General features: G+C 43.3%; 1 protein-coding gene across 4 annotated transcripts; it reads left to right on the forward strand.

Moving 5' to 3' along the window:
- The first annotated feature begins 509 nt into the window (after positions 1–509).
- On the forward strand, positions 510–51,920 carry BLVRA (biliverdin reductase A). Of its 4 annotated transcripts, none has more exons than XM_031454621.2 (8): positions 510–659; positions 11,809–11,841; positions 29,330–29,451; positions 31,779–31,898; positions 33,631–33,728; positions 46,584–46,691; positions 48,411–48,582; positions 51,556–51,920. In XM_031454621.2, exons 2-8 carry the CDS (start codon positions 11,830–11,832, stop codon positions 51,812–51,814), a joined length of 891 nt encoding a protein of 296 aa, XP_031310481.2. In that variant the 5' UTR covers positions 510–659; positions 11,809–11,829; the 3' UTR covers positions 51,815–51,920. The 4 variants fall into 4 exon arrangements, with proteins under 4 accessions (XP_031310481.2, XP_064343799.1, XP_031310476.2 ...); XM_064487729.1 differs by lacking the exon at positions 510–659 and adding an exon at positions 2,744–2,800; XM_031454616.2 differs by lacking the exon at positions 510–659 and adding an exon at positions 3,231–3,349.
- The last annotated feature ends 8,439 nt before the right edge of the window (positions 51,921–60,359 follow it).

Consider the following 60,359-nt stretch of genomic DNA (forward strand, 5'->3'; position numbering starts at 1 on the left):
GCAGGGGCTGGGGGCAGGAGATAATGAGGAGATGTTATTGTTTAACGGGTATAGAGCTTCAGTTTCACAAGATGGAAACAGTTACGGGGATGCACAGTGGTGATTTTTGCACAACTGGGAATGTATTTGATACCACATGCCTGTGCACTTAAAAATGGTTAAGATGGAAATTTTATGTTATGTGTATTTTAACACAGAGATAGAGAAAGCTTGTCGGCCTGTTCCACCAGGGCTACTTTGGGGGCTACTAACCCCAAAAGGACCTAGCGGGTTGCACGTGGCGGGAGAGGGGCGGAGGAGGGGGCCGCGATGCGCACCACTCGCGGGCAGAGCACAGCGGCCACGGCCCCAGACAGCCCTGCAGGCCCCGGAGCAGCGCAGGGCGACAGGGCGGCAGACGCGGGCCTGCACTTGTTCCCAGACCGTCCTGCGGGCGCCCTCACGGTGCAGAGCGCCGGGGCCGCGCCCTCCCTGGAGGGGGCGTGAGGCGGGACCCCTCGCATCACCGGCGCCAGCTTCTCCTCCTCCCCGCCCTCCCGCCCGAGCCCTCCAGCCGGTTGGCCAATCCCAGCCGGGCTCCCGCTCCCGGATCTCCCGGCTGCTGGTGGCGCGGGGCCCCGAGACTGCGCGGAGAGCTCGAGCTTTGTGCCCGGCCGCAGGTAAGGCGCGCGCCGGCGATCGGGGGTCGCGCGGGGCTTTTTTAAGACCCTCAGGCGGGAGCCTGCAAGCCGATGCCCGCGGGGAGACCGGGTACCCGCCCCGCGGCCGGAGCCCTCGGCGCCCCCAGCCCGGGCCGGCGCGGAGCGGGGTGGTCCGGAGGCTCTGCTGGCTGGGGATCGCGACGTGCTCTCCGCGCAGGGCCTTTCTTAAATAAACAAAGACGGATTATTGAAAACATTAAATCCATAGGTCACTTGCAAAATGCTTATGGTTTCGGGTTTTATGCGGACACCGTCGGCTGGGGCCGGCGCGCTGTGCGGCGTAGTCCGGGTGCGGCGGCCGGGAATCGCGCGGGCCGGGCCGGGCTGGGGTTCTGCTCCTCGGGGCGAACCCCGCGCGGGTCACTTAACCTCTCCTGGCCGCGCTCTGCTCCTTGGAAACTGGAAAACCTTATCATAGACGCTGTTGTGAGGGTTACATGAATTAAGTGCAGTCTAAAAACACAGCCTGAGCTCCCAGCAACCACAGGGTTCTCTGCGACGGACATTTCCAAGTGCTGATACCTTGAATTGTGCTGCAAAGGACTTAAGGTAGTTTGCAATCGCATAGAATAGTAACGAATCAACATAAAATAAATAGAACCAGATGTGGGGAGCAGACAGTGTAAGACAGGAAGTCTGAGGGCAGAAAAATAAAGTGCGAATCTTCTGTGAAAATGAAAATGTTCTGTATTTAAGGAACTTACATTTAAATAGCCACGTGTGTCTAGTGGCTGCCTTATAGGACAGGGCAGATCTGGTACTATTTTTGTAGTTAAGTCTCAGATTTGTCTCTAGGAAAGTAAATTGATCAGTTGCATAGTTCTCGTTATTTGAAAGTAAAGCATACTTCGTTCATTCATTCATCTTCAAATATTAATAGCCTTGGAAGACGTGGAACCATTCCTTATAATTAACTGTAAAGACGATATTCTGTGTTTCATTATTAGAGCACCCTGATATACTGCCATATGAAAGTACTCAGTTGAGGAACTGGGGCTGGGAAGGATAGAGTCAGTGAACATGGCATAATTTATAACTTCTAAAAGAGTTTTGAGTAATTATACAAATGTTAACTAACCTTTATAGCAAAAATTAAAATACAGAGATAAGCAAAAAGAAATGAAATCACTAAAAATTACACCAGAGACATAATTACAGTTAATATTTTGATGTATTTATATATTTACAGATTTTTGCCCCATGTAGCCACTTTATTTTCCTTGGCAGGCCCTAAAGAATCCAGCTCTCTTCAAGGGTGAGGGTAGCCTTCACCTTAACCCTGGGACTTCCCAGGCCAGCACCTGGCCCGATCTGAGGTTACCATCTCCCTAATCCTTCTGCCTGTACTTCTGCCAGTGGCCTGGCTTGGGGGCAATGGTTTCAGGCAGCTAAGAGAGCTTTTCAGAGAGGAGGAATGTCACAGCTGTGGTTCGTTCTGCATGAGGAGTAATCCAGAGTTCCTCATCCTTGGCACTGTTGATATTTGGGGCTGAATAACTCTTTTGTTGTTGTTGTTGTTGGGGTGGGGAGGGTGTCTTGTGCATGAAAGGATGTTTGGCAGCATTCCTTGGGTACTCCCCCTTCTCATCATTACAGTTGACAGTCAGAAATGTTGGTTGAAACCACTTGGGTTAACAGAAATTGCTAAATGATTGGTCACATGCTCTGAAGAGGTTCATATTCCAATTGCGTGTGAGAGAAAGACTGAGGTGGCAACGGAGGCGTAAGTTAAGCCAAGGCATAACTTAAGTCCTGGCTGTATTATTCCTTTGTGGTGAGATTTTGGTGGGCAAGTAAGTACATCAGTGAGGATGGAAATAGAAAAATGCACAAAAGTGAAATAAATTTTTGAGGGGACTCTAAAAAAGAGGGGGTAGAATTCAAGAAACCAACAAGCGACAGTGAGGCACCCAGGAAAGGGGTTTGGCGGGGTGCCATCTCCACCCTGGTCTGAAGGGGCGGGGAAGGGACTGTGGTACCAGCTCAGAGGTGGGGTGGGGGTGGGTTGGACTACCGGAGGAGGAGCTGCCCTTTGGGGCTTTTGTGGCCTTGGCAGAATGCAGCCACGGCCAGAGCAGCAGCCCAGCGGGACAGGCCAGGTGGGAGATAAGTTCACCAGCCTCTCCCTTTGTTATGAGTCCAAGCTTATGGTGTTCAGCCATGGGACAGGCCAATAAATCGAGAGACGAGGTATCGGGCGAGGAATAGCAACTTTTTTCCAAGGCCAGCAGACTGAGAAGATAGTAGACTAGTGTCCTTAAAGAACCATCTTACCCAAGTTATAATTCAGACTTCAAGAGGGAGGTGGTGTGGCTAGTTGTTGCAAGCTTTTTTTGGTGGGGGGCCAGACCCTGAGGGGTTGTGGTAATCCTTTGTTCCTGCAGTTGTCCATGTAGGTCGGCTCACAATGTTCCTGTAAACCGCCAAGATGACAAATGTTACTCTCTGTTCTGCAACTTTTTATCTCTATATGAATGAAAAGCAAAGGTCAAGCCTGGGAGGCACAGAGCCTGGCGAATGGGCTAGCATGTATATTTCAGGCTATTGGCGAAGTTCTTTTACAAAGATACGGAGCCAGCAGTGACTCACCACAGGCAACCGTGCACAAAGTTGTGAGAGAGCAAGGAATAGAGCCAATGTGGAGTCAGGTTTGTTCTTCTCTGTTACACCTCTCCCCTCCTCTGCCCACTGATCTCCTCTGGCCAAACTCAAGTGGAAGCTGAAGGGTGGGGAGCCCAGGTGATGCAGCCTGGGGAGGTCAGCTGGCTCCTGAGGGGGCAGGAGGGGGCAGACAGAGAACCACCATCAGCAAGTGATCTAAGGTCTTCCTGCCTCTGAAGAATGAAAGTTGGGGGGCCCTACTTCTTAAGGGTTACCGTGGGAGTAAAAGGAGATAGACAAAACATGTTTTTGAAAAAGAAAAAAAAAAAAAAAAGCACATACACACGTAGGTCACTGCTGCTTTTGACCTCTGGCTCTGTTCCATGCAGTAATGTCGTAATGCTGTTTTAGCCACTACAGGATTTTTTTTTTTCCAGCTTTATTGGGGTGTAATTAACAAAAAAATTCTTAGATATTTTAAGTAGACAATGTGATGATTTGATACACAGAAGAATTATGAAAGTATTCTCTCCATCCGAGTAAATTAACACACATATTTACTGTTTTTGTTTTTGATGAGAAGGTTTAAGTTCTACTCCCAGCAAATTTCAGTTATGCAAGACAGTGTTATCAACTATAGTTACCATTTTATATATTTTTAGATCCTCAGACCTTATTGATTTTATAACTGAAAATGTGTACCCTTTTACCAACCTCTTCCTATTTCCCCCATACCCCAGGCCCTGGGAACCCCTTTTCTACTCTTTCCATGAGTTTGATTCTTTCGTTCTTTTAGATTCCACATTTAAGTAATAATACCATGCAGTATTTCTCTTGCCCTGTCTGGCTTATTTCACTTGGCTTAACACCATCCGGGTTCACCTATGTTGTCAAAAATGAAAAGATTTCCTTCTTTTTTAAGGCTGAATAATATTCCTCGGTACCTGCAGGGGATTGGTTCCAGGATCCCCTCTGGATACCAGAATCCTTGGCTGCATAAGTCTGTGATATAAAATGGTATAGTACAGTGAATATGGATTACACATCCTCAGATATGGAGGGCTGACTGTATACAGATCATACCTTTATCTTTGCATCCATCGATCGACACTTAGGTTGTTTCCATGTCTTGGCTATTATAAATAATGCTGCAAAGAACATGGGAGTACATGTATATCTCTACAAGATAATTATTTTGTTTCCTTTGGATATATACTCAGAATTGGGATTGCTGGATCATCCAGTAGTTACATTTTTAATTTCTTGAGGAATCTCTGCATTGTTTCCCATAGTGGCTGTACCAGTTTGCATTCCCATCAAGAATGCACGAGGATTCCCTTTTCTCTATATCCTCACCAGCATTTGTTATCTTTCTTCTTTTTGATAATTGCTATCCTAGCGTGTGAGATGATTTCTCTTCATGGTTTTGATTTCAGTTTCCCTGATGATTAATGATGCTGAAGGCTGAAATCTTTTCATATACCTGTTGGCCTTCTATATATCTTCTTTGGAAGAATGCCTATTAAGTCTCTCTGCCCATTTTAAAATTGGATCATGTGTGTTTTTTAACTATTGAGTTGTATGATTTCCTCATATATTTTGGATATTAACCCCTTATGAAATATGTGTGGTTTGCAAATATTTTCTCCCATTCCATGGCTTCCTTTGCTGTGCAGAAGCTTTTTGGTTTCATGTAGTCCTGCTTGTTTATTTTGGTTTTTGTTACCTTTGCTTTAGGTGGCTAATAAAAAAATCATTGCCAAGACCAATGTCAAGGAGCTTACCCCTCATGTATTCTTCTAGATTTACAGTTCCAGATCTTATGTGGCTCCATACAAATTTTAGGGTTGCTTTTTCTATTTTTGTGAAGAATGTCATTGGAATTTATAGAGATTGCACTGAATCTATAGATTGCTTTGGGTAGTATGGACATGTTAATAATATTAATTCTCCCAGTCTATCAGCACAGAATATCTTTTTATTTCTTGTATCTTTCAGTTTCTTTCATCAGTGTCTTAAGAGTTTTCATTGTACAGATCTTCACCTCCTTGGTTAAATTTATTCCTGAGTATTTGTTTTGGATGCTGTGGTAAATGAGCTTGTTTTCTTAACTTCTCTTTCTGATATTTTGTTGTTCGTGTATAGAAATGCAACTGATTTTTGTGTACTAATTTTGTGTCCTGCAACTTTACTGAATTCATTTATTAGTTCTTACAGTTTCGGGGTAGAGTCTTTCGATTTCCTTCACGAAGTATTACATAATGGCTTAAAGTCTGTTTTGTCTGATGCAAGTGTAACTCTTCCTGCTTTCTTCTGGAAATATCTTTTTCCACCTCTTCACTTAGTCGTATGTGTGTTCTTTAAAGTGAAGTAAACATAGCTGAGTCTTGTAGCTTTTTGTTTTCAATGTCTTCAGCCACTCTCTGTGTTTTGATTATATGTAGTCCATTTACATTTAAAGTAATCATTGCCAGGTATTAACGTCCTATTGCCATTACATTGTTCTCTGTTTGTTTTATAATTTCTTTGTTTCTTTCTTCCTCTCTTGCCATCTTCCTTTGTGATTAGATGATTTCTTGTAGTGCTCTGCTTTGATTCCTTTTCTTTTCTCCTTTGTGTGTCTACTATAGGCTTTTGCTTTGTGATCACCATGAGGCATACATAAAATATATTTATAATAGTCTATTTCAAGCTGATTGCAACTTAACTTCAAATACATCCTAAAGCTCTACTTTCATACATTCCCTCCTCCACATTTTATGTTTTGGTGTCACAATGTACATCCTTTTTAAGTTGTTTATATTTACAAGTAATTATAGTTATTTTTAATTCTTTCGTTACCGAGTCCAAACTCGTTGCATGACAGGCCAATAAATTGGGAGAAGAGATGTTGGGGCAAGGAACAGCAACTTTACTCGGAAAGCCGGCAGGCCGAGAGGATGGCAGACTATAATGTCTTGGAGAACCATCCTGCTCCAGTCAGAATACAGGCTCCTTTTATGCAAAAAAGGGGAGAGGGTGTGGTTGATTGTTGCAGACTTCTTGGTGCAGGAATTCTTTGCTCTTGCTGCAGTCCACGTAGGCCAGCTCATGGTGCTCCTGCAAAACCTCCAGCAAAACCTCCAGCAAAACAAATGTTATTCTCTATTCTGCAATTTGTTATCTGTACGTGAGTGCAAAGCTAACAAGACTAAGCCTAGGAAACAGGGCACAGGGTTAAAGCCAAAGGAATAGAGCTAACACGGAGTCAGATTTGTTCTTTATTACACTTTTGCCGGCGTTATAAGTGATTTACCCACAACCATGATCATATTAGAGGATTCTGACTTGAACTGTATACTTTCCTTTATCAGTGAGTTTTTCGTATGTTTTCCTCTTACGAATTAGCATCCTTTCATTTCGGCTTGAAGATCTCCCTTTAACATTTCTTCTAAGCCCGGAATAATGGTGATGAATTCCTTTAGTTTTTTGTTTGTTTTTTATATTTTTAATTGTTTGGGGGGGGGATGTAATTAGGTTTTTATTTATTTACTTATTTATTTTCATGGAGGTACTGGGCAGGACACATTCTGAACACTCTACCACTGAGCCACCCCTCCACCCCCCAATTTAGCTATTGTTTGTTTGGAAAATGTTTAAATCTTTCCTTCAATCCTGAAGGGCAACTTTGCCAGGTAGAGTAGCCTTGCTTGGCTTTTTTTTTTTTTTTTTTCCCTTCCGTTTACATTCCATTCCATTCTGGCCTGCGAAGTTTCTGCTGAGAAAGATGATGATAATCTTATGGGCGTTCCCTTGTATAGAACATGCTGATTTTAGCTTAGTGCTTTTAAGAATCTCTTCTTATCTTCAGCTTTTGACAGTGTAATTATGCTGTGTCTTGGTATGGATCTCTTTGGATTTATCTTCTTTAGTCTTTGGGGGGCCTCATGGATCTGGACGTCTGCTGCTTTCCCCAAGTTAAGGAAATTTCCAGCAATTAATTCTTTGAATAAACTTTCTGCCCATTTCTTCCTCTCTTTTCTCCTTCTGAGACCCTTATAATGCATATCTTCGACCACTTGTTCTTGTCCCATAAATCCCTTCAGCTATCTTTACTTTAAAAATTTTTTTTTCTTTTCGCTGCTCTGACTTTAATAATAGTGCTCTTGTCTTCCGAGTTCACTGATCTTTCTTCCATTGATCTAGCTCATCTGCCCTCCCCCACCTCCTTTTTACAGAAGCAGGAACCAAAGCGCCCAGAGACCATGTGCCCCTGCCTGGGTCACACAGCTACTGGGCACCCAGGCCAGTTCTAGAACTGTGGTCTCTTGAGTCACAGGCAGGCTTTTTATTTCCCAGAGATCGTCTGCATGCTCGGACTCCGAAGCGGTTTAGTAAACCTGCTGCCTTAGTTCTGGGGGAAGGAGAAACCTACTTGAAAATGCTTCTGGCAGGTTATTTATGCCAAAGGGTTAACTTTTTCTCCTTTAACTTTCTAGTTGGACCACTACAGCCAGAGCTGACCTTTGTAATTACACAGCAATTCAGGAACTAACTCAAGATTCTTCTTCCGTTTTTTGTTGTTGTTGTTGGGTTTTTTGGTTTGTTTTTTGGAGGCATACCGTATATTTCTGGGTGAGAAAGCTGAATGATTAACGCTAATTTAATTTATAAACTTGACGCAATCCTATGCAGAGTCACAGTGGAATTTTTTTTAACTTGACAGAGTTGATTAATCTAGGAGTCTGAGCAAGCAAGAGTACAGAAGAATACTGAACAAGTTAATACGAGAACTTACCAAACGACCAGATATCACGACATATTGTAAAGCCACAGAAATGTAAATAATGTACTTACTATAGGCATGGGGACTGAGGTCAGTGGTACAGCAGAGAAAGTAAAAAAAAAAAAAAAAAAAAGGAATAACCATATTCACAAGAATTTAAGTATAAGTCATTGGGGGAAAGGATAAAATATTCATATGATATGGGAACAACTCAACTGTTTGGGAGAATTACATTAGCTCATGCCACATACCAAAATACAGTTGAGACTGATTAAAATGAATACGTAATAGAGGGAAAAAAGTTAACAACCTAAAAAGAAAGTAAAAATGTGTCTATTGGTCTTCCCAAACATAATGCTAAAAGTCCAAAACTTAAAGCCTTTTTTGTGTTTGACCATTAAAATATTAAACCCTTGAAATAAAAAGACAAAATGAAATCTTGTTAGAGGGTTAGGTCTTAGATCTTTTAGAACATATTAAAATGTAGAATAAAGTTCTCTCTGAGTTCGGTTCACACTTTAACCGGTTTTGGCCGGTCAGTGGAGAGGAAGGGAAAGATGTGTGTGGGCAGGGAGGGTGTTGAGAGATGGGGTTTGCTGCCTCTCCCAACAGTGCTGTCTTATTATGATGGGAGTTAAAAGCTGGAGACGGAGGAATGTGGAGAGGATCTGGCCAGGATACCCCTGCTGAATGTGCTTTGTAAGTGATAATCAATTCATCCTCAGTAATAGACTGCCGATGCCCACGGTGGTAGGATTTCTAGGTGAAGTCCTTTCTCATCATGCATGCACATCTCTGCAGATTGCTTTTGTTTTGTTTTGCTTTCCCCAGATTCTGTGGGAAAGCAGTAAAGTTCCTAAGTGATGTTATATAGACGGTTTTTATAGGAAAGCATTTTTGGAAGTCCTCATTAGACAGGGAAGCTGTAGTAATACTTCTGCGAGGACAGAGGATTCAGGGCAACTTAATGATTTCTCCTGAACGAGGTCTGGGGACTGGAAACATAGATGGGAAACAGCTGGATCACTAGGTCAGAGGTTGCTGGGCGGTTTGGAGTTTTACTAGACGTTGCTAGACTGCCTTCTGTAGAGATGGTGCCTGCCTATGGTTAGTTCCTCAATAAGGTCAGAGAGTATTTTCCTCCACACTTCGACCATCACACTGTGGCAAACATTTTGATCTCTGCCAACTTGATAGAGCCTCTTGATGAGGTAATTTCATGACTGAGGTTGAGCACTGTTTTAAGAGTCACCAGATTTTCCTTTTCTGGGAGTCAGACAGCATTTTAGAGCCAGAACGGACCTTTGAGATGAAGTCCAACCCTTCAGCCTACAGATTGGGAACCTGTTTGGCCATGGTCACTTGGCTAGTCCATTCCTGAAGCCAGACCAAACCCCAGATCTCCTATTTCTCATAAAAGCTCTCTGGGTGAGTGTCAGACGGTGCTGTAAAGGTCTCTGTGGCAGTCTGAGCTTGACTCTAGAACCAGAAAGCTGGAAATTACAGGGCAAGGCCACAACACCGTGACTGTGAGGCCCAGGGCTGGAACCCACCCTGAACTCCAGGTACCTGATCTGCAAAATGGAATTAATATTAGCCTTTTTGCCAAGGCTGCAAGGAGGAGGGTTGGTGCAGATAAAGTAGCTGACACAAGCAGGCTCTCACAACTGTCATCCTCTTCCTCCTGTTTTGTTATCTGACTTCTCCACTCACATGGAAGCTCCAACAGAGACGAACTAACATTCTTCAGATTATAAGTAAAGCTCAATGGTGTTGGGGCGGGCATCACTGCGGGGAGGGCAGCAGGGCAGGCTCTCCTGGGAGCCCCTGCGGTCCAGACTTGGTCCTTGACTTAGCCGTGGCCTTTTCTGGCTTTCCTGTCAGTGTCTTGGTCAGCCTTCATTCTCGAGAAGACATCACGCCTGTGCTGACTCCCGGGGATCTGAGAAGAACGCTCCCCCTCTTTGTCACTCCCTCTCTGCTTTTGAGGGTTTGTCTTCCAGAAAGTTCCCGCTTTCAGATTTCCCAGGAAAGAGGAAAGGGCTCCAAATGGCAAAAGGAAAGGCAGCACGTGGCCAGGTTGGGTCACGAGACCCACTGTCAAAGGAGGAAGGAGGAACGGGCAAGAGAGGAGGGAGGGAGTTACTGAAAATGAGTTATTTTCAACACAAGCCCCCACGATCATCCCAGGCGTTCTTCGGATGGCCAAGGTTTTTAAAAACGGGTGTTATTATTTCACAGTTGCTCTTCCCAGTGGCCTAACCCTTCTTATATTTTGAGAGAGAATAAGATCAAATGCAGGGCTGGGTCCAAGGACAGAGGCTGCCTCAGCCCTCCGTTCCCGGAGGTCCTGGAGGGCCCCGCTTCCCTGCTCAGCAACTCAGGAGCATCCTTTGCATTGGCTTCCGGGACCCTTCCTCTCCTCCCCTCCCACAACCAGGTGGAAGGGCTGGAAAGGCCTCCTTAGTCCTTTGCCGTCGCCTCTGTCGTCCACTCACCATCCTAGTTTAATAAAGAGGCAGTTGTAATGGTTTTGAAAAATGAGAAATTTAATTTTTGGGACCCCTTTGTTTTACCATCAATCCTGGTGATTCTCTGTGATTGGCTCTTTGACCATCTGAGTGCCATCTTCCTGGATGCCTGTTGAAAATGCAGATTCTTTTTTTTTTTTTTTTTGTACTGAAGTATATAGTCAGTTACAATATGTCAATTTCTGGTGTGCAGCACAGTGTCCCGGTCGTGATATATATACATATATTCATTTTCCTATTCTTTTTCATTAAAGGGTATTACAAGATATTGAATATAGTTCCCTGTGCCATACGGATGAAATTTGTTTATCTGTTTTTATACATAGTGGTTAACCTTTGCAAATCTCAAACTTTCAGATTTTTCCCTTCCCACCCTCTTGCCCCCAGTAACCATATGATTGTTTACTATGTTTGTGAGTCTGTTTCTGTTTTGTAGATGAGTTCATAGTGTCTTTTTTTTAATTTTATTTTTATTTTTAGATTGTTAACCTCCCTTCCTACAGGGTAGGAACTCTGGGGGTGGAACTCAGAGATGCGCATCTTCAACAGGCAGTCCTGGGAGGTGGTGAAAATTTGGAACTGCTGTTACTCTGCACTGGTTCCTTATTTATTTCTGTTCCTTCTCTCTCCTGTTTCCTCTCATGTCCCCTTTTTCTTTCCTCATTCCTGTGATTCATGCCTGTTTGCTCCCTCCTTCCTCCTCCTCAGTGCTCAGGGTTCAGAGTAGCCTGTTGAACTGTTTTTTTAACATAATATGTTTAAGTCCTTTGGAAACTCAGCTAGGAGGGAAAAAAAAGAAGTACGTGTTTCCTACTGCCTTGATTGTCCCCATAAAACAAGGGCAGATACAAAGCTATCCTCTCCGCGCACCAATTTTAGACAGTGCATCGTTTTTTCAAGTACACAGAAGCATCACGTTTACAGCTACTCTTTGATACAGGAGGTGGACCTTGGGGATTCACAGTGGCCTTTGAGAGAAGCATGACTGGCGAGACATCCCAGGGGAGCCAGCTGCCGCCTGGCTCAGATGAGACACCAGCCTGGGTACCCTCCCAGGAGGGCACAAGGTGGTGAAGGCATTTGGGGTGGATGGGGCCCATGGGACAGGAAGTGGGGTGACAGAAAGGGTGGGATGGCAAAGGGGACGTGTCTGCATGGAATTTGGGATGGATGCCACCCATGTTCTGAACCTCTGCTTTTGTCTTCACAGCTTCTGCACAAAGAGACCAAGATGAATGCAGAGGTGAGTTCTTTCAAAGGACCCAGTGGAAGGAATGCTTTTCTTGTAGTGCCCTTCCTTCCTCCTTCACCAAGCATCTTCCTTCCCTCCAGAGCTTTCAGAAGCAACAGCACAACCTTGGAAACTTGTCCCCACCGTCCTGATGACACGCGTATGGCCCCGGGTGATAGGGAAAGCATTAGGCCCCTCTGAGTTCGTATCTGTGTCTGTCCAGCTTCAGTCCGATTAGAATCTATCTACTTCAGTTCATCCTGAAACAACACTCGTGGGCTCAGGGTGGAACGGGCTGCAGGGCATCAGGGTGCTGGCCCAGAGCGCGGCCTTGTGTTCTGGGGACGCTTGCCTCCCCTTCCTAGGACCTTCCTCTGCGGCATCTCCTTGGTGGTCTCACCTCCACTGTGCCTGTTCTTCGATCCAGTGAGATGTCTAGTCTTTTTGTCCCTTTGCTTTTTTTCCTGATGGATCAGCCCTTTTGCTTTTACTCCCTTCCAAGTCCAACCTAGACCCGGGGGTCCATCTCTCCAACTGCCTTGGTGCCCATGCCCCCAACTCCTTTTCCTCTTGTCTTCTCCGTCCCCCCATGGGGTGGTCTTGGGTGAGTGGCCCAGCTCCATGCTGTCTGTGGCTGATGGACACAAAACCCCTCATCCGGTGCTCAGCGTGCCCACCAGGCCCCCTGTGTGGCCCCAGGCAGCTCTCTTGCCCTTTGCCCAGAACAGCCGGGTCTGGTCTTCATCGCTCCTCCCCGCTGCCTCCTCCCTCTTAGCATCTGGGTCACTTTTTACTTTACGGAGAAAGATTGGAAGCATGAGACATCATCTTTCTCAACTGCTGCCTCTCCAGTCGTCTTGTTTCCCTTTTCATAGTGGGAGGGATGTTTATCCGTGAGAGAGCTCCAGGCTGTGAGTACAGGAGAACCCAATTTAATGTGGTGGTGTTTTTCCTCTTTTTTTAATAGTGGAAAAAAAAATTCTAATAGCAGTACTGGGAATTGAACCCAGGACCCCATGTATGCTAGAAACACACTCTACCACTGAGCTATGCCCACCTCCACCTCAATTTAATGTTGTTTTTATCCTGAAAGTCCAAATGGAGGAGTCCAGTGGCTCAGCGATCTCATTAAGGATCCAGGATTTTTTGTCTCTCTTGCTCGCATCCAAGCGTTGGCTTCCTCCTCAAGGCAGTGTCCCTTATGTGGACAAGCTGCCAGCAGCTGTTGGGGCTACATGCCTCCTCACTCACTCTGAGCAGGAGAGAGAGATGGCTTCCCGCAGCTCCCTCAGAAGAATGGGAACCTCTTTGTCTGAAGCCCCACCTAATGCCTCCTTAGATCTTATCAGCCAGAACCTGGCCACATGCTCATTCCTCGACCACTTACTTTGTGTCCAAGGAGTCAGGATTTTTGCCACCTGGAATGAGGCCCACCTGGAGCATCTTCCTGGGGGCTGGATATAGGAAGAAGGAAGGGGAGTGCCCATTGGGAAAGGACGCATTGCATCCGGTCCCAGACATTTCTGGTGAAAGTGTGCTGACTGAAAAAAAGAAAAATGCACAACCTAAAAGTTGAGAATCGTGTTTTATTTGGCAGACTTCCTGAAGACTTAAGCCTGAGTTAAGCCTCTTGGATCATTCTGAGGGATTGTTCCCAAGAGGTAAGGGAGGAGCCAGGATATATAAGAATTTTTGCAAAACAAAACAACGAAACAGGTAGTTGGAACATCAAAAGATGACTGACTGCTAATTAAAACTGAACATCTCAAGTTAATGAATTTAATGCTTTTCTATGTATGGGAAGGTGCAAAAGAGTCTGGGCTCACTGAAATTACTCCTTTGTTACGCACCTGAGCTGTCTGGGGCCAGTATCCTGTTTTTCTCCATCCTGAATCCCCTCGGGGTGCACCGTTGGGGAAGCTACAGTGGCTGATGGCTTGGGGGCCTCAAGGCCCTTTGTTTCCTGAAATGGCAGGTGACATTGTGTGTCCACGCTCTTCGTTGCAGACTCTGCTGCCTGTTCAGACCTCGCACTGCCTCCCTCATTATCTCCTTTTCCAGCTGCACTGTCCACCTCATTTCTGCCGGCTCTTTCCCTAAACATTCCCAGATGCTTGAGTTTTTAGTTTCTTCGAAACAAAAACACAGGAGGTCTTGTCAAGCTACTGTAATCCTATTTTTTTCATCCCCTTCAGAGATCTCTGCGGTAAATTCTCCATCGTCTTCTCTCTCCGAGTCCTTCTGTTGCCTGTGGATGCAGCCGGTGCTCCAGGTTCTTGTCCCGTCCCAGGAAGAATTCAGAGACAAGACGTAGTGGTTAAAAAAAGTAAAGTGAGGTTTTATTAAGGGATGGATAGGACACTCAAGGGGAGAGCGGGCAGGCTCAGGTGAGCGGCTGCCCTGAGTTTCTTTGGCAAGTTGGTTCCATAGGGTGTAAAAATGAATGGGCAGAATATTCATTGGGGAGGGAAGGGTTTGGGGTCGTATTCTCTGATTATCACCCCAACTCCACCTTCCTGAAGGGAGGAGGGATTTTTGTCCTTATTTGCTCTGGATCAGAAGTGTCATGGTGTCGGTGCATGATGGGTGGTACTTCTGATCTGCAAGGCTAATTTTATTGAAATGAGGGCATAATGAGCAAAAGGTTACATTGGGACACCGGAGATGCCTGCCTTTTCTCACCTTTCTTTGTCGGGGTCTCCAGGCCACTCATCACCCCAAAAGGTGTGACCTCTTATCAGCCCACAGGTTCCTGCTTTCCTTTCTCTGCCCGGGGACCCCTGGTGCTGCTTACATGATGTATGGTTTCCTGCATTTGGCCTGTGCCCCTCCTTTCTGCCCAGTTCCTGCCATTTGGTCTGTGTCCCCCTTTCTCTGCTCATATCTAGCTGTCTGCCTGCTCTAACAATTCTCCACCCGCTGCAGTCTGCCTTCTTCTCCCACCATTGTACTGAAACCCATCTTTAATAGTAGTTTTTTAAAAACCTTATTTTTGTAATAATGTAACTACACAGGCCTGGTACAAAACTCAAAAACTGTAAAATATTAAACCGTCAAAAGTGAGCCTCTCCCACCCTGGGGCTGACCTTTGTTAACCACCTTCTGGCGCCCCAACCCCTTATCTGCAGGTCTCATGACTCACTCCTCACTCGGATTCTCCTGGTCTTGGGAGTTCCTGAGAAAGAGGAGGAATTTTGCATTAATATTAAGCTTTTACAAGCCTGGCCCTGCAACAGTTCTGACAATCATCAACTACCCTTTCTGTCCTCTAATCTCGACCTTTCTTTCCTTGGTGACTTTTAACTCTCTCAACTTTTTAAAAACATTCCCAGACCTTGGGGCTGCCTCTCACTACTGCCCCCTCTCTTCTGCCTTAAACCCTCTGTGACCACCTCGTGTGACCCCTCTCACTCTGCTTTCCTGTCTCAGCCCAGTGCAGCCTGCCGTGGTCCTCACCGCTCCGCCAGAGCTGCTCGGCTGAAGGTCACCAGTGGCCTCCGTTTGCCAAATCCAGTGCAGACTTTTTCCGTGAAGCATGTGACACGTTGACCAGGGTCTTGCAATGTCCCCATGACACCTCCAGGTTCCTGCCTGTCTCTCTGGTGACTTCCTTTCAGACTCTTCCTTAGGTTTCTCCCTGCTCCTTAACAGTTTGTGTTTCCCAGGGTACTTCTTGCCTGGGAAGTGCCCGCTGTCATGGGGACCTCCTCTGACCCCACAGCATTGACCTTTCAATCGTATGTTTAAGAAGGTCCCAGTGGATCTGCTCAAGAAGGTCTTTTTCATCAACTCCAGATCCACACACCCAGAAGCCCGGATTGTCCATCTCCAGTAAGAGGTTCCGCAGTGCCTTATAACCCAGGCTCCCCACCCTCCGCACTGTAAACCCTGTTCTCGGCTTGATTTAATCCATCACCAGATGGATGCAACAACACACTGGCTGAGACCCTAGCCTTGGCCTTCTGGCTGTAATGATAAAAGATACTGACAGGGGACCTGTAGTCACGGGACTCAGTGGTAAGTAAGAATTCACGGATCTCTCAAATCCGTTTCTGACTTGACGTTCTGCCTCCCCCTCACTTCCTCACTTTCCCAACTCTGTGCATTACTGTCCTAGTTTATTCCCTCCTGCTGCCATTCGCTCTCCGTTTTAGGGGCAGAGGAGGAGACCTCAGGCCCCGGGGGGGAATGCTCAGCCCCAGTTCATGACACACCATCTCCATTGCTCTGGGCAAGGCCCCTCTCTGTATTTATCTTCTCTTTCCTTTTTGTCTTCGTCCCCATTCTCATCCTCCCAAAGACAGCTGTTCTGACGTCTAACTAAATGTCCGCCTTTTTTGTTCGCGTGTATTCGTGAAAATATGTTAATTTTTTTTTGTCCAAATGCCTTTTACATTTACATAGAGTAGAACAGACTTGGGTTTTGGCGAGTTAAAGTACAGACATCCACGTGTGTAACCATCACCACCGTCAGGATTCAGCCCCTCCCTCCAAATTATTCCCTTCTGTTGCCCCTTTTTGGCACGGCCTCTCCCACCCCTAAACCCTGGCAACCACTGTGTGACATACTTTTAATTCAAGTGATTGTATTGTGTTCCAGTTTACATCGTGTTCTCTTTCTTTTTCCCACTCAGCCCTACATTTTCAAGGGATGACATGTAATTAATCTGCCGCACGCAACCTCACAAAGTGCGTCCGTTTCAGTCTAACAGAACTCCCCGTGTGCGCGGTGCTGTCACTACCTCTGTTTGTAGACAAGAAAAGTGAGGGTTGAGAGTCCATTGCTCCAAGGCACATGGTATCAAGGGCAGACCGGGGATTCAGGTCCTGAAGTTTCTGACTCCACGCGTGCCTTTCTTCTTGTCTCTCTTCAGCTGATCCTATCGACCCAGTTCAAATGTCATTTCTGCCGCTCAGAAAGCTTTCTCAGCGCTTCCTCCCTGGAAGCGATGCCCCCTCTCTTGTGAATTTCCATCGCCCTTGACTTACCACTTTGTTAGTTACCTTCTGTTGTCTGACGTGGAGGGCACATCTTAGTATGCCCACGGCACCTGGCGTGATGCCCCAAACAGAGTGTGTCCTCACTGTCAGTTGACTAAATGATGGGATGACTCAGAGGCTGTTTGGTAATCTTGTAATGCAATCCAGAGCTTGGGCGAGTCGGCCAAAATGTAGAAGAGGGAAGACATGCAGTGACTTGAGGCTGGCGGGGGATTGTCGGGGAGGGAGGTAAAGGATCTCAGCTGCAATCAGCCCTTTGGTCTCAGAGGCTTTGTCAGATGCATGAATGACTTCCAGGATTTTCCACGTTTCAAGCTGAGGGCCTGATAGAATTCGTGGAGTGACTGGCTTTTGCCCAGAAGTTTAGAGCACAGCCAGTCAGGCGGGGCAGGTGCTTGGAGTCCAGCAGAGAACCAGGTGATCCAGGTGAGGGTGGGGCGGTCAAGTGAGAGTACCAGTTTGCATTTCTTTCTGGGACTGGAGCTCAGAGAAGAGGGTGGCTCAGAGTGCGCGATGTTGGAGTCTTCGACACAGGGGTGGTCATGAAAGCCTTAAGGATGAGGGAACCCCCACCCCACTCTGGGAATGTGAGAAAGAGAGATGAGCAGAGGGATAAGGATGAGCATTGGGGAATATCCACAAAGAGGCACAGGATAAAAAAGGACAGTGGTGATGTGGGAAAAGGAAACCTCACTATGAGGTGAGAGAAGATGAAGAAGGAGTGAGTTTCAAAAAGAGGGGAGGGTATAGCTCAGGTGGTAGAGCACATGCTTAGCATGTATGAGGTCCTGGGTTCAATCCCCAGAACCTCCTCTAAATAATAATAATAATAATAATAATAATAATAATAATAATAATAATAATAATAATAATAACAACAATAACAACAACAACAACAACAACAACAACAACAACAACAACAACAACAATAAATATACCTAATTACTTTCTCCCTGGACAAAAATAATTTTAAAAAAGAAAAAAAATTTTTAATTAAAAAAAAATAAAAGAAGGTCCACTTAAGTGTCAAAGATGAGTGAGGTCCAGGAGAGGCCAGATGAGGGACAGCCCTTGAGCTGGGCAGTGAGAAGATCTTAGATGACCTGCGGTGAGGCAGAGAGGAGTGGCACTGAAATCCAGATTACAGTTGGGCTGGAAGGGTGAGTAGAGGGTGCAGATGCAGCCCAGAGAGGTGTGGAGTCGGCTGATTTGGGGGCAATGGACAGGCTACTGTCAGGGGCAGAGGTCCCAGAGGCTGGGCAGCAGAGGACACCCAGCACTGTAGCGGGAGCCCCAGGAAGGGAGCTGGGAGTAAACCCAAGGCTCTATAGAGTTCCTATGTGCTCAGAGCATCCCTGGGATTTTTATTTGTATCTACTTTGAGTGGTTGTACTTTAGATAACATATATTTACATGATTCAAAATTTTTAAGGATTTAGCAAAAAAAGAAAAAAAAAAAAAAGATTTTCCCTGAGAAGTCCTCTTCCCTCCCAGATACTCTGTTCTCATGCTCCCTGGCAACCAGTGTCACTGATTTCTTGGCTGTCTTTTCAGAGAGATTCTAAACATATACAGTAAGTATATTTTTTCTTTCAGCTGCCCCTCCCTCCTTTCTTTAACGCAGACTATAACAACTTATACGGGTCTGCATTTCGCTTTTCTCACCCCACAATGTATCTTGGAGATCAGTCCCTTCTCATATGTAAAGAACTTCCTTGTTCTTTTTCATGGCTCTGTAACATTCCATTTCAGAGGCACACCATAATTACATAACCAGCCTGCTGTTAACAACATAGCCATTCTTTTCAGTCTTCCGCTGTTACAAGCAAGGCTGCAATAAACATGAGCCATTTCACTTGGGTATACACTTTAGAAATGGGTTTACCCAAGCAAAGAGTATTTGCATGATAAATATTTCCAAGCTGCTCTCCACAAAGGTTACCTGCTTTTTTCTCCCCTCTGCAACATACGAACACAAATATTTTCCCACGCCAGCCAGTGCATTGTCAAACTTTTTGATTCTTGTAAATGAGTGAAAAACATGCAGTTGTTCTTCTTGACCTATTTGGAATCATTCTCCTTTTTTTTTATAAGTAAATTCATTTGTATCGTATTTTAGATTCCACATGTAAGTGATAGCCTATGATCTTTTTCTGACTTACTTCGTTTAGGATGATAATCTCTAGGTCCTGTCTTCATTTTTGAAGGGTAATTTTGCAGGGTTCAGAATTTTAAGTTGGTAGATTTTTTTTTCCTCTCAACCCTTTTCAATATTTCACTCCGTTCTCTTCTTGCATGCATGGTTTCTGAGATGCTGGATATACTTCTTATCTTTGTTCTAAGGAAAGATGTTTTTTGCCTCTGACTTCCTTCAGGATGTCAAGATGTTACTTTTTATCTTCGATTTTCTGAATTTGAAAATGATATGCCCGAGTATTGTTTTGGGGGGCTGGCATTTATTCTGTTTGGTGTTCTTTGAACTTCTTGGATCTGTGGTTCAGTGTCTCACATTAATTTGGGGGAAATTTCAGTCATTTTTGTTTCAAATACTTATGTTCTTTTCCTTCCCTCTTCTCCTGGTATTCCCATTACACGTATATTACAGCTTAGTTGTCCCACAGCCCGTGGGTGCTCTGTTCTCTTTTTTCCAGTCTCTGTTCTCTTTGCTTTTCAGTTTTGGGGGTTACCATTGCTGTGTCCTCAAGCTCAGAGATTCTTTCCTCAGCTATGTCAAGTGTCATAAGCCCATGAGGCGTTGTCTTCACTTCTGTTACATGTTTCTGATCTCCAGCATCCCTTTTTGGTTCTGTATCAGGATTTCATCTCTCTGCTTACACTGTACCAGTGTTCTCGGATGCTGTCTGCTTTACCCATAGACCCTTAGCATATTAGACATCGTTGTTTTAAATTCCCAGTCTGGGAAATCCAACATCCCTGCCGTGGCTCGTTCTGGTACGTGCTCTGTCTCTTCAGCTGTGTTTTTTGCCTTTTGCTGTGGCTTGTCATTTTTTCTTGATAGCTGGACGTGAGGTGCTGTGTAAAAGGAACTGTTGTAAATGGGCCTTCGGTCACGTGGTGGGGAGGTGTGGGGGAGGGGAGCGCTCTCTAAGCCCCATGGTTACCCTGGACTTTGAACTGTACAAGTCTTGCTCAGTTTTCTCCTCCCTCCTTACGTGGGAGAGTGTGACTAGTGGGGGCTGGAGCTAAATATTTCCTTCCCTGAGGTCAGTTAGGGTCTGATAATGCCCCCGTAGGTTAGGGTCTGGTTAACTAGTTTCCCATGAGGGCAGGCCTGGTTGGGAAGAAACACGATGCTCTGGTGTATGTCAAAGTGGCTGTTTTTCCCTCTCCTTTTTGGGGGCACAAGGGGGAAATTCCTCTAATATTTCCCATGGGAACCTGGCCGAGCTCCCAGAGGTAAGTCTTACAAGTGGAGAGGGTCTCCTGTGCCTGGGGCCCTCTTGGGGTCGCGGGGTTGTCCATAGGGAGCATCCACAACTCATGTGTCCCAGTTAAGGCTTTCCTCCTGCAGCTCTCAAGCCTCTGCTCCACTAAGTTACTCTCTGCATTAGTCTCTCTGTCTCTGCAGTCTTGTATCCTCATCTCTCTTCAGGACCCTCGATTTAGCTTTAGTCAGTGTTTCAGTCTGTTTAGCTGTTTTCCGGTTGCTAGTGTGGCATGGCAACGTGCGGGCCCCTTACCTGTGGAATGGGAAACCAGAAGCCTTCATCTCTTTGATCCGCAGTTTCCTTCCAGAACATAAAGCCTCGTGCGAGATGAACAGGTGCCAGTTAAAATGGTCTAGCCAGTCATTTGTCTCAAAAAAATCAAGTTCTTTCCCAGAGAGGAACTCAACTGAGCATGTCAAAATTTTCGCCCTCATCTTGTCCCCACGGGTCAGTTTTGCAGGGGAATGTTGTCTGAACCAAACTCAGAAGCACCTTCGGTCTGACACAGCGCAGGCCAGGTTTTATATACCAGTTTGCGTGTTTTGTTAACTGTTGAAATGGAAAGAGCAACTTGGCTTCTTACAGGTAATGAAGCTGTTTCTTAACCTTGTGGCCCTTTCAAAGCTCATAGAAATTCTGTTCCTGGTTGTTTTCTGGAATGTAGTAACTCAATAGTTCATCTTAGGAATGCCATAAATATTCAGCCTCATAAGGAGATGGCTTGTGTCCTTCTCTTGGTTAAAGAAGAAACACATTCGATCAGACACGTGTGTTTTGATTGTAAAGTCCAGATTTCTCTATTGACTGTCTTACTGCTTCTTTGCACCGGAGACGATCAAAAAATAAAAATGAAAACCTAGACTTGTAACCCAAGAAGGTATTAACTGGGCTGAAATGCCTGTTGTCAGTTGGGCATTGTGGCCGCTGCCTTCCGAATTCTCCCCGGACTCAAAGAAGACAAGCCTGGAACTACATTTCCCAGGGTTCTCTCTCCTGTGTGACGTTGGCCAGCTAGAGGCACTCTCGCGAGATTTGGAGGGCAGACGAAAGACTATCATCCAGGGGGCGCAGTTGCAGGCAGATGTGTGGGCCAAGGCTTAGCGGTAGAAGGCAGACTCCTGTAAATCACCTGCTCCTGCGCCGCAGGCTGAGGGAGGCTGCAGATGTTTCAGACATCTTGGCTTCCAGGAAGCTCTTGAATATCACTTGCTTCAGTGCAGCAGGGAGATAGCATCTCTGGCTTTAGCTCCCCAGTGGTAGCAGTGGTTATATAAGCCTCTAATTTCCTGTGTTAAAATGTTATGCTTAGAACTCGTTGAATGGTTTCTCTTTTCTTGTGGGGTTTGTAAGTAAGTTACGTAACAACAATAGTACAAAGTCTGGGAGAGAGAAGATGAAAGTATACTGTTGTAAGGGTCTTACGTGTGAAATGGTGTCATGTTACTTTAAGGTAGGCTGTGCCAAGTAAAATATGTGTCATATGAAGGGCCTTAAAATAACCGCTACAAAAAGTTACAGCTGTTAGCCAACAAATGAGATAAAATGGAATTGTAAGAAATACTTTATTCATCTTAAGGAAGTCCGAAAGAGAGGGAAAAGGAACAGATTGGACAAATAGAACAAACAAGAAGACAGTAGATTGAAATCCAGCCATATCAGTAATCACAATGTAAATTGTCTGAACACTTCACTAAAAGGCAGAGATGGTTAGGTTGAATAAACAGACCTGACAATATGCTGCCTATGAGAAATTCACTTTAGATAGAAAAACACACATTGGTTAAAAGTAAATGGATGCGAAAAAAATGTTCTATGCTAACACAAATCAGTGGAAACTGGGAGTGGATTGTTACTATCAGACAAAATAAATTTCAAGGCAGAGAATACTCCTAGGTATACAAATGGTCGTTTTAGAATGATAAAGTGGTCAATTAATCAAGAAGACATAACCAACCTAAACATTTACATACCTAAAAATAGAGCTTTGAAATATGTAAGTCAGAAACTGATAGAACTGTTAAGAGAAACAGACAAATCTACAATTGTATTCAGAAATTTCAATACCTAAAAATAATTAATGGAATATATAGACAAAACCAGGATATAGAATAAAGATATAGATAAAAGATAAGGATAAAATTAGGATATAGAAGACTTGAATAACATTATCTACCAACTTGATCTAATAGACTAGTGGAACAGTCCACTCAGTAAGAGTTGAATATACATTATCTTCAAGTGTGCTCCATTTGCCAAGATAGACCATATGCTGGATCATAAAACATGTTCAAAATTTTTTAAAGGATCCAGATTATTTAAAGAATGTCCTCTGACTGCAACAGAGTTAAATTAGAAACCCATGATAGAAAAATATCTGGAAAATCTGTAAACATTTAGAATCTAAATAACATACTTCTGAATAACCCATTGGCCAAAGAATTAATCACAGGGAAGTCAGAGAGTGTTGATAACTGAATGAAAATGAAAGCAAGAATCTCACAGTTTGTGGGGTGGCAGCTAAAGCATTGCCATCACTTACAGGGAAATTTATAGGAAATTAAATGTCCATTTTTGAAAAGAAGGAAGTTTCCAAATCAATAACCTGAACTTCCACCCTCAGCCACTTAAAAAAAAAAAAAAAGCAGTAGCATATTAAACCACAAATAAGCAGAAATTTTGAAGTAATAAAGGTAAGAACAGAAATTAATTCAATAGGAAACAGAAAAAAAACAATGAGAAAAGCAGTGAAACCAAAAGCTGTTTTTCTGAAGTCATCAGAATTGATAAACCTCTAGCTAGGCTGCTCAGGAAAAAAAAAAAAGAGAAGACATACGTTACCAATAACAGAAATGAGAGAGAGGATATTACTACAGAGTCTACAAATATTAGAAGGATATTAAGAGAATATTATGAATACCTTTATGGGTACGAATTCAGTGATATAGATGAAATGGGCATATTCTTTGGAAGATTCAAACTTCCAAAGCGTTTTAAAAAAGAAATGAGCCAACTGAACGTATATGTGTATGTATATACACATATATTCTAACTATACCTATTCAATAAATTGAACCTGCAATTAAAACCTTTCCACAGAGAGAGATTCTGCTGGACTGAAGAAGCAGGTTGCCACGGTGTCAGCTGCTTATATAGAAGGGCATTTGTCAGTAGACTTCAGGTGCCTTCTAGGAGCTGAGGCCTCTAACCCACAACCAACCACAAGGAGCCGAATTCTGCCTGCAGCCATGTGAGTTTGGAAGAGAACCCTGAGCTCTGGATGAGACTGTAACCTGGTCAGCTCCTGACTGCAGCTTTGTGAGACCCTGAGCAGAGGACCGAGTAGAGACAGGATCAGATTGCTGACCCGCGGAAACTGTGAGATAGTAAGTTGGATAAAGGATCAGAGTGCTGTACTTGGGCAGACTCCTTTCCTGATCATTTGAAGCTGAAAGACATGACCAGAAAACAAGATGAGTTTCATATGGCTTATCATTTGTGAGTTTCATGAACTGCTCCCAGTTCTGCAAAAGCCAGTGCCAACAGGGAAAGCATGGAACACTGGCATCCAGGAGCTGTTCTAGTTCAAATGATTCAAGATCAGCCACTCTGTCATCCAGTCAAGAAACCTTGCCCAGAGCTGCCAGCTCTTCCTCAGAAAGGCTGAGACAACGTAGCCTTCCACAGGCACAAATGGATCCCCCAGAGTTGTCAGTTCCCACGCATAATACAAGGAAATGTAGACAACAGGTTTCTCAGACAAGCTATGCCAGCTGGATTCCCAGTGTAGCTTGCTCCCAGCCCACGGCGGATGCTGTGGTGGCAAACATTTGTATGCTCGTTAGGAGTACGTGATATTATGTGCAACACAAGCTGCGATTTCAGTGCCAACCCCGCCCCACCTAGTGCTTCCCAGCCTCTAAATTTGGCATGTGTTTCTGGAGAATAATCTCCACCGGCTCCAAAGCTAGTGGTCCAAGAAAACTGACCCCTGAATGAGAACGCTAAACAATGATGTCAGTTGAGGCTGGCTGGGTTGGATTGCCTGTTCTCAAGAGCTGTCTTTCTCTTTAGCATTGTGTATTTCTCTCCTTCCGTTCATCAGTTCCGCCTACAGGAACAAAAGCCGTGCTGCTGGTTCACGTTCAGCAGGTTGGATGATTTCTTGTTGGGCAAGAAGGAGGTCAGCTGCGGACTCCCTGTAATAGTGTCAAAGTTAACAGTGATGGGGTACACATAGAACGATCTAGAACTTGGAGAAGTGGGTCATTTTATGGATGATGGGCTTGACGATGAGGATGGGGAAGGCATAGGTGAAGATGCCGTTGCTATTCAGAGACCAGGATTAATGGCTTCAGCTTGACCTCATTACCACCTTCTTTTCCTCCCTAATACCAGGCAGCCTCCCAGGTCAACAGTTAGGCTTGAAAACTGCCAGCTGGAAAGAAGGGCTTGACTTTAGGAAAATATTTTAAACAGTAGTGCAATTAAAAAGTATATGTGTATAAAACCTTTTAATTATCATGTAAGAGGTTTTGTTTTTCCCTTTAAGCTCATACATATGAATATTGTAAGCACAAATGGATTACTAATTGTATGCTTTAAAAAAAAAAAAAGACTAACAACATAGTGTAATGATTTTGGTCTTCCAGGTTTTAGTCATTTCAGGTATATTAGTGGGTCTTATTTCTTTAAAGAGCTGCTTCTTGTATAAATTTCTATAGTTAGTAGCTTAGCTGTTCAATGGGTAACTTAATATATTATCTGTTTTCTATGAATTATTCTCAGAGTTTTAAATGGATGATCTCGTAGTTTTTAGTAAAGAATGTTATTTACCTAAACTATGCTAGTAGCATCTTGTCCTGCCAGAAACTTACCAGTAATCTTAATTTTATTGCATAAAGGAAACCTATTTTAAGGGGATGTATTCCATCAATCAGAGTTAGCACCATAAAGAAAAAGCAGCTCTTTAGTGGAATTAACAGTGCTATAAAGTGTTTTATACAGGCAGTATAAAGGGAGTACTTTTATAAAATCAGAAATACTGGAAATCATTCTTCATTACAAGAAAAGAGAACAGACCAGTAACTCTCATGAACACAGACGCAAACATTTTAAATAAGGTTTTGGCAAATAGAATCCACAATATATAAAAAGGATAATACATCATGACCAAGTGTGGTTTATCGTAGAAATGAAGGCTGTCTCTATCTCAACAGACTTGCAGAAGGAAAAAAATCACATGATCACATCAGTAGAATAATGAAAGGCACTTGGCAAAATCAGACCGTTTACAGTTTAAAAATCTAAGCAAAATATGAATAAAAAGAACTATGCATATCCTGATAAGGAGTATCTACAAACAAAAATCTACAGCTGAGATCACTCTTCATGGTGAAAGATCAGATGTTGTCCCCTTAAGATTAGAAAGTGCGCTAGAATGTCCATTCTTGCTTCTCCTGCTCCAAAATCACACTGGAGTCCCACCCAGTGCAATCAGGCAAGAAAAATTAATAAAACACATACAGATTGGAGAGAAAGAAGTAAAACTTTACATCTCTGTTCACATCTGACTGTGATTTATGTGGGAAATCTAATGGAATCCACAAAAAAGCTGCTAAAAGTAATATGAGTTCAGCAAGGTTGCAAGACGCCAAGTCAGTATATAGAAATCAATTGTATGTCTCTATGCTCATGATGAACATTTGGAAATGGAAAGTAAAAAATTTTATTTATAATACCACTAAAAATCATTTTTAAAAAGTATAAATCTAATAAAATAAGTGCAAAATCCATACCCTGAAAATAATAGAATGAAAGAAATCAGGGACCTAAATATATGGGGAGATATACCATGTTCATGGATTAGAAGATTCGTTATTGTGAAGGTGTCAGGTTTTTTTTTTTCAAACTGATTCATAAGTTCAGTGTTATCCCATTCATAGTTCTGGCGGGAAGTTTTGTGTTTATTTTGTTTATTTATTAGAGATGACAAGATGATTCTAAAATGTTTATGTACAGGCAGGAGAACTAGAATTTTGGAAAAGAAAAAAATTGGAGGACCCACAGTAACTGACTTCAAAGCTTACTATAAAAGTACAGTAATCAAGACAGTTTCCACAAAGGCACCGAGGCATTTCAATGGAAAAAGGATGGTCTTTCCCAATAAATGATGTTGAAACAATTGGATATCGTATGCAAAAAAAAAAAAAGAAGAAGAAGAAGAAGAAGAACTTTGATGACTTCCAGAGAAGATGGCACTTGAGCTGGGTTTAAAGTCCAGGTATATTTAAATACAGGCCTTGCATACCCTGCCTGGTTGTAAACAGCTGATGCAGCCTATTTAATACATACATATTTTAGAAGCTGCCTCTCTGCTTAAAAAAAATTTTTTTAAAGAACCTTGATTCATACCTTATTCCATATGGAAAAATTAATTTAACTGAGAACATTAACTATAAAGTAACTAAAACTGAAGTAAGCTAAAACTATGAACCTTAAACCATAAAACTTCTAAAAGAATATACAGGAGAAAATCTTTGTGACCTTCGATTAGCCAGCAGAATAATTCACTTGAAAAAAATCCGGTAAATTGGACTGCGTCAAAATTAAGAACTTTGGCTCCTCAAAATCATTCTTTAAAAAAAAATGGAAAGACAAACCACAGACTAGGATAAGTTGTTTCAGTATTACATGTCTGACAATGAATTGTATCAGAAATATATACGAGCTCTAAAAACTCAGTAAGAAGACAACTGGGTGGGGAGGTGGGTGTAGCTTAAGCAGTAGAGCACATGCTTAGCATGCATGAGGTCCTGGGTTCAATCCCCAGTACCTCCATTCAAGTAAATGAGTAAATAAACTTAATTACTCCCCCCCCCAAAAAAAAACCAAAAAATTCAAAACAGTATCGCTGTTCTAAGGTACACTTTGGAAAAAAACAGTTGGGCAATTTTTCATCAGGTTAAGCCTACACTTGCCATATGATCCAGCAAACTCATACCCAGGCATTTACCCAAGTTAACTGCGAACGGTGCCTACTCAAACGCTAGGACATGACTCTCTATAGCAGCTTTATTCATAATTGAATGACTTATGAATTCGTTTGAACTGGAAGCATCAGAAATGTTCTTCAGTTGCCAAACAGATAAACAAACCAGTGTATGCATACAATGAACTACTACTTGGTAGCAAAAAGAAAGAAATTATTGATATGTACAACATAGGTGAAAAATGCATTGTGTTAAGTGGAAGCCTGACTCTAAACACTACATATTTGTGTGATTTCATTTACATGGCATTCTAGACAAGGCAAAACTTGGGATGGTAAAAAAAATCAGTGGTTGCCTGGGGTGGGCAGGAGCTGACCACAGAAGGGAACAGGTAATTTTGGAGGCGGTGTCTTGATTGTGGTAGTTATGTGACTGTATGTTGGTCAGAACTCATAGAACTGTACACTAAAAAGGGCGGGTTTTAGTATATGCAAAAAAAAAACAATCTAGCTGATAGCATTAGGGAAGTCTTCATAGAGTGTAAGATGCCCTGGTCTTGAAAGCTTGGAAGGCATCCTTTCATGGACAGCAGGGAGAAGCTTGTTCCAGGCAAGATGCACAGGATTTGCAAAGACTTAGAGGGAGCAAACAGTCCTGGGTGTTCTGCACACTTTCAAGTTGTTTGGAAGATCAGGAGCCTAAAGTCACACAGTGGGGGAGGCGGCCTGAGGGCGGTGCTGGGGAAGCAGGCTGGAGCCAAGTTCTGGAAGGCCTCCTGTGTTTGGTAAAGAACGCAGGCTTGGGTTTTTTTGGTTTTTTTTTTTTCCCTTTAGTTGGTGTCTTACAGTTTGGGCGGCTGCAATGAAGCACTGCAGAAGTTTCTCTCCCACAGTTCAGAGGCTGGAAGTCAGAGATCAAGCTGGGATCTGCTAAGGGCCCCCATCTGGGCTGGAAACTGCCGTTTACTGTGTTCTCTGTGGGCAGAGAGCAGACAGAGGAAGCAAGCTCTCTCGTGACTTTGAGAAAGGCATGCCCCCACTCATGACCTCACCGCATCATAATTATCTCCCAAAGGCGCCACCTCCTAATGCCACCACATCAGGGGCCAAGGTTCCCACATAGAGCATCCTTCAGTCCATAACAGTGGGGAAAACGGAGGGCTTTGATCAGCAGAGGGACCTAGTTTTCATCTGAAGCATCTGCTCTGGCAGGCCTGTGGACGATGCACTGGAAGGGTGAGCGCAGAAGTAGGGAGACCGGGTGGTGACTTACCACATCGTCAGGCAGGAGGCGGAGAACTGCTGGGCCAAGACCAGAGCAGTGGACACAGGAAGAGGGGCGGCCTCAGTGGCTAATGGTGACACCCAGATGACAAAGATGAAGGCAAGGGGGCGTCGAGAGGGACATTCCCGTTTCCGTGCTTGGAAACCTCCAAGAACTGCGTTTGAGGGATGTGTAGATGGTTTTTATCCATTTGGACTATACTGAGTTGCCATATGGTTTTTAAGAGTCAACTTGATTTTTCATTCTATTTGCCTCCAGCCTTGTACCCCAATAATGAGTAAGCTGCCACAGTAGGGTGGGGGTGACACTGCATTGGTGAGAACCCAGAAAGCCATAGTGGGGGGGCTGAGTAGAGTGACAGCTCCTGCTTTGCCCGCGTGTCCTGTCTCCCCGCATCTCACCGAGCAGCTGTGGCCTCCCAGCTGCATCACAGTCACACGTCCACTGGAGGGGGGGGATGCTAGAAAGACAGAGGTACCAGACTAGGGCCAGGCGTGGCTTAAAGGGGGCGCTCTGGTGATTGGAGAGGTGGCAGAAGTGGAGAGCCCAATGCAAGGCGCCTCTTCTGTGGATGACACGGGTCAGAGAAGCTGTAGGAATGTTCTGGGGGAGCTGACTTCTCAGGGAGTGTCTTATCCGCCCTTCCATGCTGCGGCTGCTTCTGTGCTCTGGGATGGCTTCTCGTCTCGCCTGTCTGGACCCTGGCTGGTCCTGCCGATGCGGCTCTTGTTTTGCTTGGGCCATTTCTAAACCCCGCCTTGGTCGCTTGTCTTTCAGCCGGAGAAGAAGTTCGGCGTGGTGGTCGTCGGCGTTGGCAGAGCCGGCTCCGTGCGGCTCCGGGACTTGCGGAATTCACACGCTTCCTCCGCGTTCCTGAACCTGATTGGCTTCGTGTCCAGGTGAATCACGTTTGCTTTGTGCCTTGTCGTTCACAGGAGGCCCAGGGAGATGGGCCAGGCCTCGGTGCACAGCGATTCTCCAGAGCTAGGAGAGAGCCGGCCAGCTCCGGGGTCATTCCAGAGAACCGTGCAGGCCCAGCCCCACAAGATCTCAAGTTCAGACGAGTCTGGGGACTAAAGAGGGCTGGGCCTGCCACTGAGGTGTGCAGCGGGTCAGCCTTGAGGGGACAGCGAAGGCAGAGGCAGGCAAGATGGGCACAGGGCCCGACAGGGACAGGAGGGGGCCCAGCGAACCTATGTGGGTTGCCCTGAAAGAAGGCTCTAGGTGTGTTTCACCCGTTACCATGACAGCCGTCCCCGCAGGGCTCTGGGCTTTACAGGCATGACCAACTCTTGGATCAATGCCCACTTCACAACCTCTTTACAGATAAAGAAGCTGAGCCAGAGAGTGAGTAATTTGCCTGAGGCCACACAGCTGGAAGCAGACTTCCGTGCGGGTCTATTTGATTCCAAAGCCCATCTTTTAAACACTGTGTCTACATTCCCCCTTTGATAATTTTGAGCCCTGCTTTCAAGGATTCATTGATCTCCTGTAACTCAACCAAAATCAGACTTCTCACTGCATTTCTTCACCCGTGCCCCACCCTCAGCTGCTCCCTCCATCTCCCAGCCCTTCCTCACACGCACACACACCAGTCACCAAACTAACGCCATGTAACATCATTTATCAGTAGGGATTGTGAACTAGAGGAGGGCCCTGTGTCGGCCAAGGTGATGTGGAGAGCAAGTCAAGTGTTTCTCTGCTTTCTAGTGCTTAAGCGAAATTAGCTAAGAACTTACCAAAGCATAGGTCATTATTGTGATGGTCCATGTAGAAGTTCTTTCAGATTTTAATTGACGGGCCCTGCTTTCTTCCAGTTTGCCTGTCTCAAAACCTGGCCCTGCCTGAAGGATTTAAAGTAGATGTGGGGGCACTAAGGAGACCCTTTGAGCAGTCTTCCCCTCCCAGAAAGATTCTAAGGGAGCTGCACGAATGGGAGCTTGACAACCTCATTAGCCAGCCCCGTTCCTCCCACTGCATCCTACCTGTGGTGGGGGGTCCCTTCAGGCTGGCTGCCATGACTGCGGCAGTGGGCCCTCCCAACCTGCCCGCGGCACGTGGGAGGATGGCCAGCTCGTCCCCCCTGCTCTCCTGCACCCCTGCCCTAATCACACTGTTCCCCACCTCACATGCCCTGTTCCTCACGACCTACCTGCCAAGTCCTGTCACCTCCCCAGCAAGCCTTTTCTGAAACCCTGAACTGGGTGTTCCTTGCCTTCTTCGAATCTCCCACCTGTACCCTCAGCACAGCGTTTCTCCTGTTAGTCTTGTGTTGTTACATGTATGTGTGTACGTGTATCTTCCTCCTTCTACCAGACTGAGCTCATTGGAAGCTGAGGACTTTAATCCACTTTAATCCATCATCTTTCCTACAGCGCTTACGCACAGGAGGCAAGCAACATGTATCGGTCAGATCGAGCAGCGTAGATGGGTGGTCCCCATAGGAAGAGACTTACCCATAAATAATGGCCTTTGGTGGCCGGACGTCCGCAGATGCCCTCTGGCTGCTGCAGCTCTGGTGGAGCTCTGAGTTGGCCGAGAGCCTCCTGCTGGCCGCCCCGTTTCCTCTGTGACAGTCCCCTTGGTGGCCTGCCCCTCTGCTGCAGCCCCTGCACTGGGGCAGTGTGCACATGGCTCCTCCTTCTGCATTTGTCGGAAGGCGCAGGGCTCCTCTCAACATTCCAGGAGCCTCTGCTCCTGGTTAGTCGTGGACCCACTGCCTCTCCGGGCTTTGTCAGCTCAGCTGTAAAGGAGGCAGTGACACCCCCCTTCCACGTGACCGTCACAAGGCTATGGTGTATGTGAAGGAGCTGGAAGTCACAGAGCAGTTTGTCCCTCAAAAGTGTTAGTGTCTTGGATTTGCGTTAGGTTTGGAAGTCATGGTGCTTGGCCAAGTGCTTGACGACAGAGACCACTTCTCATGAGATAACAGGAGATCAGTCTCTTTTGTTTTAGAGATGAAGGAATTCAGACTCCCACGTCCGACAGGCTGTTAGCGGCAGTGTCACGCTCGACGCCAGGTCCCCGACTTCACCCCCGAGGCTGTGTTTCTCACTCCATGCTGGAAAATGCCCTGCAAATGGGAGGGAGGAAATTCATGTCTTCATTTCCAAAAGCTGGTCACTGGGACATCGTTGGGAGCTGGGGAGAAGGATGGTGCTCATTTATTCTCAGCTGATGATTCTCCGCCTACTTTGAGTTCCCCTTGTCTGTTCTGCTCCAATAGACGAGAGCTGGGGAGCATCGAGGGAGTGCAGCAGATTTCTCTGGAAGATGCTCTTTCCAGTCAAGAGATTGAGGTGGCTTACATCTGCAGTGAGAGCTCCAGCCACGAGGACTACATCAGGTGGGCGTCCAGGGCAGGCAGTCCCGGCTGTGCACGGTGGTGCGGGACTACGGACGTGCTCGGGCAGGCTGTCATTTTTGCAGGGGTGGGGGTATGGAGTCTTAATAATCAATGGGAAAAAATTACAATGGATCCATGACCTTTAAAAATTGTCATTTAAGATTTTTATCAGTGAAACTAATGATTATTTATTTGCATGATGAATCCTAGGACTTTTCTCTCATTGGTGCAATTAAAGGTATTCAAAGAAAAAAAAAATTGTCTTTAAAATGTTACCCCTCACAGTGGTGGGTATAGCTCACACATGGTAGAGCGCATGTGTGGTCCTGGGTTCAATCCCCAGTCCCTCCATTAAAAAAAAAATGTTACCCTTAATTATTGGTTGTAAACGTATAACAAAATGAAAAATAGGGTAGAACTAATATTTATTTAGTACACCATAATTTAAAACATTGGGAAGATTAAGAATGAAAGTATTTTACTTCTTTGTAAAAAATTTATTGAGGATAGTTTGGACGGTGCCCACCTTTTCATCTTATAACTTAAGATACGGAGCCAACATCTTTTCTGTGCCTTAGAGAACTGCCGTAGTCCTGTCAGCTGCCAACATTTTATACTTTGTCCTTTCAACATCGTGAAATATCGCCAAGAATATCTCTGAGGGTTCCTTTAATGTGAAGTGGATTTGCGTGAGATGAGAAAGGAAGTAATGGAGACATCAGAAAGGGGAGATCCTATGGTTCATAGAGCAAGAGGAGTGAAGTGTTCCCCCGCCCCACCTTTGAATGCAAAGCCTGGAGCCCTTGAAGCAGTTGGTGGGGCTGAGCCAGGAAGGAGCAGCCCCACGCGGGACCTGGCGGCCAACGAGGCAGTGCCGGCCGCCCCCTGAATCTCAGCCTCCTTCTGGGTTCTGACATTAAATTGCAGCTGCTTCCCCGTGCCTTTGCCCGGGAGTCAGCGGTTCCCCCTTTACCACACCCAGTTTCAGCATGGACAAAAACACCTTTCTTGGGGTCCCCTTCACCTTCTTTGTCACTAGAGTGTATTTCCTTAAAAAAGTGATCATGTCATTCCCACGCTTATCAAGGTGTGTTCCCTAGAATATCTGGAGACTAAAAGCCAAACTCCAGAGCACAGCATTCCGGGTCCTTCACAGGTACTTTTATGATCATTGCCCTCCACTCCTCATAGCCCGCCCCGCTGCCACGCTGAAATTCACACCATGTCCCCGTGGACAAAGCCGCATAAAACACCCAAGCCCCCACATTGACAGCTCAAAGTGAGACATCCTCATCCCCAACACCCGGACGATGCCTGTTCCCACTTTGAGACCCACTTTTCAGACCACCTTAGGCGGAGCTGGCTGCTGTGGGTTCTCTTGTCTTTATTTATAGCTGTCATGCGGGCATAGGCAATTTACCTGTTAACATGGCTGTATTTCTCCTCCGGAGTAACCAGTAAAGGGTACCTACTTGAATACATGAGTGGCTGAGTGGGTGAATCTTCAAATGTTCACATAACTAGAAAGCTTTTATCTTACTGCTTAGCAGAAAATGACGCGAGGTACAGTATGGCCTTACCGCCCAGCCCTGACTCTCAGTCTCATTCCATCATGACACATTGACATGGAGGTTTTTGTGCATTGATGACATTCTGTTCTCTGTCCCACAGGGTACTTAAATGAAGCTTATTTAAAGTGCATTTTCTCTGCATTTCTCTCTTTTTCCCAAAGGCAGTTCCTTAATGCTGGCAAGCATGTCCTTGTGGAATATCCTATGACACTGTCTTGGGCAGCAGCTAAGGACCTGTGGGAGCTGGCTGAGCAGAAAGGTGACGTATGTTCCATGCATCCAGAGCACAGACCCTCTTCCTAAGAGTTTCTGACTCTAAGATTTCTGTGGTACCATCTTTATGCCTTTAAACTTAACCCCATCTCAGATATGTTACTGGTCCCATGGGCTCCCAACCCCCACCATACTGTAGGCACATACAAGGGATGGGGGGTGTGGAGGGCAGAGGAATGGGTAGGAGTTTGCAAACTTTTGTTCAAGACTTATCAGCTTCTCTGACTAATGACAAATATGAATTAGCTACCACCTATGCTAGTGTCATATTATTTTGGTTTTATTCATATGATATTTATATTGCTATTGGAAAAATGCCCAGATCTGAATAATTGATTATATGTGCATACTTTGTAGTCTTGGTTGTTTCTCAAGAGGAGTACCATTTATTAAATATTTATTACATACTAGGAACTTGGAAACTCTGCGAAACACTTCATATTTTACTTAATTCCCTTAAAAATCCTTGGAGGTAGGTATTTCCCCTAGTTTATGTATGGGAATCCGTAGCTTAAAGAGTTAAAAAAATTTGTGCCTGATCACAAAGTTAGTAACATGACTACAAAATGGGAGGTGGAGGTTTGATTGCGATCTCTTTGGGCTCTGAGGTCCACATTTGTTTCTCTGAGCCATGCTGCCCTCTGGAGATTTTTATGTTTTTACAGTAATTGGACAAGTCCCTCTATGGAGGCAACTAGAACTATCTAGAATGTGTAGGGATTAAAGGAGCTAGTTAAATGAAGTTTAAGTCACAAACTCTGTTTCAACATTTGCTATTTAAAATCTTCAATGTATGAGTAAAGTATGGTGAACAGTTACAATGAAAATCAGCAAAGAAAGCACCTTGTCCTTATCACCAGTGTAGATGGATCACACTATCGAAACTCTTGATTGCCTTTCTCTAGAACTGAGCTGCTCTGCTGGAGGGCAGAGCCCATCTTTCCTCTCTGTAGTCCAGCAGCTAAACCTAAACACTGCCTAGAACTTCATAGGCCTTCAGTAGGTGCTCATTGAATGAAAAGATGGATGAATGACTATTGAAATGAACAAGATTTGGGGAGCTTTGGGGCCATCAACTTTGTATAATATTTCTCATGGTAAAAATGTCTGTGGACAGAGTACAAGACGCCAAAGATTTCTTGCTAATTGTAAAGGTTGTCGCAGACCTTCAATTTGTAAAAAATGCAGTATTTGCCCAGTGCAGTAAAGCAAAGTGCGATGAAATGAGGTATCCCTGTAAATGATCACGAGGAATACAAAGAAGCAGGGGAACACAGGCCACTCAAAGGTATGAAATGAATCTCCAGAAACCAACCTTAAAGAAATATAGATCTAGGAATTACCAGAATAACTGTTTCAAAGATGCTTAGTCAGCTAAAAGAAAACACAGACAAACAAATGAAGTTAGGAAAACAGTGCATGAACAAAGTTAAATTCTATCAGCAAAGAAATGTAAATTATAGAAAAGAGCCAAACGAATTCTGAGGCTGAAGAATAAAATAACTGAATTGGAAAATTCACTAAGAAGAGTTCAGCAGCAAATTTGATCAAGCAGAAAAAAGAATTGGCACACTTGAAGATGGATCATTTGAAATTTGAGTCAAAGGAGCAAAAAGGAAAAAGAATGAAGAAAGCTTAAGGGACTTAGAGGACACCATCAAGCAGATGAATGTATATATTATGCAAGTCACAGAAGGAGATGAGAGCAAGAAAGGATAGAGAGCTGATTTGAAGAAATTATGGCTGAAAAATTCTAAATTTGGGGAAGGAAATGGAATACAAATTCACGACACTCAATGAACTCTGAGTAGAAAAAATCCAGAGAGCCACACCAAGACACCTAATGATCACACTGTCAGAAGTCACAGATAAAGGCAGAATCTTGAGAAAAGTGACTCATTATGCACGAAGGAGCTCCTAGAAGATCATCAGCAGAATTCTCAGCAAAAACCTTGCAGGCAAGAAGGGAGTAGGATGATATATTTCAAGTGTTGAAAGTGCCAACCAAGAATACTATATCCAGCAAAACTGTCCTTCAGAAATGAAGGTGAAATCAAGACTTTGCCATACAAACAAAAGCAGAAGGAGTTAATCACTACTAGACTTTGATAATGGAGTCCTTCAAATTGAAACAAAGGGATGCTAGACAGCAACATGAAATAAAAGGCTCTCTGGTAAAGGTAAGTATAAAGATAAATATAGAATCCTGTGATATTTTGTTGGCACATCAATCACTTTAAATTTGGTATAGAATTAAAAAGACAAAGCATAAAAATAACTATAAATCTATGTTAATGGATATATAATGTAAAAAGATGTAACTTGTGATATGAGTAACATACAGTGGGGCTGTTAGAAATGTAAAGGAATAGAATTTTGTTTGCAATTGAAGTTGTCTGTTTAGACTATAATAACTTTAAGATGTCTTACATAATCCCTATAGTAACTACATAAAAATACCGATAGAAGATACACAAAAGGAATGAGAAAAGTGACAAAGCATGTCACCCACCACAAAAAAAAAAAGTCAAAACAAAAAGGACAAAATGCTGTAAGAGTATATAGACAACAGTTAACAAAATGGCATTAAGTCTTTTTCTATCAGTAATTACTTCAAATGTAGATAGATTTAACTCCCCAATCAAAAGAAATAGATTGACTCAGTGGATAAAAAACAAAATCCAACTATATATTATCTACAAGAGCCTTTAGATCTAAAGATACATATGGACTAAAAGTGAAAGGACTGAAAAAGATATTCCATGCAAATTGTAACCAAAAGAGGGCAGAGATGGCCATACTTGTATCAAATAAAATAGGCTTTAAGTCAAAAAATGTCATAAGAGATGTAGAACATTATATAATGAGAAACATTAGGGTCAGTTCACCTAACATCATAGCTCCCAAATATATGAAGCAAATATTAACAGATTGAGGGAACACAATATTAGGAGACTTCAATACCCTACTTTTAGTAGGTTAGGAAACCAGACAAGATCAAAATGGAAAACAGAAGACTTAACAACACTACAGATCAATTGAACCTAACAGACATACAGAACATACCACCCAGTAACAGAATATGCATTCTTCTCAAGTGCACATGGGTCATTCTCCAGAATAAACCACATGTAGGCCACAATAAGTCTTAAACTTAGAAAGATTGACATCATACCAAGTATCCTTCAAACACAGTGGAATGAAACTAGAAATCAACAGCAGAAGGAAAACTGGAAAACCCACAAACACATGAGTATTAACACACTGTCAAAACGGCCAGTGGGTGAAAGAAACAAAGCATAAGGGAAATTAGAAAATATCTTGAGAAAATGAAAAATAAAATACAACATCCCAAAATTTATGGGAAGCAGTGAAAGCAGTCCTAAGAAAGAAGTGTATAGTGGTAAACACTTACATTAAACAAGAAGAAAGAGTTCAAGTCAGCAAGCTGACTTTACATCTCAAGGAACTAGAAGAAGACCAAACTAAATCAAAAGTTAGCAAAAAAAGGAAATAATAAAGATTAGAATAGAAATAAATAAAATAGAGAATAGAAAAACAATAGGAAAAAAATCAAAGAAACTAACAGTTGGTTTTTGAAAATACAAACAAAATTGACAAACCCTTGGCTGGATTGAACCAAGAAGGAAAGAGAAGATTCAAATAAAATCAGAAATGAAAGAGGAGTCATTACAACAGATGCCACAGAAATAAATGGATTATAAGAGAATACTATGAACAATTATACTCTAACAATTAGATAACCTAGAAGAAATTGATAAATTCCTACAAATAGACAAAATACCAAACTGAATCATAAAGAAATAAAAATCTGTATAGACCTATAACTAGTATCTAGGAAAATGCAACAGTAATCAAAACCTCCCAACTAGAAAAGCCCAGGACCACATGGCTTCACTGGAGAATTCTACCAAACATTTATAGAAGAATCAACGCCAATTATCTTCAGAAATTTCCCCTAAATGGAAAAGAACACTTCCAAACTTATTTTATGAGGCCGGCACTACCTTGATACCAAAGCCAAAGGTACCACAAGAAAACTATAGACCAATATTCCTAATGAATATAGATGCAGAAATTCTCAACAAAATACTAGCAAACCAAATTCAACTGTGTATCAAAAGGATTATACATGATGATCAAGTAGGATTTTTTTCCTGGAATGCAAGAATGGGTCAACATATGAAAACCAATCAATGTAGTGTATATACATACCACTTTAATAGAATGAACAAACTCCACAGGATCATCTCAGTTGACACAGAAAAAGCGTTTGCAAAATTCACCACCCTTTTGTGATTAAAAAAAAAAAAAGAACACTCAACAACTTGGAATAGAAAGAAACCACCCCGTCATAATAGAAGCCATATATAAAAAGCCCATAGCTAACATACTCAGTGGTGAAACACTGAAAGCTTCTCCTCCAAGATCAGCAAACAAAGTAAGGATGCCCATTTTCACCACTTCTGTTCAACATAGTACTGGAAGTTGGAGCCAGAGCAATTAGGCAAGAAAAAGAAATGCCAGGCATCCAAATCAGAAAGGAAGAGGTGAAGTTGTCTCTAAATGCAGATGACACGCTTTTATATATAGATAACCCTGAAGACTTTATCAAAAAACCTGTTAGAACTAATAAATTCAGTGAAGTTGCAGAATACAAAATAAGCATATAGAGATCAGTGTGTTTCTATATACTAAAAATGAGTTGTCTGGATAGAAATCAAGAAACCAATCCCATTTACAGTGGGGTTTTTTTGTAAAATAAAATATTTGGGAATATACCAAACCAAGGTGGCAAAAGACTTGTACACTGAAAACTGCAAAACATTGCTGAAAAACACTAAGGAAGACACAGATGAATGGAAGGACATCTTGTGTTTATGAATTGAAAGGCTTAATGATGTTAAAATTCCATACTGCACAAAGCTATCTACAAATTCAGTACAATTCCTATCAAAATCTCAATGGTTTTTCTTTACAGAAATAGAAAAAGTATCCCAAAAATTCATATGAAATCTCAAGGGACCTCGAATGACCAACACAGCCTTAAATAAGAAAAACAAGAAGTAGGTTGGAGGCCTCACCTTTTCTGATTTCAAAACATATTACAAAGTTATTGTAATGGAAACAGTGTGGTACTTGCATAAACACAGATAGTCCAATGGAATAGAATCAGGAGCGCAGAAGCAAACAAGACCACACACTGGGGGAACAGACAGTCTCCTTAACAGATGGCATTGGGAAAGGTGGGTATCCACTTGCAAAAGAATGAAGTTGTACCTTTACCTTATACTGTATTAACTCAGAAATGATTTAAGTCCTAAATATAAGACCTGAAACTATAACACTCCTAGAAGAAAACATAGGGAAAAGCTTCTTGACATTGGCCTTGGCAATGATCTTTTGGATGCGACAACTTAAAGCACAGGCAACAAAAGCAAAAATGGACAAGTGGGATTTTGCACTAAAATAAAAAGTCTTCTGCATAACAAAGGAGACAGTTGACAGTGAAAAGGCAACCTAGGGAATGGGAGAATGTGTTTGCAAATCATGTATCTGATAAGGGTTAATATCCAAAATATATAAAGAACTTTTACCACTGAACAGCAGCAATAATAAATAACCTGATTTTAAAATGCACAAAGGAGCTGAATAGACATTCCTCCAAAGAAGATATACAGACAGCCAACGAGCATGTGAAAGGATGCTCGTAATCACTAGTGTTTAAAGAAGTGAATATCAAAATCACATTGGGATATCTCCTCAAGCCCATGAGGATGGCAGCTATTAAAAAACAGAACAAAACAAAATAATGAATGTTGGTGAGGGTGTGGAGAAATTAATGAGAGCCCTTGCGCACTATTGGCGGAGCTGTCAAATGGTTTAGCCACTGTGAAAAACAGTATACAGGTTCCTGAAAAAGTTACAGCTAGAATTACCACATGATCCAGCAGTCCCATTTTTAAGTATATACTGAAAGGATTTGAAAGAGATATTTGCACACCCATGTTCATGGCACATTGTTCACAATAGTCAAGAAGAGGAAGCAACTCATGTCCATTGACAAATGAAGGATAAAGAAAATGTGGCATATATTTATAATGGAATATTACTCAGTCTTAAGAAAGAAGGAAATCTTATCACAAGCTACAACCTGGAAGATCCTTGAGGACATTATGCTAAGTGAAATAAGCAAGTACAGAGAGACAAATACGGTCTGAGGTATCTAAAATAGTCAAATTCATAGAAACAAAATAGAGTGGCGATTGCTAGGGGTCAGGGGTAGGGAAGATGGGGAAGTTGTTTTTCATTGGGTCTAGAGTTTGAATTTTGCAAAATGAAAAAATTCCAAAGGCCTTTTGCACAACAGTGTAATTACAGTTAACAGCACTGGCCTGTATAGTTAAAAATGGTTGCTCTGGTAAATTTTGTGTTACATGTTTTTTACTACAGTTTTTTTTTTTTTAACTAAATAAATTTAGTGAGAGCAATCAAAGTTGAAGAGAGGATTTGACCTCAAGTGGACGTGTTGATGCACAATAATCAGAAGGTTCCAAATGCACCACCATTAATTTAGCCATTTGGAAAATCAAAATATGTATCAGAGAACGTTAAAAAGTTCAGATCTTTTGTAAACCTTATTTTACAGAAATACGTAAAAAGCTTTTTGGGCAGAAGTGTTCATGACAACACTGTAAGAGCAGAAAATGGCAAGCGAATTCGGTATATAAAAGTAAGAAAATGGTTAATGGTGAATTACGGCATATTCATCTGATAGAATACTATTCAGGCTCTAAAAGTCATAAAGATTCTCATCATCATAAGAAAAGTTACATTATACATGGATAAATGCTAAGTGCAGGTTACATAACTATATATACATATATGTAGTATTACTTTAAAACAAATACAGATGTAAAGGCAGTTTGTTTTAATAGTGGTTATTGGTAGTGGCATTTGGGATGATTTTATTTACTTTATATTTTTCTGTATTTTTCATGTTTTCTATAATGAGCATAATTTGTTTTAGCAGCACGAAATAGAACAATACATTTTTAAAAATTGTTGAGAAGGTAGCAAATCGTACATACAGTATAATCCTCCCCAAATAAAAACAAGTTTTAAAAAGTTACACATAATTGGGACGAATCACTAGAGAAGTTTAAATATTTAATGTAAAGGAGAAAAATCTTAAGATATATTAAAAGCTCTCCACGGAAAGAGAAAGTAAATTTATGCTGTATTGCTTCTCTTGGTAGTGGGTAGAATTATAAATTATAGGGATGGAGATCTCATCTTTACGTAAGAAAGAATTTTCTGAGAACCATAACTGTTTGGACATATTTACCCCGGATGCCACAGAAAAAGTCCCAGCACTGCGTTTCCTATAGTTGGCTAGTGCTTGGTTAGGGGTACTTTTTGCATTTTGCATATCACAAATGGAATGGAAAATCGTATTTTTCTCTTCATGGGCACACATAAAGTGCCACTGTTGGTCTGGGCAGCGCATGGCCTGCTCTTCCTCTGTTTTTTCTCAGGATTCTTCTCCGAATTGGTGTTTCTCAAGCCCCATCTGTCACTCCACCAGTCAGATGGGGTAGCTTGCCAAGTTTGACTTATTTGAAGTGGGACAAACTTTTTCTAGTACTTGTATCAACAGTTCAAACTAGTTGTAACTATTAAACTAGTTACAAAGCAAGCACCTTATGACATAAGAACTTCTGAGAATTAAGTCTTATTTCTTCTACAAAAGCAGCTCTGAATAGGCCAACACAAAAGCCAGAGAAGGAACTGAGTAATAATTCTGGTATTCATCTGACGACATTAGTGACCTAAGTCCTTATCCTTTTGTAAATTGAGATATAATTTCCTTAAGATAAATTCAGAGATTTTAAATGCAGAGTTAAATGAATTTTGACAAAGTATATGCTCATGTAATTATTATTCCAGTCAACGTATAGAACATATTTATTACCCCAGTAAGTTCCCTTAGTGCCCCTTTCCGGTCGGTCATTTGTCCCCACAGTGACATTGATTACCTATTACTTAAATTCTCTTCAGATCACCTCTCAGCTAGGATCTGAGACCATTCCTGTATTGCTTAAATACAAGATAAACATCATGTCACATATATACAAGGAGGGAAAAAAGCAAATGAAACAAAATGGTAACAGTGATTAGCTGGTAGAATTCCAAGTGGTTTTATTTTTTTCTTTATGCTTTTCCACGTTTTTTTTTTTTTCAATTTTCTTCAGTGACGTGAATTTATATTTGTACTTCAAAACTAAAAATATAATTCTATTTCTACCATACGATCACGACCATGAAAAATTATTCACAGCAGAATGACAAGAGGGAAATATACCAATATCTTAGTAGTGGTTCTTTCTGGTAAATAGGGCCACGAGTATCTTTTATTTCTTCTAATTTTCCTCCCAAATCTACAAACACTCATTTATTATTATTTTTATGATAGACAGAACACTCTATTTTGAAAGATGAGGCCAAAATTGGTTCTTTGGGAATTTCATAATATATATAGTTTATGTGAGAAAGCTGCTGAAATATGTTTGAGGAAATGAAGGCGTTAAGAATTTAGGTCCACAATTGAAAGTTGCCCTTTTATTTTCTCCTAAGTAATTATTTTTTATTTCATAATCCATGACTGTTTCTGGCCTCCACTTACATTTTTATTGCTGTAACGATTTGTTTCTTTTGGTTTTTTGAAGTGTATTTATTTTGAAATAACCCCAAACTTAAAGGAGAGTTATAAATACAGTACAAAGAACTATTTTTTCTTGAATTATTTGAGAGTAAGTTGCCAACCTGATCCCCATTAATTTCATGTGTATATCAGCAAATAAAAACATTATGTTACCACATACAACCATCAAAATGAGAAATTGTCACCAAGACACATTTTAATCAAGCTCACAAAAATCAAAGACAAAGAGAGAACTTTGAAAGCAGCAAGAAAAAAGGAAAGACTCATTATATACAAGAGAATCCTGGAAAGGCTATCAGCAGATTTCTCAGCAGAAGCCTTGCAGGCCAGGAGGCTCATACATCCAGTGTGCTCAAAGAATAAACATCAGACAAGACTACTTTATCCAGGAAAACTGTTCTTCGGAAGTGAGAGATAAATAAATTCTCTCAGCTTTTGTCTGGGAGAGTCTGTCACCTCTAGACCTGCCTTACAAGAAGTGCTAAAGGGAGTTCTTAAAGCTGAAGTGAAAAGATGTTTAACTAGTAACATGAAAATATATGAGAGTATGAAATTTACTGGTAAAGGTAAGTACATAGTCAAATTCACATACTCTAATAGAGCAACAGTGAGTAAATCACTTTAAACTCTAGTATGTGGGTTAAAAGAAAAAATATTACAAATAACTCTAGCTACAATATTTTGTTAATGGATACACAAGATTAAAAAGATGTAAACTGGAACACCAAAAACATAATTGTGTTGGGGGCTAGTCAGTTTACTTGTAAATTTACTTGCAAATGTGTAGAATTTTTTTTTAATGCAATTGAAGTTGTTATCATCTTAAAACAGACTGCCATAACTGTAAGATGTACTATGAAAGCCTCATGGTAATAAAAAAAGAAAAAACAGTAATATATACAAAAATGATAAAGAGAAAAGAATCAAAGGCTATCATGACAAACAAAAATCATCAGCTTACAAAGAGAGGAAAAAAGGAACTATAAAACAATCAGAAAGCAGTTAACAAAATTGCAGTGCATTCTTACCGATCAGTAATTACACTCGGTGCAGATAGCTTAAATTCTCTGATTAAAAGACAAGAGTAGCTCAATGGATAAATAAGAGGCCCAAATATATGCTGCCTACAAAAGACACACTTACAGTTTAAGGATATTCATAGGCTAGAAGTGGAGGAATGGAAAAATAGTCCATGCAAGTGAAAACCAAAAGAAAACACAAAATAGACTTAAAGTCAAAAGCTATATATAACAAGAGAAAAAGAAGGTCATATATAATAAAGGAGTCAGTTCATTAAGAGGATATAAAAATTATAAATGTGTATGCACCCAATGTTGGCGTACATAAACGTGTTAAATATTTATAGATCTGAAGGCAAAACTAGATGGTAATGCAGTAACAGGAGACTTCAATACCTTGCTCTCAACCGTGGATAGATAATCCAGACAGAAATACATTATGGAAATAATGTATTTATTATTTATTTATGTATTATTATTTCTTTATTATTTATTTCATGAGCACATTCATGGTCTAGTGGGGTTCATCCCTGGGTTGCAAGGGTGGCTCAACATATGTAAATCAATAAATGTGATATGCTATGTTAACATAATGAAGGAGAAATAGCATATGGTCACCTCAATAAATGCAGGACAAGTACTTGACAGAGTTCAGCATCCTTTCATGACAGAACCTCAACAAAATAAGTATAGTAGGAATGTTTCTCAATGTATTAAAGATTATCCACAGCTAACATCATATTCAGAAAGTTAAAAGCCTCTCCTCTTGAGATCAGGAACAGACAAGGATGCCAGTAATAACCACTGTGTGCTATTTAACACAGTACTGGAAGCTGAAGCCAGAGTAATTAGGCAAGAATAATAAATAAAAGGCATCCGAATTAGAAAGGAAGTATTAAAATTGTCTCTTTTCAGGTGACATGATCTTATATATAGAAAACCCCGAAGACCACCAAAAACTGTTAGAACTAATAAATACAGTAAAGTTATAGAATATAAAACTAATGTACAGAAGTCAGTTGCATTTCTATACACAAACTATCTGAAAGAGAAATTAAGAAAAAGCTCATTTACAGGGCCATCAAAAACAATAAAATACTTAGGAATAAATTTAACAAAGGAAGAGATGTACGCTGAAAACTACAAGACATCACTGAAAGAGATTCAAGAAGACACAAATAATGGATAGATAACCTTTGTTCTTGGATTGGAAAAATTGGAATGGTTAAAATGTCCATACCATTATTCAAAGCAACCTGCAGATTCAGTGCAGTCCATATCAAAATTTCAATGGCATTTTTCACAGAAACAGAAAAAACTGTCCTGAAATTTGCATGGAATCATAAAAGACTCCAAATGATAAAAGCAGTCTTGAGACGAAAAACAAAGCTGGAGGCATCACACGTCCTGATTTCAGCCTATATTGCAGAGCCATAGTAAACAAAACAGTGTGGTCCTGGCATAAAAACAGGCACATAGACCAGTGGAACAGAACAGAGATCCTGGGCACAAACCTTGCATATACCGTCAACTAATTTTTGACACAGGCACCAAGAACACACCGTGGGGAAAGGATAGTCTCTTCAATCAGTGGTGTTGGGAAAACTGGACCCCTAGCTGACTTACATCATTCACAAAAATTATCTTGAGATGTATCAAAGACAAATGAAGCTGTTTAAAAAAAAAAAAAACTTACCTGAAATTGTAAAACTCTTAGAAGAAAACACCTTGACATTGATCTTGACAGTGATTTCTTGGCTAAGACACCAAGCATACAGGAAATGAAAGCTGAAACAATAAACAGAGAGGTCTGCGTCAAACTAAAGAGCTTTTGCACAGCAAGGAAACAAATCAATAAACTGACAGCCTACAGAATGGGGGGAATATTTGCAAACTATACATCTGATAAAGGGTTAATATTCAAAGTACAAAGAATTTATAAAACTAATAGCAAAAAAAGCAAATAATCCAATTTGAAAATGGGCAGAGGAACAGAATACCAAAAAGAAGACACAGAGATGGCCAGCAGACCTATGAAAAGGTGCTCAGTATCACTAGCCATCAGGGAAATACAATTCAAAATTACGAGATACCCTCACACCCGTCAGAACTGTCAAAAAGACAAGAGACAGTGAGTGCTGATGGGAATGTGGAGGAAAGGGAACCCTGGTGCACTGCTGGTGAGAATGTAAATTGGTGCAGCCACTATGGCAAAGAGTATGGGGGCGCCTCAGAAAATTAAAACTAGAACTACCATAAGATGCAACAGTTCCACTCCTGGGTTTTTATTCAAAGAAAATGAAAACTAATTAGGAAAAATACATGCCACCCCTATGTGCAGCATTCTTTTCAATAACCAAGCTACAGAAACAACCTAACTTTTTTCTACAGATAAAAAGGATAAAGAAAATGTGCTATCTATATATATATATATATATATATATATATATATACACACACACACATATACACACACAGTGGAGTATTATTCAGCCACGAAAAAGAAGGAAATCCTGCCGTTTGCAACAACATGAACAGACCTGGAGTGCATTTTGCTAAGTGAAAGAAGTCAGACAGAGAAATACAAATACTGTAATGGTTTCACTTATATGTGGAATCCAAAAAGAGAGAGAAAAGCCTGTTTCTGTTTCATAGAAACAGAGATTGGAATGGTTGTTGCCTTGGGCTGGGGGAAGGGGAAATAGGACAATGTAGGTCAAAGGGTGCAAATTTTCAGTTATGAGAAGTGTAAGTTCTGGGGTTCTAATGTACAGCCTGGTGATTATAGTTAATAATATGGAATCATGGACTTGAAAGTTGTGGAGGGTAGGTCTTAAGCGTTTTCATCACACACACAAAGATTTAACCGTCAGGCGATGGATGTGTGAAGTATTTTGATTCTAGTCATCATTCCACAGGGCGTATGTATATCAAATCCATACATTGTATACTTTAAATATATACAATCATATTTGCCCATTATCCCTCAATTTAAAAAAGTTAAAAAAAAAAAAAAAAGGAAATAACACCATTGATGCTGATGGCCTTTTTTTTCACTCCATCTTTGGCATGACAGGGAAAGTCCTGCATGAGGAGCATGTTGAACTCTTGATGGAGGAGTTTGCATTCCTGAAAAAAGAAGTGGTGGGGAAGGACCTTCTGAAAGGGTCTCTCCTCTTCACAGGTCAGTCTTCGGTGGGATCACAGGTCACGCGTGGCTGGTGAGGCCGGAAGGCCAGCTGGGTTCTTCCCTAACTCTTAGAATGTGAGCTTGGATTCATTCATTTCTCCTAAAGACTCTCAGACTGAGGGCCAATTTACTTTCACTTTCCCACGCATCCCCAGATGATAAAAATGTCTATTGTTCTTTTTTCTTCAAATGAGATTTAATTGCTCAGTGGGCTTTGGAGGAAAAGTGTCTTAGAAATCTCAAGTACATTTATGCCGCTGGCCCAGTCTACTGGGTAGAATGTTCTTTCGTGAAACCTTAATGAGTTGGAGGTTACTTTCCACAGGAGGTTGACAATGAGATCTCTGTTTTAAAAAGGACTGAGAGAAAGGTTCTTGGAGAAGAGGACATGTTTATACTTCTCTGTGGAGCAAACAATACGCACAGTTCCCTTCTCTCTCCATCAAGTTACAAGGACGTTGGCTGCAGTCAGAATATTTGACCTGCCGTATGTTTAGTGATTTACTTTACATTGGTCATTCTCTGAGCACCTCTGTTAGCAATAAGAAGTGAGCATTCTGGAGCTTCCTGCTCTGCAGTCTCCTTTGGGTGGATTCCTAGGACTTGTCTACACCCAGAGGTATCTGGGCCACCTTTCCCGAGGGCTCTCATTACAGAAAGGAAACCCTGACGTGCTCTGGCATCGTTAAGTGGTAGAACCATTCGTCCCTTCATGAGAGTCCAGAAAATACAGTGGAACGTCATTTCAGAATCCATCTTCATCCTTTAAAACGATGGTATCATGAGAGTTGTGGCAACAGGTGGTAATAACCATCAGTCAGCACCAGGAGCTGTGCTGCGTGTGTGAGACGGGTTACTTCGTGTTAATTCATAGGATAACCCTCTGAAGTGGGTGTATATTAGCCCCATTTTTTTTAAATGAAGCTCAGAGAGGCGGGTAGCTTCACGAAGTTGACCCAGCAGTTACTTGGCAGGGGCAGACGGGAGCTCAGGCCTTGGACCCCGTGGCTCAGACCTGGGATGTCTGCTCAGCCCTCTCAGAGAACAGAAGCCCAGGGGAGATGCTTTTCTTTCTTAAGTTTGCTACTCAGGCCCTAGTGATGTCCAGCCTTGTTGTCTACCAAGCTTACAATCTTTGTTCACTTTTACTTATAACTTGTTACCTTTTTTTTAGAACATATCCATAATTATGAATTAAGTCAATAAAGTTCATAAGAAATCTTCGGCTTATAGAGCAATGTAAACAGGTGTGAGGGCTTTTAAATCTAGGTTATATTTGATTTGCATTCCTTTGTTTATTTTTTGGAGGGGAGGCAATTAGGTTTTCGTTTATTTGTTTTCTCACTAAGGATGGGTACGTAGGTGCACGTGTGTGTGCATGTGTGTTTACATACATACACAGTACATGCACACAAATGTGCGCACATGTGCAAGCCTCACATGTTTTTCTGTTATCCTGTGGGCTCGATGGACCGCTGTTTCCAATCAAATGTTCTCTTTTTACTGACAAACCAAATTGAATAAACAAGATAAAAGGGAGATGCCTTTCTGAAAGTCACCATCAGTATCCATCATGGGCACACCCAAGCCGTAAGGCAAGGTCACGTTGTCCTGATCACCCAGCCACATGTGTTTGCCCCCTGCGACACCCGCCTCCACCCGCAGCCGCCAGCCCCTCACCTCCGGTTCCCACGTGTCTGTGATTCCCCACAGCTGGCCCATTGGAAGAAGAGCGGTTTGGCTTCCCCGCGTTCAGCGGCATCTCTCGCCTGACCTGGCTGGTCTCCCTCTTCGGGGAGCTTTCTCTCGTGTCGGCCACCTTGGAAGAACGAAAGGAAGATCAGTATATGAAAATGACGGTGTGCTTGGAGACAGAGAACAAGAGGTAGGTCGTGAGAAGCTGTGGCTGAGAAGGAAGTAGTGAGGATGTCCTGGTGTGTTCACAAGGGAGGATGGGGAGGTCCCGGGGGCCTAGACCCCCACCCTTGACTCCAGAAAGGGCCGTCTGCTTCTGCCAGCAGGATAGCTGCTAGGATGTCATTTAACCCATCACCCTTGCCCAAGCCACACAAATGTGCATGAGTCTCAGATGTAGGGGCAGAAATCCAGTTACATCTGTGACCTGAATTCTTTCCAACATTGTATTGCGCAAGTTGCAGACACGTGAAGTTGAAAGAATTTTGCTGTGAGCAACGAGCCAGCCCCTGCCATGAACACTGCACCCTGCTTATCACGTGCCCGACTGCTTCTCGGCTTTAGCATCACATCATACGGTCACACTATTCCCAAAATGTTCTGAATCTTTACTTTTCATACCAAGTCTTCTTTTCTTTAAACGCTCAAGAGACTTTAACGTGGCCCAAAGACCCAGAGATGTTCGGGTTGAATATAAGATCGTACTGGGGTGGTGTCTGTTGCTTCCTCCATTGCTAAAGCCTCAATTTGAACCTGGTGAATCACACACCCCGATAATTCTTCTAGTTGGGTAGTGGTGACATCCTCTAGTGCCCGGCATCTTCCATAAATGGCCATCAGTCCACAAAGGATGAAATACGCAACACCAGAAATAAGTATTAAATGTTTGCAGAGTCTACTTGAACATCCTTCCCGTATTATTTTTCAAAATCAAGTCCTCTGCTGATAATTTAGGAAGCGGAGATAATGGTGAGCCCCGTCTGGTATTAAAGGGAGCTCTTTCCCCCGCAAACACCCTTCAAGATAAAATACCTCATACCAAGTCTTTATAAACAGAAGCAGAACCATAATTTTCCCGGGCTGTGCAAAAGATTGAAAGCAGCAAGGGTTTCAGAGTGTTTCTGTATGTGTTGCCAGGTAGGTGGGTCTCTCGGTAATAAAACAGATCATTTGGTTTTTACAAAAAGAGAAGAGGATCTGGGTCCATGGGGCGGCGTCTCTCCTTTGCGAGGGAAAGGCAGGGGTCGCAGATGATGAAGAGAAAGCCAGCAGACCCCGGAAGTGCTGCCCGGGGAGTGACAGCGGTGGTGGCCCCAGCTCTGATGACGTCGGCCGTGTGAGTGTTAGAATTGCAGCCACGGGCAGACCTGTCCATGCGCAGGTGCGGTGCCAGTAAAGTGCCAACAGCCGATGTCCTCACTTAAATATGTAAATAGGAAACAGCATGACTTTTCAAGTGTTTAGCAGACGGGGCCACAAAATGAGGAAGTCATCCTGTCCACATCTCTCCTGGTGTCTCCCAGCACGTGGGTATGGGCGTGGCTTCCCCTTTGTGCACCTCAGATCTTCTCTGAAACGTTCACCCCCCGCTCTGATGCAGGTCCAGTTTAGCCAGATAAGCTGACAGGAGGCCTCCTTTAGGGTTGGAGGCAGCCCTGAGCTTCCTAGAGCACCCGAAACAATCCTAAGTGACCTGCTTGGGCCCCTTGTTGGCAACCCCACACCTGTATCTTTAGCCTGATTATGTCCATCACCACATCACTATGTGATACCATTATGACATCAGAGGCAGGGCACAGTTTCTTCGCCAGGCTGGTTAACCTGCCCTCCCAGGCCCTTGGGCACAGGAGGAGGGATCCGAGGAAGTGGTGGCGGGAGACAAGAGGCTGGGGACCCTGGTACATCCTCAGGATGGAACACTTCCCCTGCTCACACTGAAAACTCCCATCACTTAGCCCAGCAGTCCAGCAGAGTTGCTGCCTCATCCTTGACCCTGACTCCCTGCAGGAACAAAAGGGGAAAGCAAAGAGAAGTCGCCAGAGGCCCACAGCAAGTCTTCTCATTCCTTCGTTCTCAGAAGAGGGAAGGGAAACTATATATTTGTGTGAAGAGGTTGAATGCAGGAAGTTAAAATTGGAAAGACCTTAAATATTGGGCAATAACAAAACATTCAGTGAATTCTGTAACCGGTCATATGTGATTTGCAGACAATAACCGTAAGAGCAGTATCTGTAGGGTCATAAAAATATTTTAAAATAAGTAAACATGATCAAACAGTGTTTATACTTTATGATTTATATGCCATGTACATATAGGTAAATATTTGGAAGCACTGTCTCAAACTGAAGATAACTTCTATTTAGGTGAAAGAATGATGGATTTTTTTTTTCATTGAAAACGTCCTTAAATCAATGCTGTATTGTTTTTAGAATTTTTTTTTTGAAAAGCAGATTTTATATTTTTCCTGTCATATTATTCGATGAAGCTCCTTTCGGTCAGAGTCCTCTTAGGTTTGTCTGGTTTTCATGAAGCAGATAACACAGCTTTTATCTACTGTAAAGACAGAAAAGATAGCCCCAGAGGAAGGCGAGGCTTTGAAGAAGAGGAGTCTGTCCTGTTTGGATTGTAGATTTTTCTGAGGGCTGCCGTTTAGCCAGAGGGTCAAATCTGAAACGGAAACGGGTGTTTTGTGTATGGGCAGGAGGAGTCTGGTCTTTCCTGGCATGTGGGTGGGGTCAGAGACTTCTTGGAGAATGTGATGAAAGAACTCTAAGAATCATTTCCCATAAAGAATGTACATGCACTTGGAAACAACAGTTTGCACAAGATCTCAGGTTTGGATCCCCTGGAGGGATCTGTAAGACTCAGGGTAAAAACTCCCAAATAACAAAAATGGTGCTCACACCAAGATCATTCAGCGCACTCCCCTGCCTGGTGGTAAAATCCAATCAAGGGGGCCTTGGGCAGTAAAGCTGGAGACCATCGCCTCTGGGAGGCCGGTGGAGGTCGGGATGCCCCCCGCCCCCCACCCACGAGCCACCGCGTGGAGCAGCAGCTGCAGGGAAGATGCGCCCAACACCGGACCCGCGCCCGGGCGCGCAGGTACCAGAAGCGTCCCGTGCGCGGCGTGTAATTAACGCTCTTGCCCCTTCTGCCTCCGCAGTCCGCTGACGTGGATTGAAGAGAAGGCACCCGGCCTAAAGCGAAACAGACATTTAAGCTTCCATTTCAAGTCTGGGTCCCTGGAGAACATGCCCAACGTAGGCATCAATAAGAATATTTTCCTGAAGGATCAAAATATCTTCGTCCAGAAACTCTTGGGCCAGTTCTCGGAGAAGGAACTGGCTGCGGAGAAGAAGCGCATCTTGCACTGCCTGTGGCTGGCGGAGGAGATCCAGAAACACTGCTGCTCCAAGAAGTAAGGGGAGGGGCCGGCGCGGCTCTGCGGAGCCCAGACCGTGGTCTGGTTTTTACTGAGTTGACCTTTATCTCTATTCTTACCATTAAACGTGTCTTGGGTAAACAGGATTTGCTTATTGTCACGAGCTGTGTTGGGAGTGATACTTGGGTGGGGACGCAACGTAGTGGGGATGAAAATGGAACCAAGCGCGGTTGAGCGGAGCTGAATGCTTCAGATGCCTCGTTTCGTTTATTCTTCCCGACAGCCCTGTTGGGTGGGTTATTACCAGGCTTGGTTCCCTTAGGGTATTGGGAAATCTTGTTTGAAGTCACCCAGACAGTAAATAGCAGAACGAGCCTTTTAAAGCCGGACTCATACACTAAACCACGGCAAAACAGTGCCTTGGTGGAGGAGGGTAGAGCTCAGGGGTAGAGTGGGTGCTTAGCGTGCATGAAGTCCTGGGTTCAGTCCCCAGTACCTCCATTAAAAAAAATAAAGATTAGGATTAAAAAAAGAAACAGTGCCTTGAACCCTCTTCCCAGCTTTAAGGCATTTTATTTTCCCCAACAAACTCGCACTGGGTGACTCTCCCAGGTGCTGGGGACCCTAAAAATGAATGAGATGGAGCAGCTGCCCTCAGTAACTCACAGCATCAAAAAGGGAACCAGTCGCACAGACTGGTGCTTGTAAGGGAGGAGGTCTGGTAAAAGAGATGCCCCTGGCCATCTGGAGAAAGCTTCAGGGAAGATGTCCAAACCAGGTCTGAGGATAGAGATGGGCTTTCCGGTGGGGGACTGGCATGAACAGAGGGAGGGAAGTGAGAAGCAGCCTGGCGAGTGCCCTGGGACGGGGTCGCTGGAGCGCCGGGTCTGGAGCGGGGAGTCCCAGGGAGGCAGACGTGATTGTGGGGACCTGCCGTCCAGGAGAAGCAGCTGGGGTGTTATCAGGCGGTGCAGAGGCAGCTAAGGGCCTTGTTTAACGGGGTGGCATGGTCAGCTTTCCCATTCAGGTAAAGCACTCAGAAGTCTCCTGGAGACGAGACTGGAGACAGAGGAGGAGGCATCCAGGGAAGCCACATGTGTTTGCACTTGGCTTGTCTGGACTCATGGCTCACGTCCAGTCAGACTCCGCTGACGTCAAGGCAGAGCTGGTCCCAGGAAGCTGCTCTTTCGTGTAACCGGCGGTCCGGTTGCATTTTCTTCAAAGCTGTGTCAGACTTCTTGCGTCTGTAAATGTCTCCCTTTGGGTTTTTTCCTGCCCTCCGCCATCCATTGGGAGCTTTAGTGAGTTTGGAAGCTGTCAGATCACTGATGGGAGCAAACTCTGCTTTCTACCTCTGTCTCTATGATTCCATCACCATAGTACCTCAAGGTAGAGCAGGCAAATATATTAACTTAAATCTAAAAAAAAAAAAAAAATCCTTAAGGTTATTCTCTTATTTGCCATGTAAAAATAATTTGTAATAAATACTGGTCAACTGTTCTCTTGCTTTATTATCCACATCAAATGTCCCTTGAGGCCAGAAAATATTGTTTATCTATTTTTGAAGGTTCTGCATCATCTAACATGAGGTAAGTACTAAATATTTCATAATCAAAATATAGCGCGATCATTTCTCCCACTGAGGCTTGATAACTGCTGTTTCAAAATACTGGCCCTATTTGATATTAGAAGTAGGGTGGGTACCAAAGAAGACCAGAGCTGGATGGTAAAGTAGTATAAGCAGATTTTGTTCAGGACAGTTGTGAACGGGCAAAAGAGACCTCGGGATAAAACCGGACTCTGCATACAATGAGGGCAATATTTATAGCCAAGGAGCAGGGTGGGGACCAGTGGATGGACAGGGACTGAGAGGAAGCATCAGAAGTGAGGGGGGACTCTGGCTACACTGACTTGACAAGATTCTTGCTGAAGGCAGGCTGGCATGGTCAGATCCCAAGAGTGATGGACGAGGAATTGGATCAGATATTGAGGGACTTAGCGTTTTCGCTAACACTGGGCAACGTACAGACAGACATGGAAGTCCAAAAGGCGAGGGTTAGTTGAGAAGAGGCTTCAGAGCAGCCTGACTGCAGTTTGAATCAAGGAGGGAGTCTCTGTCACGGACTCTGTGATTTCTGGTTGATACTGATGACTGCTCACTCCAAGCTTGTTTGGTGTTTGGTCAAGAGATTCAGAATGAAAACCTCTACTAATTTCATTCATTGGAAGGAATTGCAGAGGCAGAAGAGGGGGCGGGAGGAAAACAGCCAAGAGAGAAGGCAGAGCGTGGGTTCTTACTTTTCTGTTTACAGACGCCCTTTCCATCCTCTGGGGCAGCTGGAGCCTTCCTGGCTCCCCCACAACACACACTGAAGCGTTTCCCAAACACCACTTCCTCTGCAGGCTGCCCTGCCTCCCCAGGCACAACGTCTCTTCTCACAGAAGCCACCAGTGTCCCTCCGCCTTTTGGTCAGAGCACCCACAAGGTGGTCTCCTTGTCTCCGTTGCCTTAAGACTCTCTTGACTTCTTCGAAAGGTCTAATGAGAAAAGGGGGGACTGAGGTCTGAGATTTCAGAACAAAGCAGGCTTTCTTTACAACCTGAAGGAAAAAGCTCTCCCACTGTAGTGATGCTCGTATGGGTTGGGGATTCCTCTGGGAGGAGTACCTTACGTGGCGCCCTTAGGCCCCTCTTGGCCCATCAGTCACTTCTCCCCAGGGCAGGAGTAACCTGCTTGACCGATAAAGCTGAGGGAGAGACAACACAGAGCCCAGCGAAGCCCAGATGCCCTCATGCACTGAGCGCTTGTCCACCCGCAAGGTGACTGCGGAAGGCACTTCTTGCAATCGGGTGGCTGCAGTTTTGAAGGGTTAATTTACTCTGAGAGAGGACAGATTAACAACCTATTTGGCTGATTGCTTACAGAACTGAACACCTGTCATTTCCAGGTTACACTGACTGCTCAAAATATAAAAAGGTGTTTTTTGGATCATAGCAGTACTTTTAGTCTTTGGTGCAAATATTTCCCAGTGATGATAAAATCTGAATTATTACACCTTGAGAGAAAGAAACATTTCTCATTAATTTCCCCCTAGTAATAGTGGAGTCATGTTTTTCACACTCATTTTTTTGACAATGAGAACTGGGTTTAAAACAAAATGCAACTAGTTGCTCGCCTCTTAATTCAACATTCTTACCTTTGTTTCAGGTGGAACAGGGATGTTGAGAAAGCTGAACATAAACCCATTTCCCCAGTCAAAACATACGATATTCTTTTGTTCTTGCCTTGCAAAGCTAATACGTTCTAAAATCATGGGATTTAATTAAAACAATACTAAAAATGGCACTTTATGTATTTTACATTTTAAGTATTACTTTAAAGCTTAATACACGGGGGCTATTTGGCTGTAGATCCTGACCGCATTCCCCAACCAGCTTTCTCATAATAAAACTTTTATTTTAAGGTGCACGTATATTTTAAACTCCTGCATATATAATTTAATTGGTCCCCAAAACTGGGAAGGAGAAAAAGGAATGTTTCTTGCTTAAATCCCAGCAATTTGTACTCAGCTAAGATTTGAGGAAGACCTATAGCGTGTGTCCCGGCGGTGCTGGCCCCTGGGAGACCGCAGTGATGAGGACTCGGCTCCTGCCTCTGGAGGCTGACAGCTCCCAGAGGAATGGCTCACACCAGCTGGAGGGTTTGATGTCCTCGGAGAGGCATGGCCTGAAGCCAGGGGACCCCAGGGGAGGAGGGAGCACTTCCACGTGAGACGTCTGGAAGGTAGTGGCATCTGGGTTGAGCCAAATAAGAAAGAAGTAAGAAAACAAGGACTATATTAAGGGGAAAAATGAGTGGTGCGATTTGACGATGCAGAGGAGCATGGTAGGGGACAAGGCTGAGAGATAGGAGGGGGCTGAGGCTGAAGGACCCCAGGGATGGAGAGGATGGAATCTCAGAGGGGCGCCAGGAGGCTGGCTGTAGCCCCATTTACGTGGCTAAAGTGGGTTGTGGGTCGTGATCTTGGTAAAAATTAGCTGATGTCTCTGGGGTTCTGTTTCCTCATCTTAAAAGAAGGAGGTGGGGGCGGGGGGAGCAGATAATCCTCAGAGCCCTCGCAGGACAACTTTAAGCAAGAAGGTGTCACGAGGAGAGCTGCATCTCAGGATGTTAGGCCCCGAGGGGAAAGAGGTGGGAGCCCATGTTTCTCCCCAGGCAGGTGACTGAATGGGGCGATCCCCTTTAGAGAGAAAGAAGCCTTTATCTAATGACAGCTGGGTTATTGTAAAGACACAAAGCCGATACACTGAACCGTTAAAAAAAAACTTTTTTTAAATGGAAGAAACTTTAAGACAACTCTCCTCTGATCGATCTTGATCAAGAGAACTGACCTTTATAGAAAGGTTACTCAGGGAATTTCTATGGAGAAGATATAGGGGCCTCTGAAAGAGTGAGAGTTTATGCAGGTTTCAGGTGACCAGAAGAGGCTGCAACTTGGATCCAGGAAGTAGAGGGTTTTTTCCTTTTATCCTGGGGTCACGAAAGCTCAGACTAGACGTGAGGTAGGAGAGAAGGCTGGGAGAGAGTCACCGCAGGTGAGGATGTGGTCCCAGAAAAGCACGTCAGAAAGAGGCTGTCCTTTGCCCAAGCCTTGTACCTCCCTTCCAAAAACCGGGACAGATTTCCTTACACGGATGGAGAGCTCCCACTGGGAACCACAGCCAGAGACAGATGAGCGGAGCCGAGCATCCTCTCACGGTACTTCCTTTGAGAGGTACTCAGGCTATACCTTATTCTTTCCACTTGGGGGCGCCAGAGATTTACCCGAACCAATGCTGACCCACCTCGCGTTTGCAGCCACACTATACTCGTCACCTTTCAAAATGGTAAGGTCTGTGCTGTCCTGGGGTAGAGGACCAGCTTCGAGCAGCCCACAGAGTAAGGGACGATGATGTTACAGGTATCTAGGCTCTCCAGGGACCCTGGACTCCTGTTCACAGCAGAGAACTTGACACAAATTTCCAGGAAGAGACTCAAATTTACAACTAAATTCTTGTCTGAGTAAAGGGAGTAAAAAAAAAGATGTAGGAAGGCGCTTTAGCCGCAAAGGAAGGAGTGGACGCTGCGGGGGAGGGGAGGGGATGTAGCTCAGTGGTAGAGTGCATGCCTAGCATGCTTGATCCTGGGTTCAATCCCCAGGACTTCCATTAAAAAAAAAAATGAATAACCTAATTACCTCCCCCACAAAAAAATGAAAAAAATAAATATTAAAAAATAGTTGGACAAAGCAATTAAAAAAAAAAAAAAAGGAAGGCGTGGCCAGAATCAAGTCGAGTGGACAAACTTCTCAAAGTCCAAGGTGAGCAAAGGATAAGGCAGCGCAACCTGCCAGCAGCTACATACACGTGGTGTCCCCACCTGGAGAAGTGCCCTTCATGGAGGCTGGGGTCAGGGTTGGAGGGAGGGGGCAGGGATGCATTAGCAAGTCAAGAGCAGACTGCTTGGACTACCTACCTTGCATGTGGGAAAAGCTGGAATTAATCACAAGCAATTAATGAAAAACATGTGGCAAGGAGGCAAGGGGGGATGGGTGGGTAGCTCTGTCCGGGAAGGATGCCGGGGAAGGGAGAGGCAGGTTAAGAATGGGTTGGGTTTTGTTTTGAAGTTGCAGAAATCAGGAGTGAAGAGGTTATATAGTGAAACGCCTCCCTTCCACCCCTGTCCCTATCCACCTCCTGTCTCCTGTCTGCTGTCATGAAGGTGACTGATGTTTCAATTCGCCCCTTCTCTACCATTTTAACCACTTTGAAGCGTACAGTTCAGTGGCATTAAGTACATTGGCCACGTTGTGCAACCATCACCTGTATCCAGGTCCAAATCATCCCTATAAGAAACTCCGTAACCATCAGACAGTCGCTCTCCATTCCTCCCTTCCCGGCCCCCTGGGTGTTGGGCTGCACCCCACCAGCCTGCAAATCGTGTCATCGCCCAGCCTCTGGACTAAAGAGTCCGGAGACAGAGACATCGATGGTTGGTTGGACAGGGGATCTTACCGTCCGAAGCAAAGGGTCCTGGAGCGACACCCCACCGTGGACGGCCAACGACAGGCAAGACATGGCGGCAAACTCTGCTACTCAGGGGGGAGGGGGGCTACCATTTATAGAGGGAGGTGACATCCGGTTGGCTCATCAGTTACCAAGGAAACCGGTGGCTGGGGCCAGGGGCGGGGACAGAGTCAGTTCCTGATTAAGCCCCATAATTAAGAGGATTGGATAGTCACGTGGGTGAAGCGGGGCCGGTGGAGCAGGGGATGGATGGTCCAAGAGTAAGAACGCCGCCGTATTGAGTGGCCTGACCACACACCTGGCAACCACCAATCCGTTCTTTCTCTGTGGACTTGCCTACTCTTAACATTGCATATAAATGGAATCGTACAATATGTGGCCTTTTGGTGGCCCTTCTTTCACGTAGCATAACATTTAAATTAATTTCTTCTGTGTCCAACTATATTCAAACAAAGATGAGTTCTGGCATCTCTTCTTCCTCCGTCCTTTACAAATACACAGAAGGGGTGGCGTACTGTTTATACCGGCTTGGGAATTGTTACTGGGTTCTTTGTGACGGGAACTGGCCCACCTACTTCAGAATCCCGTGGTGGCTTCGTGTTCCGAGAATGGCACGGGCTTCCGGCTGCAGACTGAGCTCTTCTGTTGAATCGGCCGCTGGCACGAGGCACCCTGCCCGCCCTCTGATTGGGCCAGGCGGCTGGGGTCGGTTGTCCTACTGCCCAATGAGACTGCAGAACCACAGCCCCGCCCCCTATGGGTACATCCCGGGTCCTAGAGGCTCCATCTCTCCCTGAGCACTTACAGGGCTGACCTCCCAAGGCTCGAGAACAGGGGGAGGGGAAAGCACTTCCTCTGGGCTCCTCTGTGTTGAAAGAAGAGTGGGAGAAGATTCCAGGTGAAGAACAGTGTTTTGGCTCTGACTCACATCTCCTTAGCAACAGTTTCTTGATTCAATGCATTGTATAGGCCAGTTTCACTGATCATTAACACCCAGCAAGTGTGGGGAGGGATGACCACTCTTAAGTTCTAGATAGACGCCCGAGAGACGAGTTTGAGACATCAGATGTGAGTTTGGAGGAGGCAGGGTAGAGCTCAATGGTAGAGCACTTGCTTAGCATGCACAAGGTCCCGGCTTCAGTCCCCCCTTCAGTACTGCCATTAAAAAAATAAAGTCATAGAACTGGGGGGGGGGGGACTTTTTTAAAAGCCCAGGTGAGTATCATCACTGTCATTATCAAAGAGCAAGCAGGCAGCTCCTAGGCAGCCAGCAACCTTGGACTATGGGAATGTGGGCCAATCTAGGAATGATGGATGACAGATCCAAGGCACGTTTCTTCAGTGCACAAATAACTAGGTGAATGGGTGACATCATGGGGTACGCGGGTGAGCTGGGGCGATGGAAAGACATAGACGATAAATAAAAATAAGATGCCGATTGTTGGTATTTCCGGGATGTTTCTGCAGGCAGATTAACTGTTGAGGACAGTTAATCTGGAGAATGGTAGTATTTATAAAGGGCAGTTGAAGTTGCAGCTCAGGAGATGGGTCCAGTATTTTGTGGGAACCTCCAGTTTATCCATTTTGTGGAAGGTGATCCTTTAAGGAAAGGAATATAAACTTACGAAAAATTAGGTATAGAAGTGAATATTTATTAAGAATGGTTAAAAAAAAAAAAACACAAACCACAAATTTTGTGAAATTTCACACTAACAGAAGATCCTGAAAAAAAATACCATTTTTATTAAATAACTTTCTAAAACATATCCGTAATATTTCTTTCTTATATATTTTGGCAGCACACTCTTCTCTAAAAGATTTCATTTTTTAGAGCAGTTTTAGGTTCATGTTAATATTGGAATTGTAAAGACTGTAGCCTTTTCAGACTGGTTTCTTTCTCACATAGTAATTTTTTTTAATTTACAGTCAGTTACAATGTGTCAGTTTCTGGTGTACAGCACAATGTCCCAGTCATGCATATACATACATATATTCATTTCCATATTCTTTTTCATTAAAGGTTGTTACAAGATAATGAATGTAGTTCCCTGTGCTATACAGAAGATATTTGGGGTTTTTTTAATCTATCTTTATGTATAGTGGCTAACATTTGCAAATCTCAAGCTCCCAATTTATCCCTTCCCACTACCTTTCCTCCAGTAACCGTAAGACTGTTCACTAAGTCTGCCAGTCTGTTTCTGTTTTGTAGATGAGTTCATTAGTGTCCTCTTTTTTCTTTTTTTAGATTCCACATACAAATAATATCATATCTCACATAGTAATTTCAATATATTTCTCCTTTAACCTTTATACGATAGTTGTGTTTAAGGCTCCATTATATTGTAGAATGGAGTTTTCTAAATGTGACTATTTTTCAGCTTTACCAGTGTATCATATACTTCCGTATGTTTTCATATTGCTGATTATCATCTTTTCTTTTCAGTTGAAGAACTCCTTTTAGCATTTCTTGCATCACAAGTGTAGTGGTGATAAACTCCCTCAGTTTTGTTTGTCTGGGA

This window comes from Camelus dromedarius, chromosome 7, assembly GCF_036321535.1.
Source record: "Camelus dromedarius isolate mCamDro1 chromosome 7, mCamDro1.pat, whole genome shotgun sequence".
Taxonomy (NCBI): Eukaryota; Metazoa; Chordata; class Mammalia; order Artiodactyla; family Camelidae; genus Camelus; species Camelus dromedarius.

Bases quoted from the DNA above. Each gene is read 5' to 3' on its own strand.
- BLVRA (XM_064487729.1), top strand. From the start codon at position 2,759: ATGCAGCCACGGCCAGAGCAGCAGCCCAGCGGGACAGGCCAG. The intron at 29,452-31,778 runs GTGAATCACGTT...CTGCTCCAATAG, and splicing joins CTGATTGGCTTCGTGTCCAG to ACGAGAGCTGGGGAGCATCG. The intron at 31,899-33,630 runs GTGGGCGTCCAG...TTTTTCCCAAAG, and splicing joins AGCCACGAGGACTACATCAG to GCAGTTCCTTAATGCTGGCA.